This window comes from Rhopilema esculentum, chromosome 9, assembly GCF_057945365.1.
Source record: "Rhopilema esculentum isolate cy_ngs chromosome 9, ASM5794536v1, whole genome shotgun sequence".
NCBI lineage: Eukaryota > Metazoa > Cnidaria > Scyphozoa > Rhizostomeae > Rhizostomatidae > Rhopilema > Rhopilema esculentum.
Window position 1 is genome coordinate 11,912,897 of NC_142823.1, and position 62,047 is coordinate 11,974,943.

The window sequence follows — 62,047 nt, forward strand, 5'->3', positions numbered from 1 at the left end:
GGGGTTTGTTTTCTCTCTTAGACTCCATTGGAAATTTTCTATAGGCATGCAGCACTGTTTGGCCAACTTTGCCAGTCATGTGCTTGCGTCTCTCTGGCATGCCTATTTCAATCCACAACTGGGTATATATTTTCCATCCTCTTCTTCTCAACCCTTATTCTGAGTGTCAGATAAAAAGCTTTAAATGTTATGTTGTGAATTGTCTGCTTTTTTCGAAGCCATTTACACTTATATACTAACATTACATTTACAGGAAATTTTTTTGTAAAGAGAGACATTGGCTTTGAAAAAAGCAAACAATTTACAACATACTAAAGCTTTTTCTTCTGACACTCCTCAGAGCATAAAGCGTCAGAGTCAGGATTCCGAAAGAACACAATGAAAACATATATACTTTGTTTTTAAACCCTGTAAGTAGGATGGCAAAAAATTATCCTTTTTACTGTATGCTGGTTCACTTTTTATTTTGGTTGAGCCATGTGTCCAAGATCGTTGTGAGGCAGGCCTTTTGGGGGGTGGGAGGGCAGGTGATGTGGACTGAGAATTTACTTGATAAAATAATAATTACCTTGAATTCTTAGGTTGCTGTCACAAACCGTTTCTGAAATACTTTTGTCAATCTAACTCTTGGATATAAAATTCAAAACTTTAATTTAAATGATAATGACAGACTTTTCTAATGGTTTTGTCAAATCTCTGTATCTGGACAGTAGAATGCACTGTTTGAAGCAAATTTCACTGAAGCAATACCCTTCATCCTATTGAGATTTTTTTTGCAAATGGATGAAACAGCAGATGAAAGCAACTGGTGCAATTTCGTTGTGGTCTTGAGATACATTTTGTATTCCGCTGTCATGAATATCTCTGTTCCCTTAAAAAGTATGTTACTCTATTGTTGTTCCTGACTAAAAACATCACATGATTCCTGAAAATGAATATGAGGTTTCCAATGTTTAAGGCTTGGGGAAAGGATAGTACCTGTCCATTGAGACCACGATTCAAGTTCGTCAAGTGTGGCTGTGTGAATATTTTACAGAGTTCGTCAAGTGTGGCTGCGTGAGTATTTCACATCATTCTTACCTGCTAATTCAGTAGAAGTGTTCATTTTTGTTTGTATAATATTTTGTGTATGCAGGGGTTTCATTTAAATACTCCCATAGGTAGCACAAGCGTACCAATTTAGCTTCCAATATTTAGTTTATAGTTTATAGCACACAGTGAGCAAACTGCCATAAGTAACAAAAAATATCAAACTGGTTTGATTTCTAAAAATTCGGCATGTGAGGCAAAATTCACACAAAAATACCGCTGCACATGTGAGGCAAATGGCTGAGCTAAATGTTACTTGTGCCATTTAGCTCAGCTAAAATCTCTTGTTTGCACCTAGCATTAGCGCTTTCTTCTTGTTGATTGTTACATTGCAAGGCAGGTGTCAAGATATATTGATTCTGTTCTTAAAGCAACTCCATAATCAACATTAATTTAGTACCTAAATTGCATACCTGTAGATCTCTGAATACACATGGAAGAAGAGAGATATGACAGAATATATACTATTTGGAGAAAAATGAGCTCCCTGAAAATGGAAATCGAAGAAAGGACATTTGAAAAGCAAGTGAGTTTAGTCCTAGAAAATTTGATTATTATGTCATAAACAATTTTTTAAGGTTATAGCCTATCATAATTAAGGATTTATCCAATTGTTTCTGGTTTTCTTGGAATAAGAATGAACCAAGAAAGGAAAAAATAAGGATGACAAAACAAAACATTTGAAAGCATTGTAGATTGTAAGTGCAGAATATTTTCCATGTTTTGTGAAAGACTTGTTGCCAGATGGTTTTTTCAAGAAGAGTTTTCAAATTGCAATTACTTTATTTAAACTCTAGAATTTTTTCAATATATATTGTCAGATCAAGGGAGCGTGATGATTATCATTGAATCATTCTGTCAGGCACAGCCCTTGAGAAAACCTTATTTTATTGAATGTATTTAACTGGTGTTGCAACATTCCTGTCCTTAAAGGAGAGAGAACGTTCTTCAAGTCAGTTGAAAAGAATTTAAGAGGTCCAAAAGTAGCCCATGATGATTGGCAGGTGGTAAGGAGCATGACAGAAGCGAGGCGTGTTTTTGATGCCTTCCATGACAGTTTGATGGGGGGTCATACTGGCACAACAAAAACTTGTACTGCTGTTGCTGCAAAAGACTATTGGCCTGGTATTTGGCAATATACAAAAAAATGGGTGAGCTTATGAAATATGTTCTTTTATCAATAATAGGTTCCCTAGTTCCAATATGGAGACATTGAAATTGCATTACAAACCAAACATTATGCTTGGATTAAGTTTTCAGACACTGTGAGATCTCAGTTATGGAAAGTATTGCACTAATAACCGACTTTTCTTACTACTAGCATTAGCTATTTTGCTTTCTAAGCTTTACTTTGCTGATTTATACTCAAGTTCCATTCTAGCCCCAATCTGAAAATTTTCCAGGGCTTTGCAGTAATAAAATTATGCAATGACCCAATATAGCTTGCTTTTGCCACTATAGAATTACAGCTGCATATAAAGAAATTGTTTGTTACTTTGAAATGGTCTTTTACTCACATAACAAGTAACAATATTTTATTAGCTTTGTTTGTCTCATATAGTTGAAGCTGTAATAAATCTCTGAAATATCTCGAATTCTTTAGGGTGCTTTAAAGATGCAAACTTTTTGCACATTTTAAGGTCTTTGTCAAAACTAACTGTTCCTGTTGATAAAAACTAAAGGTCTATCGATGCATCATTGTTTAAGACAGTGGTTTTCTATGTTCTTAATCCTACAGCAATTTATTGGTGTCTATAAATATTGGAGATGTTGTCATTTGATTTTAGATTGAATCTTGTGAAAAATGCCAAAAGAGCTGCCTAATTAAAGTGATCAAAGAAGATCTGCAGCCAATCAAAGTGAGTCTTCTTATATTCAAAGTAAATCAAGGCTAATTTCTAACATTGCAAATTTTTGAAAGGGTAGTTCACAAAAAAGATCATTTATTACACCTATTCTAGATATTCTCTTGCAATAAATACTAAATAGAGCTTTGAGGTGTTGTAAAAGAACCTATTGTTCATGAATAACTTGAAATCATATTAAAAATCAGGGTAGTTGCTAATCAGGGTTGTCCCTGAAAATATAGTTGTTAAAAACTTGCGCCTCTTTTCAACAGGCAACATATCCATTAGAGATGATGGGAATTGATCTTGTTGGTCCATCAAAGAAAACTTCAATTGCTAAATGAAATTGTTTTTCCGCCACTGTGCTTGCCATTCTTTTTTGTCGGATAACAGAGGTGAATTTGTGAATGAGGTAAAGCTTTTTAGTAACGAGAAATTTTTCAAATATCCATCTGCTTGTCGGTCTGTAATGAAGTATTCATTACCATATAAGCCGAGCTGCACATGCTTTTGGTGTAGAAGAACCACATGATTCTGAGTTGCTAATCCAAGTATAAGTCTTTTTTGCAGATTGTCGAGATTGGGCTAGAAATTATAGCTCAAAAATACAGAGCTCTGGTTAGCAATCTTCTCTCTCTGTCCTAGATATATGTTGTGTGGTAATTCTGTTTAATTGTGAAAACTATTATCATGTGCTGCCATGTAGTAGTTGTTGTTAAAGAATTCACGTAAACTTTTATCAATTCTCATATTTTTTCTAGTTACATTTAGTAAAAATAATGAACTCAGATACAATTAGAAGTATGGTAACCAGTTCCGAAGGCAGTCAGGGGACAATGAGGCTCACGATGGTTTCAAAACCTTATTCACATATTCATGTAACAATTCAATTACATCGTGTGATCTCTCTTCACAATTCTCACTTTAATTACTAGAACAAATTATTCGGCTTTAAAGTGGGGCGACCTCTGATTGGTCAACATGTGCATGCTTAGATACGTTGGTTGCAACTAGGTGAACCAGAATAAATTTCAACAAGATACTGCGGTTGTAAACATTTGAGCTGAGCTGACGTCTATATTTACAAATATTTTTACAAATTCTCGCTTTTACAAAGTTCACTTATTCTATTTATATCAATTAAATCATGCTTTCTTGCCCAGTACTTTGAATCAACACTTGATGTTGTTGCCTTGTCAGTATAGAAGTTATGGCGGGGGTAATATAACTGACTGGAATGGTCAAGTTTTTTAAAGAAGATACAAACTGTTTGGAAAAAGAGGAGCTGAAGTTCAAGTCAGGTTTTGTTCTTCATGTCAAGTTAATTGGCCATGAAGTTAAAGCTGTTGTATGAGCATCAATGAAGGACAAGTGTTACAACGTGTCTCTGACTGTTGCCAGTGAAGGGGGTATCTCTACTAGTCATTGTCAGTGTCCGAAAGAAAAATAGATCTGTGGACATATGGCAGCTGCAACTTTTTTCGTTAATAAACATGGATTTTCCAAAACGGATCTTCTGAACTCTTGGATTGTGAGACCTAAAAAGTTCATCGAACTCAAGCCTATGTCAGATTTATTTCCCACGCCAAAGCCAGACTATAGATCAACATGGCGTGAAGTTGGTGGGAAGACAGGGCTTTCTTTTATAAAGAACTTTGTGAAACTGGGCTTACGTGTCCTTTTCAGTGGATACTTGGTCCAGAACTGCCATATATTCAAGCCAATAACCTGTTAATCCTGCAGCTAATAGAAGACCTGGTAGAAGACTTCTTAACCAACAAAGAAGCATTCATTGACAAATGTAAAGTGAGTAATGCACAGAAAAAATGGTTCGCATGGAACACCATAGAACAGAGGCTTTTCCCAATGTGGCTTAATTCAGGATATTACGCTTGACAGGCAGCAATTTTGTGGCAGTTTTGAAAGCCATACAAAGCAACAAAATTCAATAGCTACCCTATCCTCTTTCCCTGTTTAAAACATTGAGAATGGAATATTCCCTTGGAAAAAAAGATGCCATTATGTGCAGATGCTCAAGGAGGTGGCTATCCAAAGCTATTCTCAGATAACAGGCATCACTGTTACAAAAACAGGTCTCCATTTCTTCCCTTGCGGCTATTCGAGTAACAGCTCAGATGGCATTAATGCGGTTCCTGGTGACACAGAAAATAATTGGGCTGTAGTGACCATTGTGTAAACATAATCATGTCCTCCATTGTGTCTCTGTCATTAACACTTTCCATTGTCTTCGTATCCACGTAACGTAACAAACAACACATTTGTATCGTCCCTCGTTTTATGTGTATACTCCCTAAATTGTAATTAGTCAGTAAATTCATCAAGACGCAACGGTCACGCAATATCATCTCTTGCTGGCTCCGTGTTTTCTGCACGTTAAATCAGACATAAAAACGACAGCATTCGCAACAACAAAAGCAAAATTAAATATAGGAACATCGCCAATCAGGGTTCCTATAAATGGTGACCACGACGTGACCGACTGGTAGGTTCTGCACTGTTGTTTTTACTTGTTCTATGTCAACTGTCTCAATGTCAACCACTCGCAAATTCCTGGATTCATCAGGCTACAACTGCCATCACGCACACGTTCAATGCCTACGCTGGCTCACAAACAACGTCCTGTTGGCTGTTCCGATGCACCCTGGATTTGTGATGGCTGTCTACTTGTTTCAACCCATTCTTCGTGCAATGTTTTAATCCACCTCATCAACTAACCCCGCTTCGCCAGCACACTCGACCGACACCATCCTACAGCACAGAAAACTGTCCAACAGCACCACACCGTTCATCACTTCGCTGAAGTACACACAGAATCCCGCAAATGCCTTCGTCAAACACAACATCAAACAGGTTCGGCAGCACACCCTACAAAAAGCTGGTGTTTATCACGCTAGGTCGACAACATTCCGCGCCCAGAAAATGTTGCAGCACACACAAGGCAGCACCTCAGCACTCATTATACAGTGCCATCACCTGCCTTGCAAGCATCCAAAGGTTCCTGGTCACCCTACTCACAAAACCTCACATTCCATCGCATCGCAAGCATCACATCGCATTGCATCGCAAACATCATGGTTCCTGGTCATCCTTCGAAAAGCTCGCAAACACAAAGGCACGATTCTACAACATAAAGACACACAAAGCTTCAAGAACATCTACAGTAGTTTGAACATTTAATACAACTCTTCTTCCGAACATTTTACTAACATTTTTTCAAACATTTTAGATAACATTTCATCGTTCGCTCCAGCTCACTCGCTCTCTAGGGGAGGAGCTCTCTAGTGACCATTGTCTAAACGTAATCATGTCCTCCATTGTGTCTCTGTCATTAACACTTTCCATTGTCTTTGATCCACGTAACGTAACAAACAAAACATTTGTATCGTCCCTCGTTTTATGTGTACGAGGGTCACTCCAAAATTATTGAGATATTCAGTAACCGCTTGAGATATCAGTTTGAAATTTTTTTGGTGGCTTCTACCATCTATTTCACCCATCTTTTGTAATTTTTGTTAATTTCAAGCGTGAGAAAAAAATAGAAACGGTTTTAAATTTCAGCTCCTTAGATGTTCTTATTTGTTAAAAACGGAGCTTGAAAGACGTGATTTTCGCAGAATGATTTATTATGATTTTAAAAGGGGGCTGAAACAAGAAGAATGCCTAGCTCAGCTTCTGCAGACTTTTGGAGATAATGCACCTTCAAGGGCAACAGTTTTTCGATGGTTTGCCGAATTTAAGAGAGGGAGGGAGAGCCTTAAAGATGAGACCCACCCAGGGAGGCCCCCAACTGCTGTTGTGCCAGAAACAGTTGCCGCTGTGGAGAAGATGCTAAGGCAAGATGGTCGGATGACTTATTCTATGATGCAGGATAGCTTAAAGATTGGATCAGCAGGTTTGCACACAATTTTGCATGAAAACTTGCAAGTTCGGAAAGTGGCTGCCCGCTGGGTGCCACATTGCTTGTCAGATGAGCAAAAAGAGCAGCGAGTCAATTGGTGCCAGCTCAAGCTGCAAAAAATAAATGAAGGGAAGTCGAAACGGATTTATGACATTGTGACAGGCGATAAAAGTTGGGTTTACCAATTTGACCCGGAGCCTAAGCGCCAATCCTCAATTTGGATCTTTCCAGGTGAAAACCTGCCGCAAAAATTTTGGCGATCCAGAAGCGTTGGCAAAAGGATGGTTGCATCATTTTTCTCAAAGACTGGTCATGTCTCAACCATTCAAGTTGAAGACCGCTGTACAGTGAACACGGATTGGTATGTTAACCACTGCATACCACAGGTTCTAGAAGTTTGGTGAAATAAACGTCCAAGGACCGGCTTAAGAGGTCTACTTTGGCACCATGACAACGCTTCCGCTCACACAGCTGCTTTGACCATCGACTTTCTGTCCGAAAATTCAGTTCAGTTGATGACCCACCCGCCTTATTCTCCTGATTTGGCACCTTGTGACTTCTTTCTCTTTCCAGCGGTGAAAGAAAAAATTCACAGAACCAAGTTTGATAGCGCTGATGATGCAGTTAGTGCCTTCAACAAGGCTGTTTCTGACCTGGCCGCGGAACAATGGGCCCATTGTTTTGAAATGTGGTTTTATCGTATGAGACTTTGTGTGGAAGCCAGTGGAGAGTATTTTGAGAAACTGTGAAAATTTGAACACGATGCCTCTTGCGGTTTTTGAATATCTCAATAATTTTGGAGTGACCCTCGTATACTTCCTAAATTGTAATTAGTCAGTAAGTTCATCAAGACGCAAAGGTCAGGCAATATCGTCTCTTGCTGGCTCTGTGTTTTCTGCACGTTAAATCAGACATAAAAACGACAGCATTCGCAACAACAAAAGCAAAATTAAATATAGGAACATCGCCAATCAGCGTTCCTATAGGGCTATTAAAGTTTAATGCCCATTCAAGCATTAATGAGATTATGAAAAATGATTTACCTGATGGTTCTTAGGAAAGCTCATTCTACTTTAAGAAAGATAGTCAGTTGAGAGAGAACCACAAATACTGGAATCAGGTGCAAGCTGAAATGGCCTCAGTTGGTGTCAATTGGGCACATTTTGTACTTTGGACTCTAAAGGAGATATAGTACACCCAAGTGATCAGAGAACCAAACTGGGAAAAAATATTACTCCCATTGCTTTGAGACATTTATTTGAATGAGCTGTTTCCAACATTTTATACTAAAGATAAAAAATTAATTACTTGATGCTTTCTGCCGTTATTTCTATTATTTCTTATCTATAAAATGACTTAAAATCACTACATGTTTATTTCTATTCTATATTAAAAACAATAACAAACTCTTACAAGAAAAAAAGAAAAGTATGAACTGACATTAACCTACCACAGTAATAAGTTACATACTACAGTATTAACTAGTGCTACACATGTTAATTCTGTTACATACTACTGCTACACATGAGGTGCAATTTTTCCTCATTTAACCCTTTGAAATCAGGGGTACAGCCTGTTTAACATTGTGTATCATTATACTGGAACAATTTAAGTCATAATGTGTCAGTCATGTGGCAGCAAAGTTTCCTTTTGAATGATGACTAGGCACTAATTCAAGGCAGGCAAGATTTACTCTGAGAGAATAAGGACTGTAATTGTTGGAACACTGAAACAAATTATTTGCAAATGTTGAATCTTTGACACCTAGTTCAGTAACACACAATAAATTACAATGAGGGAGAAGCACTAAGGTTCTAAGTATAAGAAAAAGTGGTTGGAAAACATACATTTAGAATTCTAAATATTTGTTGCAACCATAATTTGTTGTCAATAGAAAAAGAAACAGGACTTTTTAAGGTCACTTTCGCAAGTAGTTGTTCAACCAAGAAACATTCTTTATGTTTTGGTCAATTGTTCTGTTGCATGATCAATTTCCCTTTGTTGTTATTGATAGGTGCGCCCTGTAGCAGTTGTAGGATTGACTTTTGTGAGAATATCTTCCCGCTGAACAATCAATTTGTCATATTTAGCTGGATACGTGAATGAAGCAGCAGGGCCAGATAGATGGAGAAATTTAATTTCTGCCTCATTTCTTTCCTTCATCTTATGAAGAGCATAAGCAAGCCACCATTTCCCATCATATTTACAAGTGATGTAGCCATTTATGCTTTCCCATGACAGAAGCTCTTGTGGCTGTACTGGAACAACTGAAACCTGCCTTTTATCGTAAGCCCTGGAGTACTCTTTTGTGATAAGCTCAGTTGTAGAGCCTGCCACTGGGATGAATGCATTGAGCTTTTGCGTTTCTTCTATTCTTTTGCTTTTCAAAAACCGTTAAGATAAAAATTTCTCTTTATCTTTCACTTCCAAATTCCTCTTCAGAAACAAACTCAAAAACTACATTCCTGATGTTTTCCTTTGCTCAATTAAAAAGTTGCTTTGGTGTTCGAATTTGTTCACCATGTGGACGTTGGAGGCTTGCCCTTGCTGCAAGACGCTTGATTGTCCCCCCAACACCATCACAAGCTCCTTTTCCATGTGATGTTGCAAAAAAATGCCATTCACCAGATATTCCAAAGTCTTCTTTATGGAATGCTAAGTTCACAAAGCTCTTCCTGTTCTTATACTGGGAAGCATCACCATCCGAGAAGTAGATACCCTTTTCATGCAAGGAATGGCATCCTTTAAATGCTTCATCATTTTGTCCTGAAACGTATACACTGCAACTGTGTCATGCTTTAAGCAATCTGAAATAATTACACAACTTAAATGCTCAATTTTGTCTGATTTATCATCGGCAGGCTTGTAGTAAGTCACAGAAGGATGAATAGTTGCCTGGCTGTTGTTCCAATGGAACCCTTGAGCATCATGTTGCATTACAAATGAATAATTATCTGCAAAATCACCAATTACTAGTAAGCCTCCTTTCTCCAACTGCATTTTCATTTCCTTTAAAAAAGAAGATTGTTCCTGTGCTATGAATGGGTGTCTTTGAAGCTTCATCAGATAATCAATTAGATTATTTACAAACAAGAGTTGTTTTTAACAGGTCGATTCATTATTTTTGAAAGCACAAAGACAGTTTATTGAAATGAACATGTAACTGCTGATTGGTGTCAGATTCAGTGTCACGCCCTCTAATTCCTATGTAGCCCTCTACTCTTCTAAAAGAAGCTTAAAGATTGCAGACAGACAGACAGATTTGACTCAATAGCATTGCAAATTTTCATGCTGGTATCTGCTTTCGGCAAAGTTTTTTATGGTTAAAAAAGTATTATTTAAATAAAAAGAGGGATCATTGCTAATCTTCAGATTTTTTTTATAAAAGGCTCACTTAAGGAAACGAGTGGTACAAACCATTGTTAAGAATGAATATACCAAATAAGTCTTTCCATTGCAAGACTTTCATTACAATAGGTTCCCTAAACAATTTTACTCAAATTTTTTCAAAAAATAAATCTTCATCCAGTGAAATGGCTATAACTCTGGAATCCATGTAAACCCCAACACAAAACTTTGCATATCACAAAATGGAAATATACAAACTTTAACAATGTGGGGTTGTAGGCTTAATGCCCAGGGGGGAATGAAGAAAAATTTACAGGGGTTTATCTCTTGTCAATTTATAGATGTATGAGAAGTTTCAGAAGAATCTGAGTACTTAAGGTTTTTTGGCTGTGTTGATTTGGTATGGAATGACCCTTTGATATAACAAACAAATATGTACTCATTGTAAAAGCTCATGCTATTTTGTCAAGAATCCTGAGTACCTAAACTCTTACAAAGCTATTTAGAAGTGATGGCAATTGTTGGCAATAGGCAGATATCCATACAGTTGAAGAATAAGAAAAAGTATTGCTAAATGACCCAAAAGTGAAAACAATATAACAAGTCAAGTAAAAGATGCAAATTAATCATGAAATTGACATAGACTGGTGATGACTCAACCTCTGTATGAAAAAAGGATGGTTTCAAGTGGGACAAAGAAGATTAAAAAATTTCATGAAATTCATCACTTAGGAAAGCATATAATCATATCCCTTAACACTGTGTCCTCCAGTAAAGGGCAGTTCAAATGATCCTGAAACAATTTCTCATCATGAGCAGTTTCGGACATGACCTCTATGAAGCATCTTATTTCCAAAGCATTGTCATTGCTCAAAACCATTAAAAATGCTTGAAACTGTTCGCTTGAGAGCTTCATATGCAATTTGTTGTGCTCTGATGCACTGGTTGTACTACTCTATCAATAAAACCAGCAGCCACTGTCTCTGACTCAATAAATAGGTCCTTATCAAACACAAGATGTGTATATATGGACATATAGGTTCTTAGAAATCTACTTTGCGAGGGCATCTTTTGAGAACTTAAAAACATGGAAAAATTAACATCATCGAGGAATGGAAAATGAATATCAAATTTTATGATAAACTGAAATATCAAATCTGAAGACCCGCTTCAGGAAATCTACAGAAGGTTGCAGTGGCATATGACATGCATGCATGAAAATCCCCCAACCTGACAACAAATCGTTTTCTATAGTCTTCAGACTTCCATGGAACTTGTTGTACAGCTTCATAAAAGGCTAACACAGAGCAATAAATATCCAACTTCATCATTATGTCTGAGCTTCTGGTCAATATTCCTTTGATAGTGGACATATCTGTGACTGGGGCATCAATAACGGGTAGATATGCAAAACGAGACACCCTAGGTGGCTTTTCTGAAATTATTGAATCAAAACTAGTCCAACCTGGGAGTAAACTGTTCTCTTTACTTCCTATTTCTTTGCAGGCAATTTATGAAAAGTCTATTATTTGACTTTGAGATAGAGGACATTGATGCTCGGAGAGTTCTATGTCAATGCTAGTTGCCACTGAATATAAATTTGGTGACTCTTTCTTGCCTAGATAGTATGGCTCAATTTGTTGTGGTACTTGCTTCATACAACGAATTGCTTCATACAACAAATTGACTTTTTGATTGGAACAGCACTTTCTGAACTAGGAGGCCGCTCACTGGAATCTCTCTGTTGTTGAATTACGATTCCATTTGTCATATGCGTTGTTCCAAAATCAGTTGCTGTTTCTTCTCAAAAATCGATGTTGTCCGAAAACATTGTTGTCAGAGTATTTTTTACAATGCCCTTTGGTATAACAAAGTCACTGTTTAGCTGTTTGATATGCTAAAGCAGTATCTAGTGACAAAACTGCTAAATGGAAAGCAGCATTCCCAAACCCATTCACTATCTTGGTCAGGTCTTGTGCCTCATTTGCCTAACAGTGATTTCTAAGCCTAGTGCTTAAAGTGTCTGCTTCTTGAAGCTACATATATTATGTCTTGGGCAATTGAAAGGACTTGCAACTGATCTTTTCCAGGAATTTCTATTTGCACATTATCCTGAATCAATTCATCCGAAATATTTAGGGCCCCTGCCAAAAAATTGGACAGCTTGGCAGGAATTTTACTTATTGCATTCACTAAACAAAATTCTGCAATTTTTGGGGGCCAATGGGTGAAGAATTTTGGACATTCAGTCATGTATTTTCGAATAATAAGTGCTGCATAGAACAAGGTTCTACTATAATCTTATGAATTCTGATATTCTAATTGAGTACAACTCATAGTCACTGTCATCAATCTCATTTGTTGTAATTGTACTATCTTCAATTACTGACCAAACAGAAAGATCCTCACAGAATGTAATTTCACTTTTGTTCCTGTGACCAGGTGTATGAAAAATAAGCTGAGGAAAGCGGTTTTTCAACCTCTGTTTGACTCGAAAGGCTCTATAATTAGATGCCTCTTTACCTTTTACAGTTTAGAGATCTATTTAAATTCATGTTACAGTTTAGTCATGAACATAGCCTCTTTGTCGTTGATAATTTTCTTTTGAAAAGGAAAAAGGGATCATTTTCAAACTTTTCGCATTATGAAAATTTCTTCCTAGACTGACGTTACATTGCATAATAATTTTCCGTACTTCAATGCATATATGAACTCATCTGTGTTTCAAACTTTCCTCATTTTGAAATCAATGCTGCACTGAAAAAATTTGCATCTTGCGCTAGGTTTTTAGCGTGGCATCAGCTTAAAACAAAAGAGTCTTTAGGAATAAATAGAAATCCCATTTGTTAAAAACTGACAAAATTGGACATGTTGAACTTCTTCAGTCAAAAACTGACAACCAATAATGCATCAGTTTTTGCTTAATACAATTTATACTCAAAAACTGTAAACAGTTAGTTAAAAACTGATTCTGTATTTCAGGCTTTAGAGTATATACATCACACAAAGTATCCATGAAATCCCTATTCATTCCAATACTTCAAACATGCCTTTCCAAAGAATACAACAACACAGTACAGACCCGATATCGCACTAGCACTCACGCTGCTATTGTCACGAATGACACATAAATATTATTCAGGGCTAAATACTTTAGGATACTATTTCAGCCAATAGAGAAATTATAATATCCATTGCGAAAATTGTTGTTCTCTTTGGATTCAATATGACTGTGACAATTTTCAGGCTCACCTAGATTTAAGAATTGATAGTGAAAATGTTGTTCTAAAGAGGCCTTTTTAAAATGCACCAAGAAATGCAACCTATTGGCCTAAGAAAACTCAAAACGAGTCAATTTCTTGTTGTGCTTATGTCATCAATGAGACCTTGTTTTGTTAGGGATCACCTTGAGCACGAAAGGCCTGTTACTCTCTATCCAGATATTTATAACTTTCTGTCATTTCATCCAAATGAGCTCTCCAGTAATGATCTCTCTGAATATAAACAGTCAAAGGGCTACAGTTTCTATTCGCAGGGTTGGCTATCACCATTACTTTTTCATCCCATTGCTGATGATAGTGAGTTCTGTTTTCTCAAGGGAAATTGCAGACCATCACAACGAATCAATGATACCCCACATAAACTGTGGATCTGTTTGGGGAAATGTAATTGGAAACATTGTCTCAACACACTGCTCATGCATGGCTGGACTGTCTCAGACATGCAATCATGTTGTAGCAGCTCTCTTTAGGATTGAGGCTGTGAGCAGAATGGGACTTAATAATCCTCCTTGCACTTCAAGCAAAGTTGTGAAGCCAGTAAAGATTAAAGATTTAAAGCTAAAACGGACCATTTTAGGAGGAATAGTGAAAAAGAAAGTTGAATTGAACTGTTCCCCCAAGAAGAATTTTGACCCTTTGGAGCATGTTGAATACTTGCAGGACAGGAGCTTAACCTGCAGGACATGGCAAAATCCCTTGAGACAGTCTGTAAAAGGTCTGAATATATTATGTTTAAAGCACTGCCAAAGAAAGAGTTACCAGCAACAGAGGTGCAAAATGCAAAGGTTATTCCATTCGAAGAACATTTTTACAATCTACCAATAGAGTTGATTTCTTGAACCATATAAAAGCGGTAAAAATGGAAGGTATAAGCACAATAGAGATGTTAACCAGAGGACAGGCAGATAAGCAACATTCGCATTTCTTTAGAAAGCATGCTATCACTGGATCTAAGGGACATGATGTCAAAACTTGTATGGCCACTTTGAGAAAGGGGGATTCTAAGAGAGACTCATTGAGGAATATCTATTCCAAAATTGCTGGAGCCACAGATATAGTTGACCAACTGCCATCTCTAAAGTATAGAAGAGCAATGGAACCAGTTGCAATAGAATCCTTCAAGAAAGAGTTTGGAAAGCACTATAATCATGTGAAAATAACATCATGTGGGTTGTTCTTATGTCAAGACATGCCATTTGCTGGTGGAAGCCCTGACTATTGTTTCATGTCAATTCTGCGGGAGGGCATGCATAGAGGTGAAATGCCCTTTTTCAATCTGTCACACCACAGCTTATGATCCCAAAATAAAACTGCGCAATTCCACGCAGATCCCTTTATCGACATTTGCACTTAGAACCGTAGCTAAAATTAGCAAACCACCAAACATAAGAAGGGAAATGTTAATCGTAAGAAGGATCTTCCTTGCAATACAGACAGTGATGATATTTTTTATTCTAATCTGTTGGATGCGTACATGGAACGCCCTCGACAGCTCGAAAACGTTTTATACGTTGACTGGGCTGAAAAATATTTATTAGACAGATCTAATAATAGTCGTCGTTCTAATTTACAGCAGGATGATGACAGCTCAGATGAGGAAGACACGTCAGACGTACGTCCGGCAGTCCTTGTTGACTGAATGGGTAGAAGATGGAAACAGCGCAAGGTTGAAGCTGTTGCCCGGTGGAGATTCTACCTTCCGAATGGTGAAAACCAGGAGAACTACTACATGCAAAAGCCGGTGTTGAATCTGCCTTTGCGGAAAAAAACGCCTGTCATTTCTCCAAACAATGTGTCGAAAACAATGTGCCATTCGTAACCTGATTGAAGAGCGAGACGACGCCATGACTGCTCTCCAGGATGCCAGACAAAGAGGGTTCTCACTCGCTCGTCTGCGCAAGATGGCACAATCCTTATGTGACATGGACTGGATCGGTGAAGACGAATTCAATACGTTCATTGATGAGGTAACAACTGCCCATTGTGCCAATGCAGTCAAAGATGAAGAAGAAGTCACTGTTGCTGACTTCAATCCAGATCATGCAGATCTTGGTAACTTAAGGGTCAACAACATTCACATTGAATCTGTCACTTTTGCAGCATATGCAATTTGGAGGTAAGCACATCATTTTAATGGGTGATCCTGCACAACTTCCAGCCATTGAGCGTGACATATTTGATTCCTTCTTATGGAGGAAGTTCAGTACTGATTTCTTTTGGAAACGAGATCCTGGTTGACCTGCATGTTGGCCTGACGGTGGCATTTGTTTTTTAACATAAGTATAATTTACACAGGTGTAGATTATTTTTCTCTCTAAGCTTAATTTTGAGCAGCTATCATCAAGGGGGCATTTATAAACAGATGTGGCTAATAAACAGAACAGCAAACTATAATAGAGAAGGTTTGTTGAATTCTAATGCAACATGTGTGGCAATATTGAGTGTGGTGTTACTGGGAATGCCATAATAACTCTGGCAATGTGGTAGTTTTTAAAAAAACTGTTTATTGTGCCTTTCTGGTTTTCAAGTCTGTGGAATCAAGTATATCTACAAGAAATACTCATTTAGTGTTGGGGGCTCGACTTCAAAGAATTTTGCAGTGCTGTTGCCATACAAGCAGGTAAAAGCATTTCTTAACAATGCACTGACAGCATAAAATTTCCCAACAGAACTGAGGCCAATCTTGAGATTTTTCTTGAAATACACAAACTTGAAGAAGTTGATGATGTCTCCAAACACCCACTCAACAGAAATTTTTACGTGACTCATTGATTGATTAAAAGCAAGCTCATCAGGTGTGAGAGCTGCTCTTCTTGCAAACGGGCGCTGGAGGTGAACACGATGCGGGTATGCAGGGTCACCATAGATGCAAAGAGTTGCACCATCTGGGGAAAACGAGTGCTGTTCTAATTGCTCCAGTAGACCAGACATTACAAGCAATCTGCTGTCATGTCTTCTACCTTCAACAGGCCCAAAAAGGTTTGCAATCATACCATTTGGAGCAACAACTGACTGAAACTTGAGTGCATGAACCCTTTTGTGCCCATTGTAGACAGCTTTTTGATTCCTGGTTGGCCTGCATATAGGCCTGACAGTGCCATCAACAAATCCCCAGCAGTTGTCCAATGCAGCACCTTTGTTGTGTATTGCATCAGCAAATGACTGGAGATTCTCTCTTGAGAGCCATGGCTGGTTCAGGTCGTTCAGTAGATTGGAAAACCTGTCATATATATCCTCAACCACCAAGTTGAAGATCATGCATAGTTGCGGAACAGGCCTTCCGAATCTTGGGACTAAATCCGCGTACCGGCAGGGATACGTGAAACGCTTCAAGCAGACACAAAGCGGGGCCAACAATGACACCATTGTAGCATCGATAAATTTCTGGCAGTTGAAGGGCTTGCACAAGATTGTATATGTCCTGCTTTTTGAAACGCATTTCAACAGAGCACTCCTCTTCGGCCATATCTTCCAAGCTAAAACGTTCATATTTAAAATATGGAAGCTCTAAATGAAGATTAACGTTGTTTGCGTGACCACGATGTAATAAAAGTTAGTCCTCGACATCTTCCATATTTTCCTCGAGCACGATGAATAAATTGTTTGCCATTTTTGCAGCTTCGAGTAAACTGAATTTGGCGCCAAACTGCAATGCGTTGTGACAGGCAAGTTGTGAATCGTAACAGGAAAAAGGTCAACGCATCGGGATGACTAGATTCCAGACCTTTTCAGCTTGTCTCGATCTGTCTCGTCTTGTTTCGTAAACTCTCTATTATGGTTTCAACTGCATGTAACCCAACAGATGAAAGATATTAAAATAAAGGAATGCTTGTATAATAATTATCAACAAACAGTATGTAGCCCTTATTCTTCAAAGGCTCTGTCAGCTTGATAACAACTCTTGCTGCTACCCGCGACAATAAACCAGAAATCTCATCTGCCGCTGACGTGGACCTTTGTCTACCTAATGCTTCAGGTATTCCTTGAAGGTTGTCTACTTCACCGTGTAGTCACCCCAGCCGTCTCCTCTCTTTCTGCCAGTATTAACTACCATATCCCAACTGTAGCCAGTGGAAGACCTTAGTCTGCTAAAATCCATCATTTAAAACCCCAGTGTATCACATTTTGTTGATCACAGCCTTAAAGATTGCAAGAATTGCACAATATCTTCTAAATGTTGGCAGAAACATTGACCATAACAATCCAGAAAATAGGATATCTTGACAATGCCCATATAAATTAGGTGGGCCAGAAACCTGCAAAACTCTATCAAATCAATTTTCCTCCATGCGAGCTCACCATGAGACAGTGCCGTGTAACTTTTGCCAATCTCTTCACCATGAACAGCATACAGGTTTGAATTAATTAATAGTTTGCATTAGCTGGAGTGGAGAGAACAGAAGAAGAAAGTTCAGAGTTTTTTTTGGTTCTTGTCCTCCTCTCCAGACAATAAATGGCCCAGATTCTGCAACATTGTGAGCTGGAATAGGCTTTTTTGCTTTTCCGGTGCATTTTTTATTCTTAACATAAAAAGGATTTTATATAGTAACAAATGTAGGTGGGAAAGTTGGATTTTATGAGCTACGAGTTCAAGGTCAATACGATATTTGCAATCTACCCAGGGAAAAAGGAAAAACGGGCAGACAACCAAGAAATGGAACAGTCGGAAAGCCACCAAAATTTTAGAGAGCTCTTAGCACAATGCTTTCAATAGCTTTTTTTAAATTATCCTCAAATAATCATTTGTTTTCACGGCTGAATTTGCTACAAAAATCTAAAAAATTATCATCGATTTCCGATTTCAACAAAAAATACAAAATAAATTCCATATTTCAACAATGATATTTACCACGCTCTAGCCCTTTGATAACATATAAAATCAATTCAGCATTTTTACCACAAGTCGCAGTTCTACACCATATTTTGTTGCACCAAAAGAACGTTTAAATACATCATCAAAATGGCAGAGGCAAAGAAATCTCAAGATCCCTCGAGTAACTTCAATGTCTTTGTACCTTTTCTGGCTTGTGTGGATATTATTCTTTTAAAATAAACATCCATATACTAGCGCACAACTACCATTGTGGGTTAAAACAAAACCTTGTCGTTATCATTTACTGACTACAGTTTAAACCTGGAGAAAACAATCAATATTCTCAGACAGTTTCTTGCTCATATTTGTGAATAAAATGCAGCCCTTTGCAAAATTTTAAACATCGTCAAATACATTTTTATTTGTAGAAACCAATTCTTAAAAGAACTTTCTCCAACACCAAAAGATTTCCATTCTTTTTCTTAAAACAAACCAATATAATGTGCTTACTACTTGCTAATATTCGAAAGTTCCATTGACTAATTATTTCTTCTTTTCACTAGAGTCCTCCAAAGGTTACTTGCATTGCCTGTCCCTGATAAAAATTTCAAAAGGAAACACAAGTAACATGACTTTTATTTACAAACAAGCCCGTCCAAAGTACAAAAAGTCATTGGATACAACACCCAACAACATAAATACCTTACTGAACTCCAACGCTCAAGAAATACCGTAAGTCTTAAAAATACAAAGTCAGACAATGAAGGCATCATGATCTTCAATCACGAGTCAACTGCATTTGATATCCCTAGGCAAACCATCAATTTTGACTATCAAAAAACAGAAAATCTCCAGCCACCACTGTCCATCTCAAGTCAAGCGACACACATCCATATTTCCGAAGTGCCAACCTTGAAGCTTAGCCAGATCATAAAGACCACAGCAACCATATCATTCGGAAACCAACCCCCAAACGCTGTTTTCTTCTTCAGAACAGGAGAAACCCTACACGTTGAAGAAGATTGTATTGCTGACGACAGCTCCGGGACAACAGAACTTCATCTCTGGGAGCCACTTAATAATAGTATTCAGCACAACAAAATGTACCTCTTCAAAAACCTTGTTATCAAGTCTTACAAAGGTAAGAGTTGGCTTTTTCTTTCATGCTTATCATTTAAATTATTTACGTGGTTCAGTTATTATAATGTCCAAGGAACAAATCTCAGAAATCCTCGTTCACTCGATTTTTCAAGCGCTCTTATACACCTTCTATTTATATTTTGTTGACATTTTTGTATTCACCAAAAGAAGTCTCCATCTCTATCTGCTAAACTGTCTGTCAAAAAATAAATCCTCCAAAAAACCATTGCCTTAACTACCAAGCAGTTACAAAACTATTCATATCTACTTATCGATGTTAAACAATTACATTTTTTGAAGAAATAAACAATACCATTATACTTCTTCTGATAATTCTCTGAAATATTAAATTCCTTTTTTCAACAACCAAACATTTCATTTCAAAACTGCACTATTTTTTTTCTACAGTATACTTTCTAGGACCAACTATCCCCATTCAATTGGTATTAACAAAACTAATTTTTTCAGTACCCAAAATCTTATAAGTTTCTTATTAGCTTAAAAGCTGCACATTGCTCGTGTCCACATTATTATTCTCATACTTGTTATTATTCTTTTGTAGGTCTAGAAATATTTTCCTTCGTTAGCAACTTGATCGTTTACATTTTCCCATTCACAGTCATTATTCTAATTATTTTTGTTTCAAGCTAGAATTCGCTAATATTTAATTTCTATATTTATAGGTGTCGCACAGCTCACTTCAAGGACTGATACTTCTTTTGAAGAGAGAAACCAGCAAGTCCACCTAATAACTGGCCACGACGTTCTTGAAGAAGAAGAAACTTAGGTCACACTTGAGTGTTTCGAGATTGTGAAAAATCTGTAAAATTTTCAAAATTTGTCAGACCTATAGCAAAAGGATGTCAGGCGTTGGTAAACATATTATCAGATGTCTACAATGTAAATCGAGCCAAAGAGCCGAAATTTCAAAAAAGGAGTTTCGGTCCAGCTTAAAGTTCAAATCAACCCTGAATCCATCTGGCTTACCACATTTTGGCAGACTATAACTGAACTATTGGAAAAACTTTCATTGGAAAGTGAAGTGGAAATAATTGAAGAGGCACTTCTAGATTTTAAAAAAATTTCATCACTTTATAATAAAACGAACAATATCATAACAAAAGTTTTTGACGTTTCCAGTTAAATTTGAGTAAAGAAATTTGCACTATTGTCATCTTCCCATACTTTCTGTACTCCTTTATCAAACCTCTTCAGCTACACGTCCTTGTAAAACATTGTTCTTCAGTAAAACCTGCAACCTCAAAAATCCACCATTTCATTTTAGTATTAATCCATCAAAAATAAAATTCTACATAAAAAAATTGGGCATACCTTTTGATCTACCCAGCAGCTACCCCCTTTACCCTAGTGGTATGGGGGCAGTAGAGTGCCCTTTTCAAGAAATTGATTTTCAAGCAATATCAATTCATATAAATATTTTGAATGCTAATAAAATCTACTTTTCAGCCATCTCTTGATACCTACATGTAAGGCAAAATTCAATATTTTCCTTTGTCTAGAGAACTGAAGACCGATTTGGAAAGCAATTTGAGCAATGAAAATATTTTTAATCAATACGTTCTCTTTTACTTTGGTGACTATCCTGAACAGATTTCAGATTGCTACCAACGTTGGCTCGCATATGTTCGATATATCAGTCAACGCATCAATGATGTTTTAAGTTCAAGCAAAAGCATAAGAACTGAGAGGCACACTGGGCACAGACCCTCTTTTTTCCAAAATTCAGTTTACCTGCCTTTTGCAGCTCACCAAGTTGCCCTTGAATTGTTTAGGTCCTATAGGAAATGACCAAAGGTGTGCCCATTTGTGGTGACGATCTAAGATGTTTCTTTTCGATCTGCTTCTAAAAACACCAAAAAATATTTTCATTTCTCAACTCTTTTCATTTCATTTCAACTTTTTTGTCCATGGTAATCCACTCAATATTACAGGTAATCCACTCAACATACTGCTTTACAGGGAGCCACGCAAAATAAAATCTCCAAACAACTAACTATATAAAATAATCTTATTTACAATGATTGCAGATAAAATAACAAAAGAAAAAAGGTCACAACAACTGCAAACAACGCATGCGTTGGTTTGAGCCCTTCGAGTGCGCGCTCAAAAATGTCCCTGAGGAGACATTTTTACACACTAAAAACACTAAAACACACTAAAAAAATAACAAGCATAAAAGAAGCTATTCAAAAGAAAGTTGACTTTACCACATCAAACGTAGGGGTTAACGATGCTGAAGTCAAGGGAGCTATACCCACTTTTTAGAAAAGTGCACATTGTTTTACTGGCTTTTTCTTAAGAACTTTTAGAAAGGACCCCCTTTTCCCTCTCTAACTCTGCACTGCCTAGCTTTGCAAAACTTCAACTTCCTGAGCTGGGGGGTTTTGTCCGAGTGCCTTGAGTCTATGCCTAAGGCAAATACAAAGCTGGCAGAGAAAGGTCTATGGCTGACAACAGCTGTTTAGCTTTGAATGACTCTATTGACTCTAAACGGACCTGACAATGAAGAAGTGCACCTAATTTCTCATATTTTTTCTAGCAGCAAATAAACATGTTGCAACAAATTTTTGTGTGCGAAGAAAATTTACCAATTTTAACATATAACTGTCTACAACAGCATCTAGAGAGTACCAGTATTCTTCAAACACGTGACAGGATACAAGGGAAACAAAAATATTCCTTGTTAGATTTGTTTCTTCCGATATTTTTCTACATATTTAACTAGGCTATCATCAATTTCTAGCGATTTTTGTATTATTTAACATCGAAGAAACTACAAATTTGTATTATTCCGAAGAAAAATTCTTGATGTATTGCTGTAAAGGAAGCATATCAAATTTGTGAAGTACATGAAATACAACGTAAGATAGATTCTGGCTGGTGTTCTTTCCAAAAACAAATCATTATTGTTTGTCCAATCAAGGTTTTTCAGGAATCTGGGTTAATTCTTTCACTAGTAACAAAGACAAAATGACAGTAAATCAAAGCAAGGCTGCATCCAAATTTGATTAATTATCGCAGTTCTTTTTTTCAAGCTAACCCCTTTTTGCCTAAAAGCAGAGAAAAATAATTTCAAAATTATTGTTTTTTATCTACTAAGGCATTGCCAAAAAGAAGATTGGAAATCAATATCTATCTTTATTCAAAGTTTTTGATGTGCTTGCGCTTTGGAGTAATTTTGCTTATGTTTATTTGTGAAGAAGCATCTAAAAACAATTCTCCAGAATTGCCATTTATTCATGTTATTTTTATTCTAAAGTCATTTTTAATTCTCGAAAAAATTATAAGAAGTTAAGGGGGCAAACCTTGTGACTGTAGTAATTAGTTACCAGGACGTCTTTCCAGGATGATGATGTCAGTCATGGCAATTTTGTTAACTGCAACTGCATATGGTCAAGCAATACTTGTGTGACTTTTGCTAAGTATTTTGTAGTAAATTCCCTGTTATAGTGGTAAGGGTATGGTTTTTCTACTTCGGAATGAAATAGTTCAAAATCCATTTTATGTACTTTCGTGTGCAAGTTAACTGATCCCTAACTTAAAAGTTACAATGCCTAATCACACTGGTTTACATTTTTCAAAATTTCTGCAGTCCGAACACAGCAATGGACAAGTATAGCAACATACATACATTATTTCTCTCAGCCTATTATTACTATCTAAGGTCAAAACTTTTGTAGCATTTACCTGACATAGACTTCAATTAATTGGTGTGTTTAATGTTTAACTGGTCCATAAGGTTTCATATTTGTAACATTATCTTCTATTATTTCATCATCCTGTGGTTCTTTTCATTGAAATAAGTTAGTCAATTCAATTTTTTGGCAGGCTGGTGACCTAATAAGGCTTCATGATTCATGACCTTCTACCAGAGGTGGCGGATAGTGCTATTTATGCTATTTCATTAATAGCAATTTTTTTCCAAAGAAATGTTCTGCTTTTGTATTAGACAAATTAATGTAACATAAATTATACCAGTAAAATCTTTTCTGGATCTTGATTTCCTTATCCAGTTCCTTCATTCCATGATTTATTTGACCCCTCTGTGCTTTTTGATATTGCGATTGCCCGACTTAATCTATTCAAAGAATGCCGCGTGTATACCTTTCTGATCCACGCTGTGGCCGTCGATGGCCATGCTATTACTTGGCCCTTCTGAATAGCAAACGGAGGAAACTAATAGGAGTTGCGCCATAGTGTGGCTATGGTGTGACGCAACGGGCTATTGTGAAATACGCATATCTGACAGCCTTGCTATTAAATTCTTGGAATGAATAGCAAGAGCTCACACGCGATCACGCATACAAATCGTCAGTTCGATAAACGTTGGGAAGAGAGTAGAGACCTTTTCAGATACAAAATGAATCAAGTAGCGTCAGGTGGTGTACGATGGGGTGTTTCAACTGTCTTTTCCCTCATATCTATGCAAGGAGGTAAATTAACTCATGAACAGCGCCTTCGTCTTAAAAAAGACGGACGCCCATGCCCCGATGTTAAAGTTAAAAGTCGTTCGTGTGAAGCTGTGTATAGAGGTTTTTCTTGGATATGTGGTGATTCAGAGAAGAATACATATTTCTGCTGGCCATGTTTAGTCATGGGAGATCATTTGAAGGTAAGAAGATTACTATTTTCTATTTACTATTTTCTCTCGTCGGAAAGTCTCGTTTATAGCGGCTTTGCTATTACAAATTGAAGATGAATAGCAGGGCTTTTAACGAGCGGCGGAGAGCCGCGGTAGTCTAAACAGCCCTGCATATGTAGCCACCTTTTACAAACGCAAGGAATTGTGGCATTTTCATGAACACACTTATTCACAAGACACCGATTGATCAGATGTCCCTGTCATAGTCCCTACAAGAAGCCATTTTAGTATTACTTATGCTCAAGTTTACGAAACTGACCATCTATAACTTAATGTTTAGGTTTAGGCATAGTTAACTATCGTTTAGGCGTTTAGGTAAAGACTACATTTGCTGTAATTGTTTCCATTACTACCAAGATACCAAGGGGTGTATCACTCTTCCCAAAAGGCGTCCGAGATTTTTTAAAACATTAGTATTTTTGCCAAAGGTGTACGAAGGTGATACGCTCCTCGATTTCTACAAACAACTATTTGAAATTAAGAGCAGTTTGATGCTAAAATCGAGCTAAATATAAAAAACAAGGTTGCAACTCCACTGTAACTTTTATAAAAATGTGGGTGATAATAGAAGAATTTTTATCAATTTATTCACATAATTTATTTCAGATGAAGGCTTGCTTCGTGCAACCAACTGGATTTGCATCTGATGGCAGGAATTTGTCGAATGTTGCTAACAGGCACCAAGAATCAAAAAGTCACATGACATGTCACGCTTCGTACAAGCTTTTAGGGAATGTGGATGTGGCCAGTGCACTTGATGAAGCAAGACAGAGAGAAATTCTGAGACATAATGAAAATGCATCAAGATATTCAAAGATGATGAAGCACCATATTGATGTTGCAGTCTACTTGTCTGCCCAAGGACTCGCTTTCCGGGGGCATTCTGAAGAGAAATTCTCTCCAAACAGGGGAAATTTCATTGAATTGATGGACTTGTTAGGGAACTACAGTCAAGAGTTGCGAGTTTTCCTAGACAAGGAACGGATAAGTTACACCTCCCACGACCCACAAAACGAATTGATCAAATGCATTTTCCAAGAAGTCCAGAATGAAATTCGAAATCGAGTAAGTGCTTCCAGATGTTTATCCGTAATGATGGATGACACCAGTGACTTGAGCAACACGGAGCAGTCGGCTGTTTCAGTGAGACTTATTCATGATGGGAATGTCGAAGAACATTTGCTTGGCCTCACAGATGCATCTGACGATCAATCTGCTGATGGGCTTACAAAGATCATGATAAAAATATTAGGGAGCTACAATGTTACTCCTGAGACAGGAAAGAGAAAGCTGATTGGACAATCATATGATGGTGCGGCGACAATGAGTGGCGAGCTCAATGGTGTGCAAAAGAGAATGCGAGATTACTTTCCACTTGCCTACTACAACCATTGCGTTGCACACAGGATGTCACTTTGTGCGTCGCAGTCATCGATGAAAATCCCAGAAGTGGCTAAATTCTTTGGAATATTAGACAAGCTGATAACGTTTTTCCGAAGCAGTCCCAAGCGAACGCGATACCTTGGATATAATCTTCCAAAGCCTGGTGATACAACGTGGCTTTCTCGAGACACGGCCATTACTGCAATCGATTCGTGCTACGAGACAATCGGCACAGTCTTATACCAGATGTCTTCGAATGGGAGAGAGAAAGTCGACACCCAAACGACAGCCAGAGGTCTTCTTGCCAACATCCAAAATGTTGACTTTCTATGTTTACTGAAGTTGTACAGGAAGATCTTTGAGCATTGCACGCCAATTATCACCGTTATGCAGAAGCCAACATTGGATGCTGTTCAGCTGAGATCTATGCTCGACGACTTCCAACGTTTTCTTGCTGCACTAAGCTTTGAAGACATTTGGCAAATTACACTCGATGCGGACCCAAGTTTCCCCGTAGAACGAGCCAGAGCAGGATGGAGAGGAAGGGAAACGCACAATAATGGATCCGAAGATGCTTGGAAAGAGAAGCTGTCGATTGTGGCATCAAAAGTATGCATCGAGTTTTCAGGGCAGATTTCATGGAGATTCGAGAACCTCAAAAAATTCAAGTGGATGGATCTGATTCACCCCGCCAAGTTTGCAGAGAATGTCAAAAGGCCTCCTAATGAGATAAAAGAGCTCATCAGAGAATTCGGAGATTTGTACCCATTTGCCGTTCATGACATAAATTCAGTGGAACACAATTTGGAAGTTTTATACAATAACCATGAGATCTCGCTGCTTCTTCGTAAATGTGCGAACGAAAGGAACAGAGCCATGAAGCAAAGGAGAGCAAGGCACAGAAGTAATAAAGCAAGCCATCGCGAGGAAAGTAGCTCTGGTGACCAGGTGATGGAAGAGGTGATAGACGTGGAAGAAATTGACGAATTTGAAATTAGAGAAAGTACGGGTCTTGAGGGAGACATTGCACACGGAGAAACATTGAGTATGCAAGACCTGCTCACTGTAATACATAGCACGGACCTTGCAGATGCTCTTCCGCAGGCAATGGTTCTCCTGGAAGTTGCAGCAGTGACCCCACTCACAAGCGTACACTGCGAAAGAGTGTTCAGCCGTATGAAAAGAGTGATTTCAGAATCGAGATCAAGAATGCTGCAAGAAAGAAAGGAACACCTTGTTTTCTTACAAGTTGAGCATGGTACATTGCGATCATTGGCAAAACAACCAACATTTTATCAGAATGTTGTTAGCAGGTTCAGAGAGAGCAATCAGCGACGGCTCGAACGATTTTCAAGAAAATAACTGCAATTTTTTTCATAGATGTGCTTGAAAAAATGATCAATTTGCGATACACGTTTGTTGTAAAAATAAAATAAAAACAACAATAATGTTTGAGCTTAGACGAAATGTTTTCTTTTTTTCAAAATATTTCGTATCTTAATAGAAATTTTTGTGGATTTTTCAGAAACGAGCGTAGTTTTGGAAAATAGACCATCATTTAGGAGCAGTGATAACTTTATATCTGTATCCCTCTTGTAAAGGATGGGCGTTTCCGCCCTTTTAAAGGGCCTGGCCCCCGGACCCACGTTGTTCACTCGCTTCGCTCGCGATTAATAGCAATTTATTATTGCTCCCCGCCGCCCCTGCCTTCTACCAAAGGGAATATTTCTGAATCTTCCACCTTTTCTTTCTGGCAAGAAACAGTTCTCCAAAGAAGAAGCCATGTTTAGCAAGAAAATAGCCAGTTAGCGCATACATTTGGAGAGAGCCATAGAAAAATTAAAAGATTACAAAATACTTAATTTGATAACAGCAAATTTGAGACCTTGGTGTAACAAACCTGTACAGACTTGTGCTGCTTTGGTAAATTCGCAATCAGCAATAATACATATAATACAAGGTATTTTTGATAAATACATATTTCTTGTTGCTGAAAAATGAAGCAACAAATTTCATAAACTAGTTAATACATTGTGTTAAAAATTCAATAGCATAAAAATCTTTAACTTTGGAATGTTAGTCTCAGCCCATGATGTGCTATGGCTAACATAAATAACTTTTATTTCCCTTGTTGTCCAAACAACAAATGTTTCCAGGTAGCATCTGCAGCTTTCATTTCACCTTGAACTTGGTGCCAGTAACTGTGACTTTCATTGAGAGTTGCATCCAGGTTAAGGTAAAAGCTTGTAGATCTTTTATTTTCCACCTCTTCCTTGATAATCTCTGCAACTGTATGGTCACAATGTTTCCAAGGGCATTTTATTGCCAGTACACCAACATCATTGGTTGCAACACCCTTCAAATTTATTATTCCATCTGGGGAACACCCAAGAAAACCACAAGGTAATAATATTAAACCAACAGACTTTACAGTGTTACCTGTCAGTTTAATATATTCTTGAATAGCTTTCTCTTCATGCATCTGTCCCCACATTATCCAGTCCTTGCCAGCCAATGAATATTCACCTTTAAGTGTTTTGAATAGAGATGGTGGATATGGTTTACCATTCAACACATGTCATTGATATGCTGCAAGTATAAGCCCAAAATTGCTTCCTGTCAGGCGAAGGTACCTGTGTTTTCCCCATAAACTTGACTTGTACTGGTCTTTTGTGTTCTCAGCTAGCCAAACAATTTGCTCACTTGAGGCTGAACACATTTCAAAAAACTTATTTTGGTCTTCTTTAAATTTCCATTTTCCAAGATTCCCACTAATGTGGTGATTTCAGTGTCCATTATTCTTAAATTGAACAACCAGCGTTTCGAAGCAAACAAATTGGCAAAGTAACAAAGTTTAACGATTTGACACAAATTCTGCTTGCCTTGAGCAATAATTAGACTTCAATGATGATTACACAAGAAAACTACATAAAACTTTAGAATTTCGACATTAGAATTCGATTTTATCTTCGATCACAGTGAAACGCTGTATGTAAACATTCAACTCAGATTGGTTGCTACCATGTCGCCAAGGGTCGGCACAGTTAACCAATCAGATGCGATTTCCGGTTAAGGAGCGAATAGAAATTACAAGGTGAGCAAACTTATTGCTAAGGTGAGCAGGTTTGGCAGAACCATTCTTGTTTGGTTTTCCTCTAATGTCCATACACTTGTAATGAAATTTTCGTATTTTCCAGTTTTCCCCAGCACATACAATCATTTTTCAATATGCTTTCTTCTTACAAACACATCACAATTCATCACTATGAGTCATTTCTTTCTGTTTTGAATAAATATAGTTTTCGTGACAATTTTAGGCGGCACATGGTTGGAGAGAAGAACCTTAGATGCTGAAACGAAGTTGCTGCTGAAGCAGTCATCGAAAGAAACTCTTTGAATATGCTTTTCAATATCTGGGCAAACAACAAAATCACAGTACTTTACTTGAAGGACAAACATTTGAAATTGTATTTGATCCATGTTAAAGAGAGAGCACCATCAAGACAGAAAGTAGGGTCTTCATCAGCAGTATTTTGAATGGCTTTCTCCTTGTTTTTGAAAGACCATTCTATCTCCAAAACTCCTCTACTACAACAAATAGGCTCTCCTTAAATCCCTGCAGCCACATGAATTCTGCCAAGTAGCCGGTATAAGTTTGCAATTTGTTGAAGCATGCTGTGACTTGAATCTATATTTTGCCTGTTCCCACATTGCCTCCATGTGGTTTGTAGTGGTCCTGGCGACTGGGTCGACAAAATTGTAGGTTTGTTTCACTGTTCTGTGTTAGTAGCCTATGTTCCCTACTTCGTTATATGCCTGTCACATGTCTGAACATACGATGGAGGCACAACCCAAGTTTGCAGAATTGTTAGTAAGGTCACGGCATCCCATCGAGGAACTGGAACCAGGAACACTTTTTTGTCAACCAGGTCATATCTTCCAAATATCCAGTTTTGAGGAAGAATTCTGTTGCGATTATATTTTCTCTTGCCGAACAGGCCCTCATCAATCTCAACAATGTGGCCAGGCCCGCCAATCTGTTGTGAATCGTTAAGGAAATGATGCACACAGACGTTGTGGCAGAATTGCTTCTAAACAACCACTGTGTGTTCACTTTTAATTCCAAGTTCCTTGAGGACCTGCTTCTGCAACAGGCCCCTTGTGCACCCAGTCTAAATTCCAGATATAGGTAAGCCCTATTATTTGCCACAAATGCAGCTTGGAACCTTCAAAGAAACTCCCTTTGGGGATGTTCAATCATCTTAGCCATTGTAGGCACCACCACGTAACCCCATCCTGACATCAATTGACAGCAATCTTAATACAGTCAGCATGGCAGCACTCACACAACATCCTTTGTGCAAGCAGCCCATTTTGCAAACACCAGGCAATTCAGAGGCGGAACTAGGGGGGGGGTGGGTGCTGGGGGTGCTGGGGGTGCTTGAGCACCGGTCAGAATTTCCCGAGACAGAACATTCAATACATCTCTTCAAATCTCTGAGAAACGTCTTGAATCCTTTTATATGATGTAAATGCATTTCACAGTAAACTTTTGACATACTGTCGTAAGTTAGTTAGCATAAGCTGGATCTGCTTCAAACTGTAAATGGCTATAAATTTCATTTTGAGCTGCCCAGAGCTGCAGGAGTATCACTTGCTGAAACCAATTTTTTCTTTCTCCGTCAAACCACACTGTCGGCCATTGATCTACTTTGATTCCACCGGTGCTTGAGCTCAACTTCTAGGGTCAAAGTTGCAATTGAGCCAATCGCTCTGATATGTCCTTCCGGAATGTCAAGCACCCCTATCAATCAAAACAAGGCTTCGACCAATCAGTTTGCCAAATTTTCGTTCATTTGAGCACCCCTATAAATCATCATAAATACACTAGTGCACACCGTCACCACAGTGACAACAGCGGTTTGTGTAGCAGCAATGGCGGACGTAAAGTCGTTGCTGCTGCAGGTCTTTTCAATTATCGTTGCCAGTCGATTGAAGAAGTTGAAACGAAAAATGAGCTCGTGAGAATTCAGTCAATCATGAGAGCAGTTTTTTATCAGAGCGTGGTGGATGGTGTCGTGACCTATGGGAATATGGAGATCGATGAGTTTGCTGAACTCCAATTGCCAAAGATTCAAGTACTGTCCCATGGAAGTTCTGACCTACGCCCTTCCAGGTTGGTAGTTTCCTTTACCAGGCCATTAATGCAAAACGTTTCAACAGAATATTGCTTGGATTCAATCGAAAAAAATATCGAACATTACAGAGAAAAATGCTCACCCAAAAAAAACAGTGGTGCCAAGGACTTCTGGTTTTATTTGGGGGGAGGGGGGTAGAGTGATATGGTAATTACTACCAGTCTGAATTTGAGACCCATTTCATGCCAAATGCAGATGACACCAAACACTTTGTACTTCAATACAATCAATTAAAACTTAGTAATAGTCATACTTAGTAAAACAATCAATTTTTTATTAACAAATTCTTTCAAGTATTGATTTAATTGAGTTAACTACCCTTCAGTGGCAACCCCCTTCCAAGGAAATCCTGTCTTTGGACAGTAATTGAGGGTTCTAGTTTAAGTTCAAGTTTTCATTTTTAAAATTCCAACTTAATACAAATTCCATCACAAATTCCATTCATTGCCTTTAGGCAACTACAAAAGTTCAATAACAAGATAATGTAACAGTTGGTAAAAAATAGCTTAATTGGTCTGAGTTTTAGAGCTGATAAAGAACAGCACCAACAAGGCAATAAATGATATTAAACTGTATTAGCAAATCAAGACTTTTACTTTCTAGAAAGCAATAAAATGCTTGCTTAAAGTTGATTCTTTGAAAGTCAAAAATTACTTTCTTTAGGGTCTATCAGGAATCTGATATTTCTGATTTTATCTTTTCAAGAATTTCCTACTTTATGTCAGTTTTCTGGAATAAAATTTGAGTTCGTGCTAGAAGCAAACTACTCTATAATACAGTGTTATAGCTCAAACTTTCATAGTTAATAGTTGATAAATAAAAAATGCAGTTTTAGAAGATATAGGTAAATATTTCTTTCGAGTCAATAGGTTGAAATGAGGTTGTTGTGTTGTGCTGATGTTACAATCTAGCAGCTTTTCAATTCAAACAGGGCCTGCACTTATATGCATGTATACAGAGACCCATCTGCTTCTGTCATTTTGTTATGCAGATATGCATCACTGGCATCATTGTTTGTTATTTTGTTTCCATCTATGTATACATAGAACTTTGCTTATCATTTGAAGTCTTCAGGTTATTGACGTGACTCCTAATGCCAAGTCTGCTTCATTGTGCCCTCTGTTTCTGTTGCTTTTAAAACAAATGGCAATGGACACTGCTTATTCAGTGCCTGTTGCTTGGCTCTTATTGGCAATGGAGCTATTTGAGGTGTCTCACAACTTTTGAAATGTGTCTGAATGTGAATTACTATGCTGGTCATCCTTTAATCACTTCAAAGCACAACGATAGAGCATTTCATTCTGAGTAAAATGCTTTAAATTTTGCCTTGTCTCTAGATGCAGCTGAGGTTTTCTCATAGCAAAATGATCACAAAAAGGCAGTTACAGCTGAGGCCTGTAATATTGCAAAGGACTTTTCCTATTATTCTTTTTTTACATGCTTGCTTTCTTTGACATCAGAAATACTTTCCTGTACGATGGGGACATAGGGAAGGAGGTAGAGAAAAAGACTGAAGCAGAGATTCTTTTTAATGGCCCAATCAAGCCAAGGGTTCGCTCTAATTCAGATCTTGAGCAAATTCACCTCTTCAGATGTGCTGCACAACCTTTAGGTTTCCTTAAAACAGGTCAAATCCCTGACAGGAAGAACCATTATGTTCCATTTCTTAATTGGTCTCAAAGTCAAACAGGTGCACACAAATATAAATTTGTGTCTTTTCTTCTAGAACCAGCTAGTTCCTCATCCACAACACAAAATGCTGACAATGGATCACTTTGTATTCAAAAGATCTTCCTCTTTTCAAGGCCTCTCTGTTGACCATAACAAACTAGTTCATTCCAAAAACAACTAGTTCAAAAAGAACTAATGTCCAGCACAATGCTACTTTTGTAAACGATAAGGACATCAGCATAGTTGCTCAAAAAAGAACCATTAACTAATGACGAAAAGTATGATATTATCTGCAATGTCTGGAAACCACAAACAAATCATTGTCTTCCAAAGAATGAATTTCACTGTAGCTTTCAGTACAAATGGATTGACTCTATCGATGGCTAACATATTTTCCCTTGCTTGATGGTGCCTTCTGCATTAACTGTGTTCTTTTTGGGGGTGAAAGTGGCCATAACGCCAACAAGATTGTAAATTTTTTCAAAAGCCCAGTTAAAACATGGCAAAAGGCTAGAGAGAAATTCAATGAGAACAATGGCAAATCACCTGTCCACTTAACTGCTACTCTCAGGTTGTCACAGTTTTGTAACTGTTTGGAAAACAAGCAAGAACCAGTAAATGTCCTATTGAATTCCCTAATATCAAAGAAAATCGCCATTAACATGGAAATACTGAAAATTATATTGGAAGGGGTTATTACTTGTGGGCAACAAAATCTTGGTTTTGAGAGGCCATTGAGATGTCTTGTAGAAAATAATAACCCTAATAAGCTGCAGGCTATTCTGGCACTTTTAGCATAGTGCAGTAAAATGCTACCTTCAATCAGCATTTTGCATGCCACTTATAAGTCCAAGACAACTCAGAATTAGCTTATCAAGGTATGTGGCTCTCTTATCAAAGAGACAATTTCAAATAAGGTAAAAGTGTCAAAATTATTTGCCATTCATGCAGATGAAGCAGCAGATGTAAGTAATTTTGAACAGATGGCCATGTTTTTCAGAATTGTTGACAGTAATTCTTGGGTTTTATTCCTTGTGTCAATGGCCTTTCTGGCGGCTGTATTGCCAAAACAATCAAAGATGGGATTCTAAGCATTGGCCTTGATATGTGATATTGTCGTGGTCAGGGTTATGATGATGTGGTGAATATGGCAGGAAAGTGTTCAGGTGCTGCTATTAGAATACAGCAGACCTACCAGAAAGTATGTCCACTGTCGCTCACATGTCTTGAATTTATGTGCTACATCGATTTATGACCTTCCAGAAGAAGAACAGATGCTGGCAAATGTGCGTGTTGTATCTGATTTTTTCAACAGTCATTCGAAATGATTCGCGTTTTGAAGAATAAGGTGAGCGCTTTGTTGCCGCATGCATCATATAAGTAGGATATACCAAAGTTCCTCCTGTTGCATATTAAACCTAGCACTCCTGCACAGGGAACGCACGGAGAGGGCGGCCCCGCAGCCTGAAAGAAAATATGAAAGAAAGTATGAGTATAAATGCTTCATCAAGTGAAAATGCAGAATACGATTTATCAACAATTGAAGATATGATACCATTTTTAAAAGTACATTGTTCACAAGTTTAAAAATTTTTTTGTAGTACTGTTTTATAAGTTAATATAACCTCATTGTTTTGTAATTGAAAGTATAAATTTCAAGTTAATTTGTAGTTGTGAAAAAATAATTGAAGTTTATATATTGTGATGGGTTCTTTTTTGAGTTTTTCTAAAAAAGACATTAAAATAAGCGTCTGATAAAAATATAGTTCATATAGATAAAATTGTAGTTATGATTAAAAATAACCTCTATGTTTAGAAGATCGAGATATATATTGAAATACTGTTTTACATAGAATAATTCCAAATATTGAAGAAATAGATTCATCTACTTGGATGGAGCATAGATGGTTACTAAAACAACTTATTACAATATTGTGGCAGATATTGTGGCAGAAAATATAAATTGTGAGACACGAATGTCCTTAGTTGATTTTTTTGTGGGGACAATTCAGCAGCGAAAGTAGACATTCGTTTTGTGCCTCTTCGAAAAAAAAAATGAAAAAATTTTTCGTCTTTTTTTCAAAGTCTTATATTTTTTCCAAGAAAAAAAAGTTTGCAGTTTTTCAAAAAAAGGGATGTAGAGTTAAAAAAGACTTGTAATAAAAGTTTAAAAATTGTAGGTAAGGTAATACAGTAGAAAATTAACGAATAACGAACAGTATAAAAAAAGATATTTAAGCGAAATGAACAGTATAAAAACGAAAGAAACGAAGTTACTTACGATCTTGACACTCTTTTGGATAGTTGAATTCACGGCACATCGTCTTCGTCTTCCTGTTCATTAAAAGACTCATCGATTATCTGTTTGACTGCAGCAATTCCTTTTTTTTCTAGAGCATAGCTTCGGCCATATTGATGAACAGAAAAAGTATTTTATCAGTTCCGTACCCTTTGACAGTAGTTTGCAAATTGTCGAACTTTTTGGAATGGCAGTTTTATAGAGAGAGTAGATTCTCATATTAAATTACACGTCCAGTCATTTGATTGGTTACTTGGGTAAATAAGAAAAAAGTGGTCATTGATTTGATTGGTTAGTTGGTAGCGTCTATTGTTTAGAGACAGCGTCTATTGTTTAAAATAGACAATGGATATTTAAATAGTGACGTAATTGAAAAAGTGGAGTTTTTCATACTTAGAAATTTTTATATGAGAAATTTTTAGGTTTAATAGTAGTTTTTAAAAGTAACTTCGAAAAAAATTTTTTTAATCCAGTTTTAGAAATTCTTTATTTAAGAGTAGTTTTAAACTAAATTCAATTTTTTTTGTAGTTTAATTTTTTTTGTTTTTTGAATAAACTCAAATTTTTTTAAAAAACTGCAAATTTTTCTAAGAAAAATATTTTTTTGGAGGAGACAAAATTTTTTTCTTTTTGAAAAAGTAACGTATAATTTAAAAATAGGTTTTTTCAATTAACATACAATAGGTGAACTATCTATAAAAACTGTGATTATTCGTTTGATTTAGTAAGAGCGGATCGGGCAAGACCAAGATTAAAAAAAGTTAAAGAGAAGTGACCAAAACATGAGGTACAGTTAGAAATATGGTTTTTTTGTAACTGTACCTCATGTATTGGTCACTTCTAAGGTAAAGTCAGCGGATATACAAAGAAGAAAAAAATTGTATGGAACAATTGTTGTGACCTTTGCATTTACTGTAAAGTGTGTGACACTTATTCCATATGATACAAAGAACAAAAGATTGTATGGAATAATTTTCGTGACCTTTGCATTTACTGTAAAGTGCAGGAAAATTATTCCATATAAGAGTTCTCAGTGGAGATACGAAGAAGACAACATGGAGACACGAAGAGGACAAAAAATTGTATGGAAGAATTTTTCGCAACCCTTGCATTTACTGTAAAGTGTGTGGAAATTCTTCCATATATATTTTTTATCGTCCAAATTAATTTTTTGCTGCTGCGGAGCCGCCCTCTCCGCACCGTCACTGTGCAGGAGCACTAGGTTTAATATGCAACAGGAGGAAACTTTGGTATATACTACTCATATAGTGGGCTCATTGATGTCTGTCGACTTGCTGGGTTGCTAAAATTGATGGGCTTGATGTGTTCACCTCTAGTTGTTGTTTCGAGATGTTTAGAGGTTACAAGACCATTAACAAAACAGCTCCAAACTCCAACAATGGACCTTGTTAAGTGCCAAGAGAAGGTCGCTCTTCTTTTTACGATGCTAAAAAGATGCGCAAAGAGATTGTCAGCTATTACGAGGTGTGGTACAGGGAAGCTGAACAAATTGCGTTGTCATTCGGAACTGTCCCAAATAGGCCCAGGATTGCTTCAAAGCAAATCCATCACAACAGTATTTGGCCATCAGAGAAGTGTCATCAGAGAAGTGTGATATCATAATTTGGCCTCTAACAATATTTATGCCTCTTAACAGTATTCTGAACACGCAAAAATGCGCACATTTATTTTGTTGCTTTATCGTTTACACCGCCTAAAAAGGTATGCTCAATATCATGCAAATACTCAAGAATGTTACAATTATTACAACATAATCTCAATTAATTAGTAAAGACCATATTCATTACTTATTTACTTAAATTCACTCCATCTCAAATAATATTTTAGACATTTCATTGACTCTCAGGGGCAACTTTGTATCAAAGTCGCTAAAAATGAAACTACCTTTGTAAATCATTGAACCAGTCAAGAATTTGGTTTTCAAAAAGGCCAAAAATGAGCTCAGTGGCATCAAAAATACTGGGATAGACACAGGTTTTAATATGATTCTATTAGTTTTCAGAATCTCTGTTAAAACTCCCTGGAACACCAAACCATTTAATTTCAAACATGGTTGTAGGGAAAGTGGAAATGCTTGGGATAAAGTTGCAGAGTCTCTTAATGTAGTTAAGGAGCTAAGGTTTTGTGTAGACCAGAGGGGCGCCAGAGAGCGATATGTGAAGCTTGAGAAGGCCTTTAAAAAGAAGACAAGGGAGGAGCACAGAGCCAGTGGCATCAGTCCTGAAATAACAGAGCTTGATGAAGCATTAGAGACAGTCATCGAATTTTCAGAAGCAGCTGAACAAGAAATGATAGAAGCTCAAGCTAAAAGAAAGAAACAAGTTGAAAAAGAGGTAGAAACAGCTGAGAGTGTAAGGAAGCCGTCAATGGAGAGGCTTTCACAGACAAAGAAAAGGGAAGGACAAGAAAGTGAATAGAAGAGAAAGAAATCAGGTTATGAATTGGTTGATTATTGACAGGGCAAAGAAAAGAGAGAGGAAAGTGGGAGAAAGAGTGATTATAAAATAAAGGAAAGGAATTTAGCACTGGAAGAAAAGAAACACAAAGACTTCTTAGATTTGAAAAGACAGGAACAAATGCTCAGAGAGAAAGAGCTGCAGTTACTGATGAGACAACAAGAGGAAAGGGATAAACTTATGCTGGAAACAATGAACAAAATATTAGAAAATCAGCAGACAATTTTTTAAAGGCTTGATGATCAAAAAGCAAAAATAGACTTAATAGTAAAAAGGCAATAATTTTGTGAATAAAATAGAAGAAGTTGTAGAAGGAATGAATTACACTGGGTTTCTAAATTTTTCAATTACTTCAAAAATTTTGCCTGACCATAAATACTGCATTGAGTCCCTTTCTCATTAAGGCGTTCTTCACTAAAAGACCCTTTTTTGAGTGCAGACAAACACTTATCAATGTTTCTGTTTGTTAACCTGTGTTTTCTTCTAGTTCATTCATTAATTATGTATATCAAAGTGTTAGTTTTCATCGGAAATTGCCTTAATGAGTCCTGGAACCACATCACCATCTTCTAAATACCTTTGACCAGTGGGTAAAACTCCAAGCAGTATATACTGAAACGAAGCCCCACCCACTATTCTAAAAGGCCCCCTCTTTATTGACCTTCCTTCAATGTATCAAAAAATTATCTCATAGTGGCTTAAACATTTTAAACCCTCATTTCTTGTATTTGGGAAATCAGCGCATTGAAAAAACTGATTTTTTGATAGAGTTTTCAACTTTTTGTGTGTTATTTGGGAAAAACTAAGTTTGGCAAATTTGGTAGCTTTTAAAAAAGCTGTTTCTCATTGAATCATTGCAGTTGTTATTCCCCATTGAAGTACTGAGCCAGGGTAGGTGGTTGGATGTTGAAATATGATGCTGTGTTGTTACTATACAGGCAGGTCAATGCATTGTGAAGTTTGGCACAAACAACATAGATCTTCCCAATAGCACTGAGCCCAATCTTGAGGTCTTTCTTGAAATCAGTGAACTTGAAATAGTTCACGATGTCTCCAAAAACCCACTCAACTGAGACTCTGACCTGGCTCATGGACTGATTGAAGGCTTGTTCTTCAGGGGACAGCACAACTCTCCTCGCAAACGGGCACTGGAGATGCACTCTTTGGAGATAGGCAGGGTCACCATGAATACTCAATGGCTGGCCTGTTGGTGAAAACGAGTATCTTTCCAGCTGGTCCAACAAACCAGACATTCCTTATATCCCACTGTCATGCCGCCTTCCTTCAACTGGTCCAAATAAGTTGACAATAAGGCCATTAGGTGCAACAACAGACTGGAATTTCAGGGCATGTACTCGTTTATGTCCATTGTAAACAACTCTTTGGTTTTGTTTAGGCCTACAAATTGGACGCACTGTACCATCAATAAACCCCCAGCAATTGTCTAGAGCAGCGCCTTTTTGGTGAATTGCATCTGCATATTGTTGCAGATTTTCCCATGAGAGTGAAGGCTGGTCTAGACTCCTCAAGAGATGTCCATGAGTGTCAACAATCAAGTCAATCTCTATTGAATATCATACACAACTGAGGAACTGGCCTACCAAACCTTGGAACCAAGTCTGCATATCGACTAGGGTATGACAAACATGCACAGTTCCATTCCTGCATTTGAAAACCTCAGGGAGACGCAGTGCAACTGCGAGACTATAAATATCGTCCTTCTTAAACTGAAAATCCACCAAACATTCACTCTCATCCATGTCCTCCAGAACAAAACGATCGTAATTCCGGTATGGCAGCATACCGTGAACGTTATTTCTCCTGTTGGCAATATCAAAAATTAGAACCTCTTCAGCATCCAAAAGTCCTGCAGCATGCAGCATTATTAGGTTGCCCGCCTTTTTTTAAAACAAATTTGGTTTTGGCGCCAAAGCTGCATACTACAAACTAGGTTGTGATTCGTAACATGTTTTGTGACTACAGGAAGACAAAACTAGTGCACAGACCTCTTTGAGTAGCCGTAGTGACCTATGTAGTGGATCGTAAACTCTCTAATGTTGCTTACAATGCAGTATATCACAGCAATTGGTAGAAAATGGTTTACCACAAAGTATGTCTCGACTCTGCTGTGAGACAACTTTTCTGTGAGACAACTTTTCTGTGTGGATGAATGGAAACATTGGAAATATCAGAAGTGCTGCAAGAGTGATTGGCAGTGATTGTATTTTTTCGCCTAACATGGCTAACGTTAGTAGATTCTAGGCTAATTGATTGCTTTATAACTCTTATGATTATAAATTTTTTTCTAGAACATTCCCAAAGAAGAGTACAAAATGGGAAACACGGTAATTGTAGTGGATCAGGTTTTCATGGTTACTGGAGAGACGTAAGAGAAAACACATCATATAATTTCTTTATTGTTACTGGTAGTTCTTTTGGGCATAGGGCAATTTCGGAAAATTTCCCACACAAAAGTGGCGACCAAGAAAAGAGATCACACAAAAAGTTTTGAATGGATCTACAGATCAAGGGAATTTTGTTTGATGAATTTATCAACAAATGACGTATGGGAGAAGCAACAGAGCAATCAAACAGTTAGAAAATGGTAACCATAAGGCAATGGGTGCAATGCTTAAATTAGAAAATCATTCAATAGAGACAATATGGAATTGGTCACAGAAGCAGAAGTTGAAAATAAATCTATTGAAGGAAAATAAAAGTCAATTGAGAGATAGCATGCACATGTTACATAAACATGAAAAAAAGACAGGCTGGACTAGGGCTGTCCAACTCCCCAAATTTTACTATTCGATTATTCGGATAGAATATAAGCGATTATTCGGTTATTCGGCGAATATGGGCGTAAACATGGGTGTGGTAGGGTGTGGTCAATTCAATACAATAAATGATCAAATCTCTCTGCTAAGATTTAAAACTCACAAGATTATAAATTTTAATATGGAAAGCGATTGTTTGTAAAACATACGCATTGAAATATGTTCAAGTTGTCATTAAATTTTTATTCAAAAAAATTAAAGCATTGACATTTTCTGGCAGCAGACTGCATCTCTTCTTATTAACGATGTTCCCTGCAGCAGAAAACACTCTTTCTGAGGGGACTGAAGTTGCGGGAGCACAGAGAAATCTTTTGGCCATTAATGCAACCTTGGGAAATCTTTGAGCATTCTGCTTTCACAAAATTAATGGGTTGCTATTAGGATGCATGGCAGGTTCCTCAAGAAAGTAGCTGTACTCATCTCGTAGTAGCTGTTGGTGATCATAATAATCTGATCCAAGTAGAAGTACCATGGCAGATTTCTTTGTAGCAGGTTCTTCCTCCACAACCAGCTCTTTATCAGTCGTGACAAGATTGACCAGAAACCTCACATGCTCTTGAACAGAAAATTGCATTTCAGAAGCCAGGAATTTGAGGTTCTTGTGTCTTGGGTCTAAGGCAGATGAAACTGCAGCAACAGAATCACCCTTCAAATCCATAAAAAATCTTTCCTTCAAGGCCTGTGAAACTTTCCTTTTAAATTCTCGCAGTAGCTGCCAATCCTGTATTTTCACATCCAAAACATTTTTCAACAATCCAGTGACGACAGGAAGAATACACGACACCGATGTGTTCTGCTCCGAAGACATTGCAGTTGTTGCTATTTGTAACGCATGAAGAACAGGTAACAGAGAGGTAATTTTGTTCCACTGAACTACGCTTAGAGACAACTCTTCCTCTTTTGTTGGCTTGACAATATTGCGATCAGACAGAACTGCTTGCACGCATTGCTTTTGGCTCTCCAAACGCTGAAACATTTCGTAGACACTGTTCCATCTTGTCTTGCAGCTTTGGATCAGGCGATGTTGCTCTACTTTCAATTTAATCTGGGCTGCATCAAGAGCTGTTGTTGCTGACGCAGATTTCTTAAAATATTTGACAATTTTGGAAGCAGCTTTGATGAGTAAATTCACTTCTTCGATTGCAAAGCCTTCCTTTACAGCTAATTGCAATGTATGGGCAAAACATGGCAAATCTTCCCAGTCTTCGCAAAGTCTCCCTGCAGCTACCTGGTTTGCAGCGTTATCTCTCACACAGACGCGAATTTTTCCTTCCAAACTCCACTCCATCTTCACCATCTCCAGACGTATTGCCAGGTTCTCTGCCGAATGTCGCTCGTCCATTTCACTGGTATCCAAAACAAATGTCTGCATCTCCCAGTTTGTATCTATAAAATGGGCAGTTACAGTAATGTACGACTCAGTTGCAAGTGAGGTCCACGCATCAGTAGTTATAGAAACATTAGTAATGTTTTCCAAAGTTTTTCTAAATCTCTCCTGACTTCGTTGTACATTTTATTAATGCGTCTCATTATTGTTTGGTGAGATGGGACTTTATAGTCTGGCTCAATAAAACCCATAAATTGACGAAAGCCTTTACCCTCAACCATGTAAGTTGGCATCATATCAGAGTTACACTTTCGTTGCCCAATCATGTAGTTTGTCATTGTTTGCTGATTTTTCGGTACTTTGGACAGCTGAGGCTGATGCGGAATCTCAGGATGGAGGCTGATTAGAAGTTGGAATCTGGACGTTTTGTTGTTGAGGTTGACACACTGTTGGGTGTTTGCTGCGGACATGTGACAACATGGAACTTGTTCCACCACGATAACTAAGGCGATCTTCGCACAGCTTACACTTAACTTGTTTTTCGTCTATTTTTGCAAAATATTCCCAAACCAAACTTGATCTTTTCATCTTATTTACAGTCGCTCATTGAACACAAAATTATGTCGAAAATGATTTTTACCGTTTAAATGAATGTTAAAATAAAACTTACTCAGTAAAGTACTAGCAGTTTTTCCGCTCTAAAATGACTCCTAAACAATGCCACATATGACTTCCTATTTATACGATTTTTCTAAGGTAATTTTAGCATCTTTACATCATCCCTTGCTGACAAGAGCCCCCTCAAAGGAAACTACGAAGCAGTTGCCATGGAAGGCGATTAACTAAATCACAGTAAACAGCATTCCCAGCCTATTTTAAGCGATTGATAAGTAAGGTTCAAAATAAACCTAGTTACGTAATGTTTCAACACCATTACCCAGAAGAGGTGCTCATATCTTTTATCGTAGACGTAAAATTCTTAGATTTGGAAGTGGCAAAAAATTACTGAAGTGCAGAAGACTAACTCATTGAAATTTGGCTCTATCAAAGAATGCAACTCCAGTGAATTATTCAGATTCAAAAACTATTTTTGTAATATTTTCCTTTATTATAGGAGAACCCATTCGGCGTACCCTGATTAGCGAATTCCCCCGTCCCCATATCAAGATTGCCTCGATGCCATATCTCAGGTGTCCATAAGGCTTTGATGATTCAGAGCTCTATAAATGCTCTTCGATAAACCTGAACCAATTCTTCGCAGGTTTACCAACGCTATGCAGACCCCCTACCCACCCAGTTTGCTTAGGATGCAGTTTTCCCCGCAGCATGCATGCATTTTTATTTTTAATCTGTCATTGCTATTCGATCAGTCATCCTATTCGACTAGTCATTGCTATTCGATGATCAGTCATCGCTATTCGACCAGTCTTGCTATTCGATCAGTCACTGCTATTCGATCAGTCATCGCTATTCGACCAGTCATTGCTATTCGAATAGCCGTTGCTATTCGATTAATCGTTGCTATTCGAATAATCGAACTATTCGGTTACACCCGAATATTCGATTAGTGTATGACGTAACCAAATACCTAGCCAAGCAACCGAATATCTATTATTCGACCTTCGGTGGACAGGCCTAGGCTGGACTGAAAGCTTCAAAAGCAAAGATCGTTAATCGAGTAAACTGCTAAAATTGCATCATAAGCAAATGCCAATAGAAGAAGATCGGTTACAGAAAAAAATACAGAGTTAGAAATAAAGTGGAAGGCAAAGTACAGGGTCAAGATAAAAGCCCCATTGTAAGTACAGAGGTAACGATAAAACAATCTCAGGGAAAAAACAAGGATTGGTTACGGTTTAAGAACTAACTTTTTTTAAGTCCAAGATCAAAGTATAGCCGAATTTAGTAAATTCAACTATTTGAGGAAGCCTCGTTACAACAACAACTTGGATTGCCACATTTACCTTATATGAAGTAGCAAAAAGAATCCCGCAAACAACACATGAAAAGGACATCAAAAATAGATAGGGGCTTATACAGGAACTAGATGGACTTAATCAAATCACAAATATTTTATCAAAAATTTATTTCTTTGTTATGCAAGACAGAAGAACAATCCTTTAAAATCTTCAAAGAACTGCAAAAAACTGCGAGCATAATCTCCCTCTGCCATTGTAAGCCAATATCCAGGAAACCATTTTGAGATTCCCAGGAGGCCTAGATTCTCAGGATATTTTAGACCTTCATCTTTGCATGACCTGCATCAGCCAAGAGAATGAGCCTCAAAGTGAAATGTGTTAAACTACCGTAAATGGTCAATTAACACAATGGCAGCTTAACGATGATATCCAGTTTATTTCTTTCTTAGCAACGGTGTCTATTCAAAAGAAACACACCATGTTGCCCTACAAGCCCAATTTGATATCCCAGAGGCCATGTTTATGTGAAAAGACATGCCAAGTACTTTTCAGGTTAAGGCACTCTGTGTGTTTGTGTTAATCTTCAGTTGAATATTTGTTTGAACTGTAAATTCAACTGCTCAACTTTATTCTCGAAAATTATTGTCGTAAAAAAAACCAAATTAACGATTGAAAAAAGTTGTCTCTGCTGCACTGAAAAGCCACGATAATGCCCAAATGAACACAAGTTAGTTCTCACAGCCAGAAACCTGAAAGCTGTTAAATGCAAAATTATTGACGTTGTGCACAGCATGTTACAAGACAGCATTCGATAAAGGTACAGTGTGATTAAAGTTAATTACAGAAGCCTTGGAGATGTACATTCCTTCTAATGGTATTTCTTCTTAACAACGTTTTGTTTATAACAACAGGTTGGTTATTATAGACGTTTGAGACGAAATCCCCAAAAGTAATATCTTCATTTTTCATACATTAATTGATCCAATAATCTTGAAGTGATGGTTTTCACTGGCATCAAACACGATTCTCACTTTACTGATGACAACCTCTTCCCTGATAACAGGTGTTGTGTGTAGTTGCGCTGCGGTGCCGCTTATTGAATAACAAAAGAGCTGCGGTATCATTTATTGACTAACAAAAGGACTTAACACATTTGATTGTTGTATTGTATTCAATAAATAGCTATAAGAAAAGAACCTTTTGCTCACTTTTGTTAGGTGTTTTTCAGGTGATTAGAACGTTGGTTTTTGCCTTGATGTTGTTCAGTTTTTATGTTGGATGCTATTATTAAATTTTGTTCACCGCTATCCGATTTTTTTACTGTGATCTTGACTTAAACACAAATCAGATCACTGGACTATTTATACACTTCCAAAAAGATACAACAACAGGGTTACGTGGCATATAGTAAATCCTCTTTCCAGTTGGTACCTCTGGTGCCTCTTCAATTATTTCTATCTCTGTTGTTCTCTGATAAAAGCTTCATACCTTTCTCTAACATTATCCTTCATCTTTGACATCAACTTTTTTAATCCTACTCTGCTTTGTCCCTCATTTCAATTCTGTGGTTGCCTTTCGTCAATCCAGGGTACTTTAATTGTATATCTTCCTTCTTCATTTTGCTCTATATTTTCCATAAATTCCTTTCTTACTTCTTGCTGATCAAACTCTTGTTTATCTTCTATGCCAAGCACATCTAATCTATATAACTTTTCATATTCTTCATTTTTTGTCTGAGTGAAAAACTTTGATCTGCTCCACCCCTTTCTCCATGAACTGTCCAGCCAAATAATGCTTCATCAAACAATTTCCAGTTTTCATGTCAGTGAATGTTGGATCTCCAAACAAAATGTGGAATTCATAGGTCCCATTTCTACTTTCTTGTATATGAAAACCCTTTAAATGGGAGTATTTCGTTTTCAAACCTTTGCTTTGTGTTCTTTCTGCTTTGGCCAAGTTTCTTTGGTCTAGTCCCACAACTTCAAATTCAAAACCCTCTCTTTTTTAGGTACATGTCTTTATTTCATAAACTGCTCTTTTGGCACTTTCCCCTTGTCCCTCTGCTGTTTTTAGGCTGATTTTTTCTGACCTTAGTGGCCTTAGCTTCAGCAACTCTTCACCTTTTTGCTGATATAATTCTTTGTGGTGCCAATTTTAAAGTATGCCCCAAATCTGCTCCCTATTAAGCTCAACAGATTTCAGTGGTAATATACCATCATCACTTTGAGTGTAAACACTTAGGCTTGCTTCTACCCTCTAAACTCTTTCTTCATGTAAACTTGAATGGTGGCTTCCTTGGCATATAAAAAAACTCTTTTGGTACAATCTCTTCCAAGATGGCTTTCATCACACTTGAAGCATAACCTTTTTCAGTCTCAGTCAAACGTATATATAAAGCACAACCCTGTATTTCCCCTCTAGAAAATGTCTGATAACGTCAGTTTTCAAACCATTGGCATTGTTTGGCACTTAAGGTCAATCAATTAATAGTATTGGTAATTCTTTTGAGTATTATTTAAATCTTGTGTTATACAGATATAGCTTGTGTTATACAGATATTGTGTTATACATGATTATGTTCCTACCCTGAATCTTGGGTATGGAATAGATGCAGCATCATCTTCAGCATCAAGCCAAAAGAGATATGAAGGAGGTTCGAAAAGAGTTTCTGGAAAAAAGAGGAATAATCAAGGAAAAAATTCTTTATGGAACCCTTGCCATCCTGTTCACCCGATTCTTATGACAGTTTAGGTGGATCATTTCAAATAGCAGAAAGCTTGGCAAAAGATTTTGATGACGAAATTACAGAAGCTAAAAATGATCAGCGTTGCATAACAGAAATTGAGAGGTTGGTGGAAAAACTGAAGTGTCTAACTTTGGAATTAAGTAATGTATGAAAAGAAAGATGGTTTAAATGAGCAGTAAAAGTTATCAAAGTTTTGCTTCAATGTTGTAAATACAGATGAAAAAGCTCAATTTTATACAGGTTACTATCATTGGCTTGCTTCACATGGATTTTTTATTTTCTCTCTCCTGTTTTGCCAAATTCTGCTGTTTTTGATCCAAAATATATCCTTCTACTAGTTTTCATGAAGTTGCATTTGAATCTTCTGAATCAGGACCTTGCTTTCCTCTTCCAAGTCAGTAAAGGGACTGTTTCCTGAATGCCAGTCTTCCAATTATTGCAAGCAAAGTAGCAGGTTCATTCACTGGCCAAACAAAGAGGATGGATTGGGAACACTTCCAAACCATTCAGGAAATGCTATCCACGTTGCAGGGTAATAATCGACTGCATAGAAGTCTTTAGAGACCGTCCAGGAAATCTTGAGACTAGGCAATTAATTTGGTCAAATTATAAGCACAATAACACCTGGAAAGTTTTTATAGGTATTTCACCAACAGGTCATATTATTTTTGTATCAAGGGCATATGGTGGAAGAGTGTCAGACAAGGTTATTACACAGAGGAGTGGATGTTTGGATTTGCTAGAATATGGTGATTAGGTTTTTGCAGTCAGAGGTTTTTTAGTTGAGGATAATATCCCAGGTCACAGTGCATCTTTGATTATACCGCCATTTACAAAAGGCAAAAGCCAGCTGAGCCAAAGAGAAGTAGAGATAAGTAGAAGAATTGCTAGAGTCAGAATTCACAATGAAAGGGGAATTGGACGCATGAAGAATTTCAGAATTCTTAGTACGCCTATGCAATTGAACATGGTGCCAAATTTTGATAACATAATTGCAATCTGTTCTGCCATAACTAACCTGCATCCAAAGCTTGTTAAGTGAAAGTCTGAAGTCAATGCCCAATCCTCATATATGCCATGTTTCGCATTTTGTGCAGCTGCAGCTAGACGCATGTAGTCTTGAACAGTCGAGTTTTGATGTTCTGAGATGATTGTCAAATTATAAGATCACACTTCTCTGATGACCTGCCCTGTTCAGTCAAGACCCTGTCCTGGTTTTGATGTTCTGAAATGATTGCTAAGTGGGTGGTATTTATTAGAACAGCCATTGCTTAGAAATTACAAGGTAATCAAACTTATTTATGTGGTGAGCAGTTTGGGCAGAAACATTTTTTTCTTGGTTTTCTTCCAATGTCCACACAGTTGTAATGGAATTTTCCTATTGCGCAGTTTTCCCCAGCACATAAAATCATTTTCCCATATGCTTTATTCTTAAAGACAAACCACAATTCATCACTACGAGGCATTTCTTTCTATTTTGAATAAAAATAGTTTTCTTGACTAATTTAGTAGGCATGTAGCAGTTATTGAAAGAAGCTCTTTGAATATGCTTTTCGATATCTGTGCAAACAACAAAATCACAGTACTTGAAGGACAAACATTTGAAATTGTATTTGAGCCATGTATCAATGGTTTTGCTTTAAAGAGAGAGCACTATCAAGACAGAAAGTAGGGTCTTCATTAGGAGCATTTTGAAGGCTTTCTCCTTGTTTTTGAAAGACCATTTTATTTCCAAAATTCCTCTACTACAACAAATGGCCTGTCCTTAAATCTCTGCAGCCATATGAATTCTGCCAAGTAGTCGGGTATAAGTTTGCGATTTGTTGAACCATGCTGTGACTTGAATCTATTTTTTGCCTGTTGCCACATTGCCTCCATGTGGTTTGTAGTTGTCCTGGCGACTGGGTCAACAAAATTGTAAGTGTGTTTCACTGTCCTGTGTTGGTATTGGAGGCACAACCCAAGTTTGCAAAATTGTTGGTAAGGTTACAGTATCCCTTCGAGAAACTGGAACCTGGAACCCTTTTTTGTCGACCGGGTCATATCATCCAAATATCCAGTTTTGAGGAAGAATTCTGCCACAATTGTATTTCCTCTTGGTGAACAGGCTCTCATCCATTTCCACAAAGCGCCCAGGTCCGTCAATCTGTTGCAGATTGTTAAGAAAATGCTCCACTCAGACATCGCCCAGAATTGCTTCGAATCAACCACCTTGTGTTCGCCTTTGATTTCAAGTTCCTTAAGGACCTGCTTCTGCGACAGGCCCCTTCTTTGTCCACAGTCTAAACTCTAGAAATAGGTAAGCCCTATTATTTGCCACAAATGCAACTTCGAACCTTCAAAGAAACTCCCCTTGCGTATGTTAAACCTTCTTCGACATTGTGGGCATCGCCATGTTACCCCATCCTGGCATCTATTGAAGGCACCAACATGGCAGCGCTCACTCGACATCATTTGTGCAAGCAGCCCATTCTGCCCACACCAGGCAATTGTAGCAGGAATGTTCTCTGTGAATTGTCTGCATATTCCAAATAGAGTCATTGCATTGAACTCGTCAAAATTGGGAACAAATCTTGCCATTTTGTTGATGGTTTTTCTGCAGACAGTCCTCCAAAGTGACTTACTCTTCGTTGGGAATACATTGGGTGCAATAATCATTAACACAGTTTCTAGACACCAATAGGCTGCCAAGGCAGCTGGTGTGAAATTTCCATATTGTTAAAAATGCACAATTGAAAAGCTATTATGTTAGTGAAGTATCTGGTTGAAGCTATCAAATGTCGCTCCACAAACAAAATTTTGTAATTAGGAATTGGGAAATTAGTAAATTATAAGTACGTATAAATTTAGTTATTCGCATGTTTAAGGAACCAAATTAGATACTTACAGATAAAGCAAATTAAATAGACTCGTGGAAGCAGAAAATTAAGGAACCATAAATGCACACAACATCCTGCACTGTGCACAGGCACATGGTTAAATCGCAGAAAAAAACCGTAAGTTAAGAAGATTAGCATATTAATCAGTATCTTTGGATAGTTGGAGCAATTTCATATAAAAGACAAATTGAAACACTAAAGTAGAGAGAGAGTAGAGTCTCTCGAAATTTAGGTAAGGGACGAGCAACGTAGAGTCACGTAACAATTGTATGTGGAATAAAACCGAAAATTAAAGATGTACGAAAACGATATGGTCCTTTTCTTGAGAAATTCGGTTCACTTCTGAAACCTCTTTCGAATCAGTAGAGTGAAGCAATTAATGCAACATCAAGGATTTTGCAAATTTTTTCTCCAATAATAACAGACTTAGTTTTAAACTTCTGGATACTGCTTGTTATTATTAGATACTTGCTTACATCTTTGGACCATCATTTTTTTTCACCAAATATAAATGTTAGAGGTATTGTGAAATAAAAAGACAGTTGAAGAATGGCGGTTAGCCACTTAAAAACCATCAACACATGAAAAATCTATAGCTTTTCCAAACGCATTTACAAAACAGGGCGTTTTCCCTCATTCTTAAGAGTGTTGCCAGCAATCATTTTCTCTAAGTTAAATCCCCGGACCCTCTGCTGTCGGACTCCTTTTTGCCCTTCCAATCTTCCAACCCTGGCTATGCCACTGGTCTGGAGCACAAGCCTGACCCTGACCTGTATCTGAGCATCATGTACATTTTGTTTTTATTTATAGGAACCATATTCATGTACATGCTCTTAACACAGTACTCCTAAGAAAAATGTGCAATTCTAAATTTTCCTTGATTGAGGGGTAGTGATTATTAGACAGAGACAGCAAAGCTAATAAATAAATTTACACTCACGTAACATATGACCTATGTGTTTTTGACACCAAATGAACAGATCTGGTTTTTAATTTTTGGTTGATTGCAAGGGCGAACAATACAGTGGATGTGACAGAGAGGCAGCTTAAAATTTCACAGTGCGCAAAGAGGAATTAGTTGCAGTGCAGGAACTCTGAAGTTTTATACTGTTTTCCTATTAATTTTTGAAACAGTGTTTAAAATTAAAAGAGTACAAACTGTTTATATACCGAATGATTTTCTTTGATCTATTTATTAATTTATTTATGTATGTTTCCATTATTTGTCCATTATTAACATTAATTAAGTATATCAATTTCAGCATGATCCCAATGTTTTAATTTTTGGTGTGTAAGCATGGCCTTCTCGAGACAAGAAGGATGTTCAGAAAATGGAATTCTCCCAATCAATACAAGAGCTTTCTGAGATTTACATCGATCTGCAATATGAAATCCTTTCTTTCTTTCCCCAATGTCTGTCTCTAGAGTTTAAATGAAGCTGAAGGCAAAATGGTTTTTGATTGTGTCACTTATGTAACACAATATGAGGATAATTTGGTAATGACACATAGAGTTGCTCTTACACAAGTTGGGGCATTATAAAAGGATAAAAATAATCTCTCATACAAACGATGTGCAGGAAAAAGCCAGAACCAGTAAGTTTACACCTGTCAAGTTTATTGAATCAAATTTCACTGCATTTGTTCACACAGTGTAACTGGAAATTAGCTTATCAGCTGATGAAACAAACGCCAACTGGCAATAGCTTAATATCATTTCTTACACATGAAAACTTATATCCAGACAGAGCACCCTGCTTTAGACTTTTGTGCAATAGCTTCTTGTTTGAGAGTCGGAAACTAGCGATTCAATAGTTCAGGCTCCTTCGCTTTGAATGCTGCATATGATTCCTGCAATTCGCCTTCTGAGCAAGAGAGCATGTCATTAACATATCCTGATGAAAAATAGAAGTAGCATTATCAAAGGCATATCAGACATCCAGTTTGCTAATAGTTTTAATGTAATTTCTTTATTACATTATTCTTAATATAGATTTGTGCAAGTTTTAAAATAGAAATATCATAACTTGGAGGAACAGTAACTTTACGAACAGCTTCTTCATCAAGTTTGAATTTAAGGTAAACAACATTGTAACACTTCTCTCCACTTACATTTTCTTGAGGTCAATTGACGTTCTCATTGAAATGGCACACTGCAAGAGTTTCTTTAAAAGAATGCAATGTCTTTGGATGATTTTCTTTCCTGTCAGGTCAATGTCTTTAAATTACTGGACAAGATGATATGCATTAGCATCATTTGAGGAAAATGGAAATCATTTGTTTACCATACTAGTCATACCATTTATAAAAACACTTAGTTACCTGCAAATTGTACCCATCCATGACAAATCTGTCATCTTTGGATGTCAATGATTCAGGGTGGAATGAAAACCTTCAAAACAACTTGTTTGTGCATCTGATGATAACTTTGTCTTCAACAATGGTCTTATTTGTAAGGATAACATTCAACCCATCATATACTTTGCTTCCCGGTATAGATAATTTGTATTAAAATTAAAAGCTATTGGCTCTTGCTTCTCAGCATAAAACAGGTGATGTTGAAATACTTATTGTAAAGGCAAAGTTCATAGGGTCTGTAAAATGCATTCTATCTTTTTAATGTGTATTTTTGAAAATATATTATCAATTTGAAACTATGTTAATTTGAAGTAATTTTAAGCAAAGTAGAAGCGAAACCCATATGGAAAAACTTTTTCTTGGCTGCAAAATATGTTTTTATTTTTTAGACAGAAACACAACAAAAAAGCACCTGCCAATTTTTATCCATAGACGTCTTTCAAGTTAACCATGATTGGTTCCTGTGTAGAGAGGATCAGGATGATCTGTGTGTTTATTTGACATATGTCTCATGATTGAAGTCCATTTGGCAACTGTGTTCCAGGTATCCAAAACCACGACTAATGGCAACTGACCAATCAGGAACCTGTCTAGAGACCCTTGGTGACCCCATGTGTTGGCAAAATTCTCTGGACGTCAAATTAGATGATTTCAGTAAAAGGTCGAATGTACTATGTATTTTTGTGCGTTATTTATCCACATGTGTGTTTTGATATTAACAAAATTAACAATCTTGAAAAAAACATGTGAAAGTCAAGAAGCGTGAAAGTGTGTTGTAGATCAATCAAAAATTAGATCGCTTAAGATGGGCTCCAGTCTTACTGGATTACCTTCTTCCGAAGGGTCGTTTTTTTCCATCGACTTTGCCTGGCCATCTTTTCTCAGCCTTAACACGTCCTTGGAGAAATTGAAATTGCGGAAGCTAATTAAAGATTCGCTTTATATTCATGTACTGATGATTCCGACTACTATGCATTAGTAAGACAGGTGGGCTCTGTTCACTATCCTAGTGTTTGGTTTAATGTTCACTACTTCCACAAAAAAGGGGGGGGGTAGCAATTTATCTCAGGTAAAGAGTTTCAGGCTTACTATAATCACTTCCTTAATTGTATTGGGTTTAAAATACTCATGGTCAGGAAACAGAGAGTGGTCAACTTGTCTCGATCCCCTTTCTTGCAACTCTGTTTTCTAAAATATTTTAAAAAATTGTAGCTTGCTTTCAATTATAGATATTTTAGAGAGAGATGCATAGTTTAATATCTTTATCAATTAAAACAAAAGCGTGCTATGATTTGAATAAACAAATTATAAAGAGTTAATGCCTAAACTGTACAGTATAACAGAGTTCTGCAAACACCTTCACATTAAAAAATAGCAGGTTTATAAATATAAGTTGATGTGTCTGGTTTTGTCTGACGGTATTTTAAAAACCCCTGCGCCCCCTGGCCAGCATCCCTGGGAGAAAGTAACAAACATGCAAAAAATACAACAGAAACAGAACATCAGTTTACCTTGTGGATGATGGTGCTGAAGTTCCCGTCAAAGACAATTAGGGCACTGCATTGGTGGTGAAGCTTTTGCAACGACCTCCTGGAAACATTCTACACTGGGATGAAGGACTGCCCGCGATACAAGCGTTACCAACAACGGCAGCCCCTTGTCCTTGCTTATATGGACGCCATCTTTCTACGACCTCAAACGGCAATCCTCCAATTTGAAAATTTGGCTTCATGTCCAGGTACTGGATTTAAAGCTTCTTGCACTCTTCGGCCATCATCTTGCCATATAGCTCCTCTCGAATCCAAAATTCATCAAGCCGCGGCAATATTGATACGGCAATAATCTGTGTTTGATAATAAAAAATAAATGCTGTGAACTGCACATTGCAAAGAGGTTTTACCTGCTAGAACTTTTATTTGCAGATGTGACTAACGACAGGAACACAGTTCTCAAACAGACCATAAGAAAATGAAAAAAGAATGCTCCCCTAAAGAACAAATTTATGTTACCTGAGCCTTTTCACAATCATTAAGAAATGATAATGATACTTTTTATTTTATTCGACACGTGAAAATCAAAACTCAAAGACAGATAGTTTTACCAAAAAATGTGAGGATAGCCTTTCTAACATTTGCTTTGGAGAACTTTTGCTGCACAGTGACAAGCAACCCATAGAAATCATTCCTCGCACGATCAACCATAACATGTTGCAATATATCATTCGTACCAACGAGTAATGCAGCTGTGTTTGGGGTCGCCCCTGTAGGGAATTTTGCAGCCAAAACTTCTTGCTCAACGTGCCAGAAACATCAACCGGGCGTTGAATTAACACACCAATCCTTGGGACATGGAACATCCCCTTGCACTAGTGGGTGTAACTGTGAGCCAGGAAATACTGCCACCTGTGATTTTCAAAAGTCTCTTTAGGAAAAATGTTATTAATGAATCAGGACAAATATTTCACAAGATAACGAAATCACAGTCTCCAAGTGTAGACGGATGTAATTGCTATATGTGTGTATTACCTATGCATGCTCAGTGTGCTGCTATTTAGATAAAAAGCTTCGTAATTAAGATTGTAGGATAGTTGCGAGAGATGGGTTGTATAATAAAAGTAAATTTTGTGTAAGTTATAATTGAAGGGAAATGAAGTTTTCGCTGAAATAACAAAAAGATTGAATGCTTCTAGATCTACATTCATATGTAAACTTGGAAGAAAATACTGACCAAGTTGTTAGTCTCCTCCTTTGGACAGCTTATGCAGCAGTTTTGCTTCCCGGATATATCAATCTTCCAGAACTTTGCTTTAGATCTTTTTCCTGTTTCCTTGACTCCTTCTCCATGAATTCCCCAACTAACACGTATTCCATATTTATTAGGGTATCCAATAAATAGGGTATCCAACCTGAATGCGCTATTCCACTACCACACTCGCTTATATACCGACATGTAACATCATTATTATTAATATGCAGCAATTAGAAAGAAAAAACCCCTGATTGGCTAGCATATTGGGATGGACTTCCTTAACCAAACTTTGAAAAAATCGTTGACAACCTTTACAGTAGATCTACCAGAGAGAATTTAACATATAAATGCAAATATTTTCTTTGAACATGCAAAACATCGGTGACTAAATGGTGGAAGAATATCCATGATGGTCATGCGCTTTCGTACATTTTGGGAGGCTGTACATTTTCTTGTGCCAATTAATGTTGTTACAATATGGTTTCCGTGTGACTAAACCAATATATTCGATGCAACTATGTAAAGTCGCTTGGAAGCTAATCTAATCACGTTTATGTTTTTTGTAGACTGCAAAAGGGAGGTTCCTTGAGGCGTTTTGTTCTTCGTCAGACGATCGAGTCACCATTTAAATCGCTCTTTTAACAAGCCATAACGAATCCATTACAGGTATCCAAAAAGGGGGAATGCAAAATGGTTGACAGTGCACACCAATAGGGAGATCACGAATACCTTTGAGCCAATACCTCATTCCCTTTTTCATTGCCTGCTTGGATAATTTTTTTGGTGATACTTTTGGAAACATGCCAAAAATCATGGTAATGCTGAGTGGAAGGTTCAGAGATGCGTAGCCATTTTGCTATATCTCTATGTCTATCATTGATGCGATTGTCTTTTTATAAGCATTCCTTTACTGGTAATATTTTGAAAGGAAGGTTTCGCACCCTCCAGTTCCATTGCATTGCTACTTTAGCCTTTATTTGACTGAAAAGTGAGAAACATATTTTGATAATTTCGGAATCAAATTTATAAAGGAAACTGATTTTATTTATAGAAATACAGATCTCTTTCATATATTACATGATTGATTTTCAAACAAAGCTCTGCTGTTACCTTCGGTTATAGACAACTGAAAAGAATTTCTTGTAGGTACCCACAATTACCTGCAAAAGTTCAAAGTGAACCAATTTGGAGATGCTGTGTAAAAACACCGTTTACCCTCAAAATTTGGCATTATGCCCCATTGAGTCAAACCTTCCATCTCCAAACCACATTGTATCTTTTACTGTTCTTTAGCTGTTCAATCATTTGTTGACTTTTTTCCATTGTGTAACAAAACAGATGGGAAGAGAAAGCGATTTTGGTGACCTAAGAAGGATCTTGTGCAAATCACTGACATTCCCATGTGATTCAACATCAAGAAAACCCGATTTATGCTAACTCCAGACATTAATATTCCAAAACTTAGCATGAAGTTTCCTGCTGGGAATTTTCAAAAATTATATGGTTGGCTTCGCCATGTGAAAATTATTCCACAGTGGTTACGTCTCTGGATAACAGTCACCATGGTTCTATTTGACTTCATTTGGCAAGTTGGGTTTTCACTCCTGCAATAGCAGAACAACCCAAACAGCACTGCCAGCATGAAGTAGAATTCCAAAAACTTTGGTTCCTTTAAAGGATGTGTTCCAGATTCCACTCTCTTAAGAAAAATCCTATGTTATCACATTTTTTATAAATTAATTTTATTTAATATAAACATGTATATATTTGGGAAAAGGCTGACGTTTCCTTGTTTGAAGAGTGAAATGTTTTCCAGAAAAATAATCAATTTTCTTTTATCATTGTTTTACTAAAACATTGTCTAAATATTCAAGTATTTTTTCATTTACTAAGAAGAGGAAGGTCTCAAAATCAAGGGTCTATTTAAACTAGAACAATCATGCTGAAATTTGAATATACTCTATTCCCAAATTTTTGTACTGTCTATTAATATCCAAAAAGTATTATTGTTAAACCCCACTTAAAACTTCTTTTTTTCAAATGTTGACCAGTTTGATGAACCAGGACAAAAGTATTGGGAAAATATGCCAAAGATCTACTGGCAAGAAGGGACCATTTGTTTTTGCCTCAATGCTTCAAGCACAATCCCAGGATATAGGGTGCAATGCACTCTAAGTAATTTTTATGTGACCAGGGCCTCCAGACTCTTGAAAGACTTGGGAAATTAAATACGGTTGTTGAAAAAGATTTCATAGATTCTCTAAAAGTTTTAACAAAAGCATTGTTTTGGTGCATTGCTTTTCTTTCTGATTAAGTTACAGTTACAGGCAGTTGATTCCAAACCAGAGGCGGAACGTAGTAGCTTTTTGCGATGTAAATAGAACTTGTAATAATTTGATATATATATGGTTTGTAATTGTCACAGAGCCCAAGTCCCATACCTTTAGCCGCTACTACCCCCCATAACAACGCCTCTGTTTCAGAGACTTGACTTGTAAAGAAATCTCCATGTGGACTCCACTTGCGCTCCACAATACATGTAAACAAATCTCCATGAGATATTCAAAGAAAGCTCCACAAGACATGTAAACAAAGCTTCACAAGTGTGAAGCACAGATGATGATAAAAGCGGAAGTGTATGTAAAATATAAATGTAAAATAAACACTTAATGTAAACCCCCTGAGAATCCTTCAATTTTTTTTTCAACTTCCATATCTGAGTTTTCATTGGTTTAAATCTTCCTTGCAGCATTTGGCAATTGTCTGGCCAAATGTCCTGTTCAGCACTAGAACTGGCATCTTGCAAACAATCTTCAACGCTAGATTCTTTGTCTTTGAATATCTAAGAATAAGAAATGACGCTCTAGTCGTAGTCCATTGAAATATGTTTAAATATATATTGCACTGAAATGCGAAATAATAATATCCGATTGATCAACTTTGGCGAGTAGAGGATTTATAGGTCATAGGCCTATAATGATTGGCCAAAATGCACCCCGGCTTTCATTCACGATGTGTCATTTCTGTAGGTGCTGCCTGTCTATTTGCTACATCAATAGTTAGAACAGCAAGCTCATTTAACGTTGGATTCAAAACCAAGGCTTCTAGCGACGTCTCTGTTCATATTGTAGCAGGCATCATCAAAATGTTTAGAGCAACAGATTGAACTTTTCAACGGCTGACAGTCTTTCTTGTGCCTATGTACAAAGCACACCAGTCTCACGAATCTTTCTGGGTAAAGAGTTTTTTTTGGATATTTGTGAAAGGATATAACTTCTGTAAATTATTTATTCTTACAGCTTTTGTTGTTTGGCCCACCAGCAACACAAAGAACAGCCTCCAACAATCTTTTTGCAGTCACACTATTCCTCACGCTTATCTGTTTTGAATACTTTTGATTGAGTACTCACATGCCAAGTCATCATCTTGACATCACAATTGAATGCAAAATATTTCTGTGAAATTACTCAAAATTCTGACTTTGGAAAACTGTAACTTTCGTTTAGGACATCATTCCCGACTAATAATTTCCAGGCATTTTTATCTGAAAACATTTTATAGACAAAAATTTGAATATTCAAATGTTACCCATTCAAATGGAAGCTGACAATTGGGTGTCTATGAAAGACCAATGGTGTCTCCATCTTCTTACCATACTTTCAGAAATACATGGTTTAAGCGTTATTGCACCGATAGGTTTGTCTAAGAATTCAAATGCACTCAATCAACTTGAATTCCAAGGGTTAAATGAGACCCCGTTCACACTACAGAAAAAAGAACAGAACTCTTTGGTTCATTGCCTGAAAAAGCGACGATAGCTCTTCCATTTACACTAGGCATCTTGGTTCAATTCTAGTTTTGGAATGGCTCTGTTCTTCTTTGGTTTCGCTGAAATGCCAAACTCTTTGGTTCTGTTCCCAACACATGCTTGTTTTCTCTAGTGTTAACAGTCAGGAAAGAAACTTTTTGGTTACAATTGAAAACAAGGTTTAATCTAAAGTTGGGGAGAGGCTTTTTTATAGTGTCAGTCATCAATTCCGTGTCACTGCGCATGCTTCGCATGAAAGTTCCCTTGTTTTTTACTCAGGGGCAGCTGGGAACCGAATTCTTGTTAGAAGGGGGGAAGATATAGACTCATTGAGGTCCTACCCCTGAAAAAAGGTTTTTTATGTATTTAAGTCTTAAGTCTAAATTTGAGATTAAAAATGGGTTTCTTCAGAAAAGGTCAACCACATTCCATGGGAAGGACTCTATTAATCTGGTCTATACAATAATTGATTTTGAAACAGCTTACAAATTCTGAAATTACCCCAATTAGAAAATGATTTCTGCCTCATGTCTATTAAAGGTCATGTCATGTCTATTAAACTACTTATAGTACAGGCTATAATAATTATGTTATAAACTTTAAACCGTGGACCGGGCTACGCAGAGAATTAAGAGCGAAAACACCCTTTGCATATTATCAACAAAACCTTTTTATATATTTGTAGTGATTCCATTCATTCTAATTTTTCCTCAACTATCGCCATCCATTTTTACTTTGTTTATTTTACCTACAGTAATTTCTTCACATCACTACCTCATCACTACACGCTACGAGCATATCACTATGTCAACATTTCCTCTCTTTTGTTTAGGCCCTCATCAACCCTACACATCTACCTAAATCTCAATTCATAAACTATTCACACTTAGCCTAGCCCTTCCTATCCTTTGTTTTCCTTACATCATTCGTGTTAATTTTAGATATTCATTTCTGTATATAAGCATGTTAATTTTTATGTAAGTCAGTTCAGTTCAGTTCACATCAGAGTTACACAGGCAACACACTGTCTCTCTCACTGGCTCCGTGTTCTCTGCACGTAAAATAAGACACGCTGGGTAGGAAATGACACGTTAGTCAAGGATGGTTTTATTAGTGAACGAATCGCACATAACAAGGCTCAATTCTCGTTACACTAAATATTTATAACTGCAATCACTTTACAACACCGCATGTTCCTACTCCCTACTCCAATCTAATCTAATCACCTCCGACGTGCTGAGCTGCAATCCGCTGCGCATGCCGCTACGCAGTACTTTACAACACACTCCCGGGGGTTGATCACCTATTCTGATCTAAATTACACAATATAGTTCAAATTTAATAACAGCTTGTTGCAATAAGAAACATCAACATAACATAACAAAACAAAGCAGTATAAATGCGATATAAAACTACAAAACTTTATAATGTCGGTTCAGTTCTCCTATTATTGCAACATTGCGCCTTGGCCTATCGAGAGTCTGCGTGTCCTTTTGTGGTAATTCGCTGATCTTGCACAAATGCATATCTTCGTTGTTAGAAGACTCTTCGATGTTTTTACCTACATGGAGTTCTAATGGAATCAGATGTTTAATTGAGCGAGTAAATACACGTTTACCTCCTGTTTCCGTAGGGATCTCAAGCCTTGCCGCTCTAACATACCCGTCTTTTCCTGGCAACAATTCTGTAATTTTTCCCATTTTCCAAAAGCACCTTTTTGTCAACAATTCTTCAATAGAACTACATCTCCTGCAGATATAGAAATACTGTTAGGAATCTGTTTCGATTTAAAGAATTCCATAAGTCCTACAAGATATTCCTTTTTCCAACGCCGAGTGAATCTTGCTAACAATTTATGATGGTACCTTGCCTGTTGGACCAGGCTTCATATGTGCTAAGAATTTCTGCATGTCTATGGTTAGAAGATTGTGCTAAATTTCTTCCATTTACAAGTTGTGGCAGTGTCAAAGGATACGATATTCCCCTTAAATCAAGATGCATATAGGTTAGTGGCCTTGAATTTATGACAGCTTCTATTTCAACTAAAATGGTGTTTAATTCCTGAAAACTTAGGAATGCGCGTCCTATATTCTTGATCAAACAACGCTTCACGCTTCTAACTAATCTCTCCCACCAACCACCTATCCATGGACTTTTTTCCTACAATGAATTTCCACCTGAGACATTGACTTGTGAGATGCTCGTATAGCTTGGGGGAATGAAATAGTTTCTTTACTTCCTTTGACATTGCCTTATACGTCTTGGCATTATCACTCATGATTAATCCAAGTACACCTCTTCTTTTGCCATTGTATCACTTATGTGGCCAAGGTGCAATGACATATGTTGGGTGCCAACATCAAACATTTTGAATAAGTAACAACGACCAAAACCATCAACGATGACTGGAAGGCAATACACGTTTTAAACAAAATTATGCTTAAAAAAGATTATAGTAGACACTATTGAAAGGATTATAGTCGTTTTTTTCATAATTATGATTTTTTAGGATTTTTTTAAGAAGAAATATTAAAAGACATTAAAAGAACTCCACCCACCACAGGCCCTCTTAGAAACTCTCCCTCTGCCCCACCCCAAACCTTCGTCAACAACCTTGCCAGACATCTGTGCTCGAAAAAATTCCACGAAAACAAGCATGAATATTTCTCCCGGAGTGCAGAGTCTGGCCATTTCCCTACCTTCACCCAACCCTCGTTCACATCAGACTTTACCAGGCCCCTGTCACACCCAAACGCAACCCGGCTGAACGAGGCCATTGCGAACCTCCGCAGAGACATCTGCCACATAATGGCATCCCACCACCTGGACCTGGCCAGAGAGGCCAAAGCCACACAAGTCCGGTCAGCGATGGAAGAGCATTATAATCCGGACATAATCAGAATAGCAAACTGCAATGCCAAGAGACAGGCAGCGTCCGCCCCTGGGAACAAGGAGAGACACACACAGCACCCGCGAAGACGGCCCAGGAGGCAACACCAGTATTCCACCTTTTGACATTGTTCCCTCTTTCCTCTTCCCCCCCCCCCTTTTCTTGCTGTATTTTCGCTGCTTAACTTTAATATAATAAAACATTTTTTTGCTGCTTAATTATGGTATAACAAACATGCTCAGCTGTATATTTTTATTTTAATTCCTTTTCATCAGCCATATCGACCTCGGTCTACCTATAAACGATGTTGCTTTATTTGTACTCATTATTTTGCTATCTAGATTGCAATATGTACACGGCCAATCCTAGCACAGCATCCAAACGCACCATACTCAGGAAAACCATTGGCACCAAGCGAAGAAAACATACCAATAAACTAACTAAAAATGCACATAAAAAGCTGCTCAAAAAGGCCAGCCTGGACACTAAACCAATCAATAACATTGTCAATCTATCCTCAGCTCACATTTCAACAAGTGAAATATCTCTGCTGAACAGGGGACTATCGTTTGTCCCTGCCCCCGGTTCGGTTGACAATGATCTCATCTTACAAGGACTCGATGACTTCATACGTCGAACGCGACTGCAATATTTTTTCCACTCCCATCCCCCCAGGATAGTACCTGAACTCTTTAGAAGGAAATCATTTTGGGTCCCCCCTGATGATGTCTGCCCTCAATTACAACAATATTTTGGTAAAATCTCTGTCAACATCAACAAGATCATAAGGTCAGCTGCTAACCCTACACCCCATAACCTCACCCCAATCGAAACTAGGAGCATTAAAACCTTATGCACCCGCAAGGACATAACCATCAAACCCGCGGACAAAGGGGGAGCCATTGTCTTATGGTCTATAGAAGCTTACCTTAAGGAAACTAACAATCAGCTGTCCAACCCCCTCCACTACATTAAACAAGAATCTGATGGAATACAGCTGCTATCCACCCAGATCACAACATCACAACGTTCTTAACACACCTACTAGGTCGGAATCTTCTCACACAACAATGTTATGACACCCCACCCCCGCACCCCAGAATTCTACCTTTTACCAAAATAAACAAACGAAAGATTAACGACCTCATACCGGGCAGACCAATAATCTCGGGGTGTGGCTCACCCACTGAGAAACTCTCCAAATTTCTGGACCATTTTTTAAAACCAATTGTTAAAACTATACCCTTATGCATCAAGGACACCAATCATTTTCTCCAAATTATATTTAGAGAGAGACATAATTTTCCACCAGGTATCATCCTGTGTACCCTGGATGTTAAATCCCTCTATACTAATATACCACAGGATGAGGGTATTCTACACTGCATGATGGCGTTAATTGATTTTT

General features: G+C 37.4%; 6 protein-coding genes and 1 pseudogene across 10 annotated transcripts in view; 4 read left to right on the forward strand and 3 right to left on the reverse strand.

Moving 5' to 3' along the window:
* Positions 1-5,340, forward strand: part of LOC148959690 (uncharacterized) — an 11,809-nt gene extending 6,469 nt beyond the window's left edge. The window contains exons 1-3 of one of the 5 annotated variants that reach the window (XM_089110299.1): positions 1-2,240; positions 2,877-2,948; positions 3,209-5,340. The exon at positions 1-2,240 is cut by the window's left edge and continues 6,469 nt beyond it. The gene's annotated coding sequence lies outside the window, so the exon portion shown is untranslated. The other 4 variants (XM_089110297.1, XM_089110298.1, XM_089110295.1 and 1 more) reach the window with 4 other exon arrangements.
* Positions 5,341-16,031: 10,691 nt separating this feature from the next.
* Positions 16,032-16,929, reverse strand: LOC148959691 (uncharacterized). Its single transcript, XM_089110310.1, has one exon. The coding sequence runs from the start codon at positions 16,848-16,850 to the stop codon at positions 16,032-16,034; it is 819 nt and encodes a 272-aa protein (XP_088966436.1). The 5' UTR covers positions 16,851-16,929.
* A 2,104-nt stretch (positions 16,930-19,033) lies between these two features.
* On the forward strand, positions 19,034-20,490 carry LOC135682968 (uncharacterized). The gene is made up of 2 exons (XM_089110317.1): positions 19,034-19,438; positions 20,121-20,490. Exons 1-2 carry the CDS (start codon positions 19,069-19,071, stop codon positions 20,222-20,224), a joined length of 474 nt encoding a protein of 157 aa, XP_088966443.1. The 5' UTR covers positions 19,034-19,068; the 3' UTR covers positions 20,225-20,490.
* Positions 20,491-20,619: 129 nt separating this feature from the next.
* Positions 20,620-26,864, forward strand: LOC135694218 (zinc finger MYM-type protein 1-like). Its single transcript, XM_065212920.2, has 2 exons — positions 20,620-24,070; positions 24,707-26,864. The coding sequence occupies exons 1-2, from the start codon at positions 23,729-23,731 to the stop codon at positions 26,843-26,845; spliced, it is 2,481 nt and encodes an 826-aa protein (XP_065068992.2). The 5' UTR covers positions 20,620-23,728; the 3' UTR covers positions 26,846-26,864.
* A 9,790-nt stretch (positions 26,865-36,654) lies between these two features.
* Positions 36,655-58,771, forward strand: LOC148959692 (uncharacterized). The gene is made up of 2 exons (XM_089110318.1): positions 36,655-50,914; positions 51,583-58,771. Exon 1 carries the CDS (start codon positions 36,655-36,657, stop codon positions 37,087-37,089), a length of 435 nt encoding a protein of 144 aa, XP_088966444.1. The 3' UTR covers positions 37,090-50,914; positions 51,583-58,771.
* On the reverse strand, positions 37,992-38,796 carry LOC148959693 (uncharacterized; annotated as a pseudogene).
* On the reverse strand, positions 40,321-41,337 carry LOC148959694 (E3 SUMO-protein ligase ZBED1-like). The gene has a single exon (XM_089110304.1). It carries the CDS (start codon positions 41,335-41,337, stop codon positions 40,321-40,323), a length of 1,017 nt encoding a protein of 338 aa, XP_088966430.1.
* Positions 58,772-62,047: the final 3,276 nt, after the last annotated feature.

Bases quoted from the DNA above. Each gene is read 5' to 3' on its own strand.
- LOC148959691 (XM_089110310.1), bottom strand. From the start codon at position 16,850: ATGGTGTCATTGTTGGCCCCGCTTTGTGTCTGCTTGAAGCGTTTCACG.
- LOC135682968 (XM_089110317.1), top strand. From the start codon at position 19,069: ATGATCTTCAATCACGAGTCAACTGCATTTGATATCCCTAGGCAAACC. The intron at 19,439-20,120 runs GTAAGAGTTGGC...CTATATTTATAG, and splicing joins TGTTATCAAGTCTTACAAAG to GTGTCGCACAGCTCACTTCA.
- LOC135694218 (XM_065212920.2), top strand. From the start codon at position 23,729: ATGAATAGCAAGAGCTCACACGCGATCACGCATACAAATCGTCAGTTC. The intron at 24,071-24,706 runs GTAAGAAGATTA...AATTTATTTCAG, and splicing joins TCATGGGAGATCATTTGAAG to ATGAAGGCTTGCTTCGTGCA.
- LOC148959692 (XM_089110318.1), top strand. From the start codon at position 36,655: ATGATTCTATTAGTTTTCAGAATCTCTGTTAAAACTCCCTGGAACACC.
- LOC148959694 (XM_089110304.1), bottom strand. From the start codon at position 41,337: ATGCAGACATTTGTTTTGGATACCAGTGAAATGGACGAGCGACATTCG.